The sequence below is a fragment of the Perca flavescens genome, chromosome 9 (assembly GCF_004354835.1).
Source record: "Perca flavescens isolate YP-PL-M2 chromosome 9, PFLA_1.0, whole genome shotgun sequence".
In the NCBI taxonomy this organism is placed as follows: Eukaryota; Metazoa; Chordata; class Actinopteri; order Perciformes; family Percidae; genus Perca; species Perca flavescens.
In genome coordinates this window covers 9,950,963-10,011,910 of record NC_041339.1, presented here as the reverse complement: position 1 = coordinate 10,011,910, position 60,948 = coordinate 9,950,963, and the positions used below count along the sequence as shown (strand labels likewise).

At 40.6% G+C, this 60,948-nt stretch overlaps 6 protein-coding genes across 8 annotated transcripts; 2 read left to right on the top strand and 4 right to left on the bottom strand.

Annotated features, from left to right (window-relative positions):
* Positions 1-1,422: 1,422 nt before the first annotated feature.
* med8 (mediator complex subunit 8) lies at positions 1,423-7,391 on the bottom strand. 2 transcript variants are annotated; one of them, XM_028587473.1, is made up of 7 exons: positions 7,303-7,391; positions 6,800-6,921; positions 6,256-6,400; positions 6,018-6,158; positions 3,765-3,852; positions 3,414-3,674; positions 1,423-1,850 (listed from the first exon to the last, which is right to left on the bottom strand). In XM_028587473.1, the coding sequence occupies exons 1-7, from the start codon at positions 7,306-7,308 to the stop codon at positions 1,780-1,782; spliced, it is 834 nt and encodes a 277-aa protein (XP_028443274.1). In that variant the 5' UTR covers positions 7,309-7,391; the 3' UTR covers positions 1,423-1,779. The 2 variants fall into 2 exon arrangements, with proteins under 2 accessions (XP_028443274.1, XP_028443275.1); XM_028587474.1 differs by having other exon boundaries at positions 3,435-3,674.
* A 4,113-nt stretch (positions 7,392-11,504) lies between these two features.
* Positions 11,505-16,636, bottom strand: tmco1 (transmembrane and coiled-coil domains 1). Its single transcript, XM_028587377.1, has 7 exons — positions 16,403-16,636; positions 14,000-14,077; positions 13,842-13,901; positions 13,637-13,683; positions 13,301-13,368; positions 12,488-12,632; positions 11,505-11,978 (listed from the first exon to the last, which is right to left on the bottom strand). Exons 1-7 carry the CDS (start codon positions 16,470-16,472, stop codon positions 11,880-11,882), a joined length of 567 nt encoding a protein of 188 aa, XP_028443178.1. The 5' UTR covers positions 16,473-16,636; the 3' UTR covers positions 11,505-11,879.
* A 658-nt stretch (positions 16,637-17,294) lies between these two features.
* Positions 17,295-22,089, top strand: uck2a (uridine-cytidine kinase 2a). Of its 2 annotated transcripts, none has more exons than XM_028587609.1 (7): positions 17,295-17,494; positions 18,984-19,143; positions 19,405-19,501; positions 19,929-20,071; positions 20,302-20,399; positions 20,495-20,543; positions 20,923-22,089. In XM_028587609.1, exons 1-7 carry the CDS (start codon positions 17,390-17,392, stop codon positions 21,054-21,056), a joined length of 786 nt encoding a protein of 261 aa, XP_028443410.1. In that variant the 5' UTR covers positions 17,295-17,389; the 3' UTR covers positions 21,057-22,089. The 2 variants fall into 2 exon arrangements, with proteins under 2 accessions (XP_028443410.1, XP_028443411.1); XM_028587610.1 differs by having other exon boundaries at positions 17,311-17,494; positions 18,998-19,143.
* Positions 21,942-24,686, bottom strand: aatf (apoptosis antagonizing transcription factor). Its single transcript, XM_028587608.1, has one exon. It carries the CDS (start codon positions 24,589-24,591, stop codon positions 23,011-23,013), a length of 1,581 nt encoding a protein of 526 aa, XP_028443409.1. The 5' UTR covers positions 24,592-24,686; the 3' UTR covers positions 21,942-23,010.
* Positions 24,687-25,280: 594 nt separating this feature from the next.
* magoh (mago homolog, exon junction complex subunit) lies at positions 25,281-28,101 on the top strand. Its single transcript, XM_028587341.1, has 5 exons — positions 25,281-25,477; positions 25,810-25,868; positions 26,311-26,421; positions 26,557-26,639; positions 27,887-28,101. Exons 1-5 carry the CDS (start codon positions 25,387-25,389, stop codon positions 27,984-27,986), a joined length of 444 nt encoding a protein of 147 aa, XP_028443142.1. The 5' UTR covers positions 25,281-25,386; the 3' UTR covers positions 27,987-28,101.
* A 618-nt stretch (positions 28,102-28,719) lies between these two features.
* On the bottom strand, positions 28,720-32,347 carry cpt2 (carnitine palmitoyltransferase 2). Its single transcript, XM_028587340.1, has 5 exons — positions 31,969-32,347; positions 31,596-31,676; positions 31,379-31,485; positions 29,982-31,286; positions 28,720-29,484 (listed from the first exon to the last, which is right to left on the bottom strand). Exons 1-5 carry the CDS (start codon positions 32,148-32,150, stop codon positions 29,156-29,158), a joined length of 2,004 nt encoding a protein of 667 aa, XP_028443141.1. The 5' UTR covers positions 32,151-32,347; the 3' UTR covers positions 28,720-29,155.
* Between the last annotated feature and the right edge of the window lie 28,601 nt (positions 32,348-60,948).

The following is a 60,948-nucleotide window of genomic DNA, read 5'->3' as shown; positions in this document are numbered from 1 at the left end:
AGAAGTATCTGATCTCATAACATAATATCATGTAACAATATTTGTTTACCGTGGAAGATGATTCTAGTCCTTGCAAATAGTACATTCTTAATCAGCAACTGTAAAATACAGTTGAAAGCGGCAGAAAAAGCTAGTAAGAGGACCTTTTTTTTTTGTCTGTCAAAATTACCTCAGAATGGCGTGAAATGCTACAGCTACCACACCAATGGGAAAAAAACACAATTTTAATGAATAACATAATTTCAGCCTACTGACAACTTGCTCTAAAATACATGATACATAAAAAAGGATATACATGCACTTCTCTCACTGTAATATTTGTACAATTGCATCCTGTCTTGAGATTTCTCACTTAACACTGATAGCCTAAATGTTTCACAGCAGACATTTTGATTCATCATTAGCAAGAAAAGCAGATATTTACACTTTTTTGGAGGTTGTGTGATAAAGGCAACCCATTTTTATACTCAAGTGTGGCCACTAGTTCCCATGCATTTTAATACACTGTGAAAATCAACTTATAGAGACTTGAAACTAACGGAACATCATATATGTTCAATTTCATTATGATTCTATTACCACAGCAATGCTACATAAAAAAATAAAGGCATGATTATATTGATGGATAACCAACTCACTCACATCTCTGTAAGGTTATTTTATATGGAATAATGACATAATCCTTTTACTTTAGTTTGGCAAAAAACTCAGTTCAACCTCTATTTTCTGAGGTTTGCAGGATGTTGTCTGTTAAGTCTTTGTTTTATAATTTAGACCTCATCTGTGGACACAAGTGTGACCTTGTGCAGCTTTGAGCTGTCTCACCAGAGCATCTGACCATGGTGGCTGACACAGCGAGACATCTGCTTGTTTGGGGACAGAGGGTGTATGTAGGTCAGCCATGTGCCCACATGCTGTGTGCAGGACAGGGATTGGAGTGGACAGAGAGAGCCAGCGTGGAGAGAGGCCCCCCTCACACGTCAGCACCAATACTTCCTCATTTGCCACTTTAAACACTTTGACATTATCAGGCCACACAGAGCAGCGTCCACCCTCATTATTCTCACCTTTGGTACTGCAGCAAAATGGGCAAAGAGAAGAAGAAACCGGCAGAAATACTGGACGGACATCAGATCATGATGCGTGTCTGAAATGTTGGGATGGTCATTTGATGGGTGGAAGCCCCATCCATGTCAAGACATGTAACACTAGTGATGTTTAATTACAACACGGTTACAGTTTTGACAATATGGAGCTGTGTAAACAACACCTGACTGTACAAAATAAGCTACTGGCAAAACATGGCAACATAGTTTACTTATTTTGGATTTAAAAATTTGAAAATGTGCAGAATAATTACTCAAGTACACAAACAGAATAAAAAAATAATGATTTAAATGTATTCATTACGCAACCAAGAAGTTCTTTTAAGAGATCTTTTATTAAAAAAGGGTGACTTGTACAGTTCCAAGTACAAGCTATTATTAACCGATAAATGATGACATACTGCCATCAAGTGGCTTAAACACTGAGGCTCAGATGATGTATCAAAAATTAAAAATGTCATATTAACATTTTATGTTTGAGATCATTTTACACTAAGAATGTCAGTGAAACAGATTAAGAGAGAACAGAGTGATAACTTTCAGAAGTTGGTTCATTCTATGAAAATAATGGATTTATATAAGGTTACAAAAGGTGTGTATTAAAAATGCTGTCATTGCTATAGGTGAGTCACCGAAATGTAACAAATGTTGGCTTAACAAATAAGAAAGGAGCTTATCGGTTGTAAGGATGCATTGAACCGGATGCAGATTTGATGTTTGTCTTGATGCTGCTTGGCATTTTTCCTGAAGAAGAAAAAAAGGGAGAGAATTAAAAGGTTAGGTCACCTACAGTAGGTAACTTTAAAAAAAAAAAATTTAAGTTTCTACCAAAGATTAACAACCATTCAGAGCTGAGGAATCTCTAACGAAGTGTCATAAACTGTGGTCAAAGTAGGGCTAGGCGATATGGACCAAAAGTCATATCCCGATATATTTTGGCTGAATATCGATATACGATATATATCCCGATATTTTTTCCGCAAAGTGCGAGCAAATGTTCAGTCAAAGCCAAATATGACATGTCACAAGTAGTTTCATAGAAACCGGCTATTTCAGTGAACAGTTGCAAAATCAAATGAATAAATAATAAAACAGCTGGTTCAAAGCTCAGCTGTTCAAATAACAATAAAATGTAAACATAAATACTGTATAACAACAGGAGTACCTTTTTTGAAATCAAAGCTCCATAAGGTTTTAAATTGTTAAATTTTTCTTCCACACATTTTCAGCGCTTATTTCTACGTCCCATATTTTCTAATATAGGGCTGGGCGATATAGAGAAAATCAAAGCTCCATAAGGTTTTAAATTGTTAAATTTTTCTTCCACACATTTTCAGCGCTTATTTCTACGTCCCATATTTTCTAATATAGGGCTGGGCGATATAGAGAAAATCAGATATCATGATATTCTTGACCAAATATCTCGATATATTCTAGAGTTGACAGTTGGTGCTCTCGCAAAATATCTTCACACTTAGATTTTAGATAAATAATCATTAATAATAGAACAGCTAGAACAGTCTGGTAAGTTCAGAAAAGTACATCACTTCACTGTAAAGCAGCCTTTAAAACCAGGAAAAGACACTTATGTCATATCACGATATTACAATATCCAAAATGTAAGACGCTATCTAGTCTCATATCACGATATCGATATAATATCGATATATCGCCCAGCCCAGTCAAAGCCTTATTTTTTATGAAAGTTACCAACCGTTGCTTTAATGCTTGGTTACATGTGCACTCAGAAATCTACAGATTTCAGCACATATCAAGGGTATTTATTACTTATTAAATAGTTCCCTTGAAATATTAGGCTCAATCGAGATGAATTTCTGTCTCACTTGGAAGTGGACGAGCGTGACAAAAAGCAGAGGTCAAGTCAGATAGTTTTAAACAGCATCACCACTTTATAAAGGAAGTCACATAAACATTTGCCCTGACACTGCTCATCATAAATAAATAAATTTGTTAGATCTATTCATTAAGCTTTTACTGGCCAATAACTGTTTAAATTATGTTATGTGGAAGGGTATTAAAATATCGTGAAATCATTATATAATTTATCATTTAACCTTCACACTGTAATAAATAAATACTGTACATAGACATTTAATGTAAAGACCCTGTCCACCTCAAACTCAATCACATCCTAAGATAGAGAATTTTAAAGCATTAATTATTAATACAAATATTCTCAAATTACACACAAAGACAGGAAGCTGAAGAACAGGAATGGCTTAACATCAGTACAAAAGAATAAAACACAAACAACAAACACTCAAAGTAGTCAGGTGAAATACTAACCCAGCTCTCCAGGTCTCCTACCTGGCTGCCCTTGCTGTTGTGGAGCCACATGTCCACCCATACCTGCTTGCTGGCTTGAACCACCACCAATAGTGACCTGCTGTAAGGTTGGACCTCCACTCATCATGGGCCCTTGCCCTGGATGTCCAGGGGCCACTGGACCTGGAGGCCTACATTTGGAAAGCCCCTTTCCAAATGCAACTGCTCCAACCAATGCGTTAGTATCAGCAGGGTTGAAAGATGGTTTGTTCTGCCGTATTGCTGGGAGAAAGAAAAAAACTTGTGTCAACATATTTAAAATGTATAAATACATTTGAGACGAATTACCTGGAGAGTGAAATTGCAAAATACCTGCACTTTCTGCATCTCTGTCATCACGAGGATTGTTAAGTTTCTCTAGCAGATTGGAACACAATTTATTCAACGTCTGGATCTGTTTCTGTTGATAAAAATATAACCGGGGACGATGGGGTTGAACAATGCAATATATAGCTACAGCTGTAAGCAATGTAAGGCAAATGACTGTTCTACATTTTACCACAACAAAATGAAATCTCGATTGAGGAGAATTAGGATTAGCAAAACAGTTTAACCACAGTGAAGTTTCATGTAGTGAAACCCTAAGGGTTATGCAAAGATATTGATGGCACCATGAAGCTAGGTTTATGGCAGCCGCGGTGTTCCCGGCGCCCCCATAAAATGACGTCATCATGGCGTGTCGTTTCCAGCCATGCGCGTCTTGTCGCGGCGCGTGTTCGTGCACTTTCACATGATCTGCGGTAAAACTGCTCTGCGCTAGCCGTTCCATTGTTTTCCTATGGGGAGGGATCGGAATTGCTGTGTGTTTGTGTGTGTCTGTGTTGACTTTTACCAACCTTTCAGCCAACCTTCAAAAGGAGACAGTCCTGAAACATAATATTCCCTTAGCAGCCTGAACTCCCTCAATCTCTAGAGAGGCACATCAATTCATACTTGAACACAGGACAGGTTAGGTGTTAGGGTAGTAGTAGGGTTGAATAGATCTTCTTGTCCCCTGACCTGTGACCTAAGAGTAACCTGATGTAACCCAAGTTTTTCCCCTTGTCTCATCTTACCACAACATAGTGTTTCTGGAAATTCCACTATAAAAACAACTTAATATTTTTGCGTATGAGTCAGACAGCATTGATCAACTCAGTCCATACGATAACGAATACCTCTTTAACACCACCTACTAGGGTTGGGCTAGGGTTGTCTGATCAGGGTTCAACCCTCCTTTTGGAAATTCAAACCAAGCCAGTCTAGATGGGTATATACCTGGTCATGACAATTCAGAGATCCCCTTGGTCAACCCGGGAGCAATGCATAACAATTTCCTTAAAGCGTGTTTTACAGTAACCGCAGCCGAGCTGGCGCTTTCATATGTGACGTCATGAAATCGCCGTGACTATTTATACCTGCGCTGGTGGTTGAAACACTAGTTGCAGTCTTCTCCTGAACAGCGTTGGCGCTAATGAGCAAAGGCTACCGACGTTGCTCTTTCTATGGACTAGAAGAAGACAAAGGTAAACAACGGCAGAACTGGCAGCAGCATTGCCATCAATGCTTCGATTTGATTCAATGACCTACTTCGTCGGATCAAGCCTTTCATTCACCATAAAAGAACTCATCTTAACCCAGTAAGTTCACCAGAGAGACTTGCAGTCACTGTGAGAGTCCTGACATCCGGTTGTCGGTGAACTCGTTCAGGCCTCCTGTTTCCGCTTTGTCGCGCGCCGCTGAAAAAAAAAAAAAAAAAAAGAGCCGTGCTCTCCCGGGTGAAAGTCCTGTGTTTTACCCATCCCATTTGTGCAGAGTGATTTCTCAGCTCTGCATATTTATTCCAACAGCTGGACAAGGAAGTAGGGTACTCTAGTATTGATTTTTGACATTTCTCTTTGTTTGATTTCATTAAAAGTAAAGTTGGACTTTGCTTTTGGCTTCATGACACATTTAAAAAAAAAAAAGACAGATAAAAAGAGAGAGAGATTCATGCACTAAACTGCAGTCTGCAGACGGTGTCTCGTGCCAAAGAAAGGGAGTAAGAGCGGCTGTGCCGAGACAATTAACTAACTTATTTTCATAAGTTTACATTATAACGCTGGGTTTTTACGGGCAGTTTTGCCTGTAAAACTCAGCTACCGGTCTGCAAAAGGCAGACTAGTGAACATCACTGTCAGCGGACTGTTCAGAAATGAATTCAACCGCTGCGCTCTGCTGTTGTTGAAGCTGACGGAAATAATCCTAGTTTTATACGGTTTAGGGTGAAAACTCAGCGTAAAGCACAGTGAGACAAAATGTATGTTGTTGTTTTTTTTAAAGTGTACGGTGAACATAGGCGGCGACCTGTGACGACTGCCCCACTGTCCTTTCCAACCAATAACATAATTTGTCCCGCCCCGGCTGTTAGTGACCCAGGTCGTGTGCAATGCACATGGAAATTGACCCTAGTCTACCCTGATCAAACCCACCCGGCGACCTGGGTCGCGGTGCCAAGTAGATCGAGGAGCGTTAACCCATTCAAACACACAGTCAACCTGGGTATAACCCTGATTGAGCCATTGGTGTAAAAGGGGTATCCCTGACCTGTGCCACCTCTGGACCAATTCGTGCCGCCTCTGCACTCAGCTGTTTCTCCTGCTCCTCCACCTCTGGATCAGGCTTGGTCCGCAAGTAGTCTGGTACAATCTCATGGCTGAACACTGGGACACGCTGCTCTGTGAGTTTCTGTGGGGGAACAATCAGAGGCCGTAAATGGACAGGTCAGAGAGATTGCTTTAACATCAAAGAAGCAGAAACGTTTGTCGGTGGCTTTGATACTCACTGCTAAATCCTCATCTCGGTCTGGAGACAGAAGCAGTGGTATTATAACCTGGTTGCGAAAAGATGGTGTCTTCTCGTTCTTGAGCAGTTTATTGATAGTGTTTAGCTGACCAGATAGAAGTGCGAAGTTGTCCAAAACAGAGGGCCTGAATGACACAAACACACATCACAAAAAAAATTCCAATAAAGATATTGGGAGGAAGAACCTTGCACAGTAGTATGGGAGCATTACATTGGGTTTTCACAGGCAGCTAGCTATATTTCAACTGTTTGTTACCGCACAGCAAAATAAAAAATAAAATTCTAATACAAGCAGAGGCAGGGTCTCTGTAGATACAGGCACAGTCACACACTTTTCGTGGGTCATAAGTGATGATTGAGAGTGATTATTTTTGTATTAGTCTATACATTGTTTTTTGATGAAAGCACGGCTTATTATAGCTAACTTTAACAGAAAATGGTAGCTACACACTTGTATTTACAGCGGATTTTCAACGGTACAAACTGAATATATTAGCAACTCTTTGGAAAAATGCTTTACTTACCATGTTAATCGCTCGTATTCATTTTCCAACTTATAAATGAAACTGTGAAGAGCGTTTTTGACGTGTGCTACCCGAGAAATAAGAGACTCCACCGCTGCTTCTAACTGCTTCTCTTCTCGTTGCTATGGGAGATAAAAGAGAAAAGTTCTTTGTGACAAAAACGCCAAATGCACACCGAACACATCAAAACAATCCTAACGACAGTCTGGGGGAAATAAGAAGTTTTTAAATTAATTTTAGTTTAACTTTAACGTTACATTAAGATTGACCCATTGTAACAGTTAGCTACGGTAAACTAGCTAACGTTAACCTGAATGCGAACTAACCTAGCTAGCTAGCTTAGCTTTTGACCTACCTTATTTAGCTAGCTAGTAAGCTAACGTTACTGCTGGCTCTACAAATAATTAAATCAGAAGCACCATATGCACAATGTCATGACAACGTCAATGAAAATACCTGTGAATAATGTCACAAAATATACTGTAAATGGCAAAAAAATTTACCTGCATTGTTGAACTACAAACTAACGACGAACTGGTAAAAATCAGTCAAGACAGAAACACTTCCGGTTCACGTTGTTTTTTTTTTTTTTTTTTCCTCTTTGGAAATTTACGGCAGCCGATATCCGTAATGTTGCATTGCTGCCCCCTTCTGGAACTAGTCTTTTACTGTGGCACCTTCTTCCAGTGGGTTTAATTAACAGTGACCAGCCAACTTGATCCCACTATTGACATTGGCCATACCCATATATATGTCAATGACCCAGACCCAATTGTCTGAGTTTGTGCAAATACCTCCCTCAGTGTAGTATCTAAGTCTTCACCCGGTATGTCAACATTGTTCAAAAGTCTCCTATCAGTGTCTGTATCTCAACAGCACAATTTATTACTATGGCAATAAATGCCAAAACCCTCTTTTGTACATGCAGATTCTTTGATTGGCTGCATATATTTCCTGTTCCAGTTCCTCTTGCACCATTTCTTTGTTTCTCTTTGACTCATAACCCCACCGCTAGTCACTACACTTTGCATTAACCTCCATCCTGGACTATACACCTGCCGATTGCACATACTATATATTTTTTGCACATCCTGCACTCAACCTCCCAACCTCCTTTTCCTGAACGGCTATTTTGTATATATTGTTTCTGTATTTATTTTTATATTAATGTTTAATATGTTTGTTTGTTTGTTTGTTTATGTATGCACCAAATCAGCAAGGCTTAAGTGTAACTTAAAGTGGCAATAAACCTTTCCTGATTCTGATTCTTCTCTTTTCTTACCTCATTTACTTTCATTTGGTTTATTTTCTTTAGACACTGTGCTGATCCTGCATGTTGATTTCCCTCACAGTGCAGGCACTTTGCTTGCTCTTCTTTTTCTTTGCACTCCTCAACACAGTAGTTGTCTTTCCCACATCTTCTGACTCTTCTACATACTGCAGCAAGATGTCCATACTCTTGGCAGCAAAAACACCTGAGAGGAACTCTCTTAATATGACCTCACCCTATAAGGGTACATTATCTCGAAAACAATGATTGAGATGTCACAAAGGTTGATACAGAAAATGAAACAGACAGGACAGGAAATTGTCGACAAAAACACATAGGGCACAGAAGAAACTGTAACTGAGACACCGCGTGAATTAGGGCAAATGGAGCACACTGTAACCACTAGGATGCAGAATGAACAAAGCAACAATCAAATGACAATCCAGAGACACATACTGGTACAGAGGAAAAAAACTGATGTCAGTCTAAAACAGGACAAATTGTGAGATACAGAGATAGAGACACAGGTATTTTAAACACAGCTAAAGTCGTTGGCCGGGCAGCCAAAACTACAGGTTAATGCTTCACCTTAAGCCCAGTAATGTTGCAGGCATTACAGAGTCAACTGACATGTCAACCATAAAGAATCTACAGATAGAAACTACTGGTACTCGAGTATAACGCATATGTATGTGAGGATGTATTTGTAACGAAATATATGCATCATTTGATTGAGCAAAACAAGAGGAGATAAAAAACTGGTGTGATAAAAAGTTAGGTATAAGAGACAAAATTGCATTTTTTAACAAATGAGACACTCGCTGGCTTAGTACCAAAAGCAAGGCTTGTGACTAGAAGTTTTGAGGAGTTAAAAGTGTCAGAGGTCCAAAAGGACTCACCCACATGTACTTCAGAGTCTCTTCGGCTACTTGTAGCAGTGATTTGTCAAAGACAGTGCATACTTTATCCTATGAATATAAAACTGGCATTTCTACAGGGAATGGAACTGTCATGTAACATTTACATCAAGCCTCCTCCCAATGGCTGACTGTGAAGGAACTTCACATGGGGTGCGCTCAGTTTCTTCCCATTGCAGATCTATATTCCTAGTGTGACGTAAAGAGCATGACAACTTCTGTTTTGTGGGACTAGGCTTTGTGACTTTTGACAGAAAAGTTCAAGTACAGCAGGGAAACTACTACACCAATAACCTGTGTTACAGACAATCATTCACTGGTTGATGCACTCAAGTCCATAAAGTCAGACACTGAGAAATACTTTGTGTGGAAGTGAGCAGAATTAAAGAACTTACTCAAACCCAAAAGGTCGAGTGAGTCCTGTGGCACAACACAAAAGAACAACTTGCCATTACCCAAAAGGGTCATCAGTTCCCCAGATACTTAAAGGGGTGATAGAATGCAAAACCGATTTTACCTTGTCAAAGTTGAATAATGACAGTTTAGTGGGTAACTAGGACATACACAGAACCTCTAAATCCCATTGACACCTCTTTCCTCTGCAAATCTCACAATTTGAAACTGCCTCTGAAAACAAGCCGCCTAGTTGATGTCAACTCGGCGGCTCCTCCTCATTTGGCTCTAGTCTCTATGTTTGTCACGCCCCAACATAGGCTACACAACTGACCTGAGATCAGTTAGTCTTCTGAATCTAGGTCGGGCAGATCTCAGAAATTGTATACATTGTTCATCTGCTATTTTACCATTAAATTCACTTCTGAGACTTTTTTATGCAAGAAATCAACTATGTAGAGGTCAAATATGGGCCGTTTTACGAAAATTGATGTCTAATTGCAAATTTTGTCCGACTGTGTGTCGGAGTTCAGCAGCCGGTGCTGCCTGTGTTGCTGCCTCACCGCCTGGCCTGCCTTCCTTCACAGGCCCCGGCCTGCTGTGAGCTCGATTGCCGCTGCCTGGACAGAGCTCCAGGGCCTGCAGCTCCCCCTCTTCCTGCTAAATGCCAGGTGTGTGTGAGTGAGAGCGCGGTTAGCGAGCTTATTACACCAGCAATCTCTTACCACAGGTTCCAGTTAATCTTATAATGTGTGTAAGTATGTGTTGAGTTATTTAAACAAACGATCGGTGAAATAAACGCCTCTTGAAAAATGTATAAAATTGAAATCGGACACCATTGTTAGCTTTATAAGACATTGGGTTAGAGGTTACATAAGTGGCGTGATGAAATTCAAACTGTAAATATATTCTAATTACACCAAAAATGAAGCTAACTATCCATGATTTGTAGCTACACATAGCTAGGATTGAAGGGACAGTCGCAGCTAACCAAACCTGTAGTGTTCACAAAAATTCATTAACTTGAAATTGGACACCGTTGTTAGCTTTATAAGACATTGGGGTAGAGGTTATATAAGTGGCGTGACAAAATTCAAACTGTAAATATACTCTAATTATGCCGAAAATGAAGCTAACTATCTGTGATTTGTAGCTACACATAGCTAGGATTGAAGGGACAGTCGCAGCTAAACAAACCTCGTAGTGTTCACAAAAATTCATTAACTTGAAATCGGACACCGTTGTTAGCTTTATAACAAAATTCAGACTGTAAATATATTATAGTTATGCCGGAGCCCCGTAGTGCAGTAATCCACAAAGGGTGACTTTGCCCTGGGTATGGAGCCCAGCAGGCTGCCGCTTTCTCGTCAGATTGTGTGGAGCTCCTAAAGTCTGATACGTCTTACCAAATTTGCAATTAGCCATCAATTTTCGTAAAACGGCCCATATTTGAGTTTATATTGTTGATTTCTTGCATAAAAAAGTCTCACAAGTGAATTTGGTAATGAAACACTGCAGTGTCTGGAATATGAGATTCTGTCGCTTTTCTAATGTGTGTGTATGGGGATTCACTCAACCAATCAGCGTGCATCTCTAATGTGTGTGTATGTGGATTCACTCAACCAATCAGCGCATGAGCATACCATATTTGGAAGAAAAGCTCTTGTTACAAATAGGGCCAAAACACAGGGATGCATAAGGGCCGATAAAATATCAACCAGACCTTTCAGCCCAACCAATGTTACATACCCCATTAGGAGACCATAAGGAACAGTGTGAAATACCCTATATAATCATTCTATCATCCCTTTAAGGCACTTTGTGAAGGACAACTTGATTAAGAACAAAGCTCTGTTTCTGAGTCAAACTTAAAGGTACTCCATACTAGAGGCATATTAAAACATTATGTTGTGTTGTTATCTTGTTATATAAATGTTCAATATATATAATAGGCAATATTGCGAAGATGGTATAATAAGGTTTTGGTAATCTTATTGATATGCGATGAGAGCTGACTGTCAAACATGACACCAAGGTTTCGGACAAAAGAGGATGGGAGTTACTGGAGTGTTGTCAATGGCTTGATTAATGTTTTAGACCGTGCAAATCAGAATAATCGTACTACTGAAGAGTCATCATAAAACTTTATTAATATGTAAGAAATAAGGATACAGACAATGTCATACAATAATACTGACAAATGGATCAGATGTTGCTGTGCCAATTAATCATTAAAATCTCATAATGTATAACGTGCTGAATACAAGGTAGACATTTGTATCCTGGTAATCAATGTAATTAAGAACACATTTTTACCCTCTAATTTCTAAGTGAGACTTAAAGTTAAATAATAAAAACATAAAATGAGAAATCCAACAGAAGGTAGTGATACAGTAGCTGTAACAGTGTTTTCTCCAGCACTGCAGATCTAGTACCAGCTGTCCTCTGATATAGGAGCCCTGACTGTACGGTCAAGGACACTGTTGAACCTGTCAGATGATTAGGAAAACTTGGCTGCTTGGGGAGGAGGTCCCAGGAAACCTCCAGCCTGTTTTGTTGCAGCTCTGGAGGGAGCGAGACCAAGCATCTTCTGAATATTCTGGAGTAAAGAAATAGCACAAAACACAGTCTCAAAAAGTGTTTACAACTGTGTATAATAACAGTAAAAAAATAATGTCCTTCCTTCCTTGTAAAGGTTTATCAATTATTGAATTTGCCAAAATCAATATTGTAGTTTTTGGGCATGTCTACTAAAAATGTGCCTGGTTTGATTGTTTTTGTGTTTATTAGCATTTGTATAACCAACTTTTATTGCATAGGGCTAAAACTATATGTATTATTTATAGCTTAATGTTTTAGGGTGACATCCTACCACAGGGGTGGGAATCACCAAAGGCCCCACGATACGATATAATCACGATACATATGCAATGATACAATATTATTGCGATTTTAAACATAATGCTCAGAAACTGTAGCGTTTCCTTTAGAAACCTATGATTCCCTCCAATATAATACAGGCCATGACATCCATAACTGTATAGTGACATACAGTAAAAGGAATCAACCCCACCCTGGGTCTAAAGATGTTGCAAGTGTAGAAGTTACCTGTCTGATAGACATGGTGCAGAGGATGTAGAGGAAGATAAAGGAGCAGTCAGTGTAATCCTCCCCCAGAAGGTTTCGATGTGACAGTCCCTGGATGTAGGACAGCGGCACAAATGGCAATTTGGCCACTACTCTTCCATCAAAGCTGGACAAAACAAAAAGGCATGTTATCAGTGGAATGAAGAAGTTTGCTACAAGTATATTACATGTACTTTTGTCAAACGCAAATAAAAATTCCTTATCTCTCAGTGACCAATACAGACAAAGTCACCACTTTAAAGCTTAATTTATACTTCTGCGTAAACTCTACGCTGTTGCTACGTACGTAGGCACATGGAGACACGAACCCACGCCAGACCCTACACCGTAGCCTGAAGTGCACCTCTCGAAAAATCTAACCACACGTCGCTCAGCCGTGGCTTGGTAGCGGTGCATTTCCCCCTACTCATTTCCTGGTTCTCCTTCTCCATAAACAACATAACATCAAGGAGAGGGTTAACTTTTCCAGCTACAGATGTCCCGCCTTGGTCAAAAAGCACAGGGGAGACACTTTGTTTCTCTCACTATGACTCTAGAGTCACTACTCGCTCCAAAGCTAATCGCCATCATTTTCTCACTTTCTCCCTCGCTATATGCACAAATATTAACATCAGGCCACTTACGAAGGCAACGGCGAAAGCTCTGCGTGGAGCCTCCGCAGAACCATAAATCAAACTTAAGGTTGGCCGAGTGGCTAAGGCACAAAAACTGTGCTTTTTTTATTTATTATTTTATTAAAAAGATCAATCCAATGTAACTATGTGTAACACTTACATGGAGTTGAACATGCCCATCAAAGCTGTAAAGCAGAAGCCTATAGCGAACATTGACTTCATGCGCACCTACAATCAAACATAAGATAAAATGGAAATTTAAAATTAGATCACATTTGACTAAAGTTTCAAAGACTTTGAATATCAATGTATTTTTTTATATTGATAATGTAAAAGTGCAGTTAAGCCCGTTAATGTTGCTATATAAAATGTATTCTATATTACATCCAAAACAATCAAAATCCCAGACATGATTTTATTTCATATGGCAATATATTGATGGATTTAGCTCTAAGCTTAAGCATTACATATTTATTGTAAACAAATTGTCCCTCACCATAGACAAGTCTCTGTTGTTGTTCTTCAGTTTTTCTTCCTGTCTTTCTGTAATACATTCAGAGACATATCACTTATCAACAGTGTCAATGTGAGGAAAATGGCTGTTTATAAGAGCAGACTGTGTCAAGATTTTTTCTTTTCATTTGTCAATGTTTGCTTAAACGCAAATTATTACTTAGCCATTTTGTTTACTGGTTTCTTACCAATTTTCTTCTTCTGCTGACGTCCAGCAGATTCTGTGATGGTTTCCTTTTTCTTCTCAACTAATATCAAACAAGAAACAGAATGCATTAAACAGTCAATAGGAAACTAATCAATGCAGACAATACATTAGTATGAGGTTCACATAGGAGTGACTTACGTTTTTTGCTTTGTTTTTCTACTTCAGCCTTTAACCTCTTGTACTTTTCAGTGCGATACACTAAAACCCAGGTAATCCCTGAGAAGAAAAAAATCAGAAGAGGTTTGCAAGTAAAATATTATGGTGCAACACCACGGTAAAATGATATAAATCTCAGATTCTTCCAGTATTTTATATATATTTATTGGTTTGGCCAACAGTAGATATTTCTGTTGGATTATTTTATCAATAAGCAGTTTTTCAGATTTTCCAGAAATGGTTTTGTATCATCATATATAGGGTACTGATATCACAATACAATTACATACACTGTCATTTAGAATTTCATACATATTGCATACTTATAGTGCAACAGTGTGGAGGAGTTTATTTGTTAACATTGTTTAATGAAGCAGTTTCATTGTAAAAACAGTCATGTCAAAAAGGAGTGGCCTTCTTGGTTTGTTTTTTTCTGTCAAAGTAGAATTAAAACTATTCTGTAGCTTGCTAAACTGTCATGGGTTTTACTGCCTTGTTATCTGTGTAAACGTTTAAGCTATGTTCAGCTAATTTAATTATTACAGAGAAATGAATGTAATTCTTAGTATTGTTTCTTGTTAACAAGAGTGGCTATAACATTTCATTTTGGTAAATTAAATGATCAAATAATGTTTATAGTAAGTCAGATGCTTATTAATGTGCAATATTATTTGTTTATATTTCAGAACCACATCCTACACATGTAACGTCAAATACAACTTCATAGTTAACTTCATGTTCGAGTTGTAAATAAATCTTCCTGGATCTCAAAAGCAGACATCTCTGGTTCAAGTTCTTACCGGACACCCTACAGCGGGCCAGTTTTCAATAGTTTTTACAAGCCTATTGCCTATATTTTTGTAATACAAAAAACACTTTTACACTTTTTGAAATTATTTCAGCTTGGGTAGGCCTATATGTGCTTTCTGAACATATTGAATACACTTTTAAAAATACCGCGATAATACCGAAAACCCTGATAATTTTGGTTGTGAGGTTACATTTTCATACCATTACATCCCTAGTTCCAGGCAACCCATAACTTGTGTTTTCACAACCTTCTAACCATTAAAGTGCCCTGGAACGTCAGTCAAACTCGTAACTTACTACTCGTAAACTTGTACCAGATCTTTGTACTCCCAGTTAGTTTTTGACGTCACACACACATAAACAACAATGGCGACCCCTATTGATGCTGTACAGACGCCGGTGATTAACAGTGAGAAATAGAGCTAGCGCTAGCTGACGTCAACGTTAGGTAACTGCGGTCAAGCCAGCCGACACTCGTATCTCCGTTGTCAAATCAGCCGATGCTGAAATTGTAGTGCACTCATATACTAGTACTTTTGGTAAATGTATTAAACGGCGCAGAGCGATGGTCTTAGCAAAGTTAGCGATAAGATACACATTCGACAACTTACGCTTTTCAAAATAAGATGTTAAAGTTTATATATAAAGTACATATATATGATCAATCATATTTGTATATACATATACAAATATGATTATTGGATATTCTCAAGAAATATTTTTTTTGGCAATGACTGATATATTTCAGTACAGGTTAAATGACTAACAGCAGAAGTATGGGACTTTGCTTCCAAAAATCTCCATATTTATACAGTAAAAATGTTTGATTTTCAATATGGGTGTAAGTGATGCCCTGTACTGAAATATATCAGTCATTGCCTGGAACTATGGATCAAAGTTTTTTTTTATTGCACCTTCATATTTTTAGTCATTTAACAGCAGAAGTATGGGACTTTGTTTACTCAATCTGTGCCGTTTGAATTACCACGCGTGCCGCTATAAGAGCGCACTATAATTTCAGCGTCGACTGATTTGACCCATAGACAGTATAAACAGAAATTTGACCACGGAGATACGAGTGTCGGCTGGCTTATTGACCGCAGTGTTAAGCTAGGTAGCCGCTAGCTAACGCTAGTGGTGACTTTGCCTGGAACGCTACCAGGTCGTGACTTGAAGTCGTAACTTACGGGCTAAAAATTGTGTCTGGAACGCAGCATTAGACTGTTAAATAAAAAAAATGGTTTACTCCTTGCCCTGTCTGACCCATGGATGTATTAAGAGAACTGACCATAAATTTGCCTGACGTGTAGCTAATGTCAGGTCAAGTATTAGCTAGCTTTGTTGGCTAAATTCGCTGGCTAGCTAGCACACTGCTGGTCCTCAAAAGCACCAAAAGTAGCAATTTAATAATATTAATAACGTTAACAACTTCCCCCGCTAGCTATGTAACTCAGAATTGTGTAAAAAAACAAAACATGTAACGTATCATTATGGTTTGTCTTTCTTGGACGATAAAATAATAAAATACATTCCTGCTTAAACTGCCTGTCGAACTGTTAGGAGGACTTCACTCACCTTCGGCTAACAGCGCTGTACAAACAGAGATGAACACGATTAGAATTGTGTCTGCAAACATGGTGCTCATGGTTGTAGGCTCCCGTTTACTATCCCGTTTATCCGATAGCAGAGAGAAATAGACAATTCGTTATTAGAGGTTACACCATGAGCACATTACCTACATAGGTCTAAAATTCATAATGCTATGTCAGCGTTAGCTTAGTGAGAAAAGTACTTCCGGGTCCGGTTAAATATTTAACAATAATACAAAGCAATTGAACGGTTCTATAACAAAATATATTTATTTAGCCCATAGTCTGTCTCTGTATACATGTCATTTTTAAGAATGGTGTAGGCGGATTATATTTGCCTACCGTAAATTGCAAGGTGATGTGCAAAAACAGTGAAATAAATGTCCTGAAATAAATGCTTTTATCTCAAATGTGGTAATAGAAATAGAAAGTAGGCGAATGGAGAGCTGAGTGTAGCTAATCCCTCGGTTTAATAGACTAAAACAGTCTATTTTTATAAAAAAAAAAAAAAAAAAAAAGTTCACAATTCACAATTGGAAAAATTACAAAGAGCTACTCTTGACCTACTAATTGACTAACATTGTTTACGTAATATAACTCATCATCATCAACAACAACAACATCATCATCATCATCTTCATGCATAATCAGACCACCACTTTTAATTGCCAGAAAAAGTTCAAGGCAGCCAAGAAACAAGGAACAAGGAAGGACAATAACGTTTTCTGAATCTGAATTTAAGATGTCCGTATGTTGAATGTTTTTAAAGCCTTTTTGTTAGGGGATTTAGAAATTAAATTTAGCCTATGTAGGCTAATGTTCAAACTCATGGAGGCAGACCACCACTTCATCATCATCGCTTCCATGCCCATTAAAGTCAGCCTCATCATCGTCACCACCATCAAATGGGAGGAGCGCAGGCACCCTAGTGTGTTGTAGGTTGTAGAGGGCCGCATCGCGCTGCAGATGAAGCATGACAGGCGATTGCGAGACAAAGCCAGGTGACCAAGACGAAAATGAAAGTATTAATCGGCATCCTTTCCTCATTGGCGTGGCTGGAGGGACAGCTAGTGGCAAGGTGGGTATTTATATCATAATAAAGGCATTTTTATTTATTGGTATTTATAAGGTGTTTGTTGTATTTCACTATATATGTGGGCCGACACAAATGGATTTGTTTTTGGAAATTTAAAGATGACGCGCACTTTAGTTTTTTCTTTTGTAAAATAATCGTAACGTTATCATATGTTTTATGTTTCTGTTTGATCAATTGCAGTGATTGTGTTGCTTGGTAATAACGTATACGCCCGACAGCATGTCAAAATAGGAACGTGCTTATTCAAAATATAGGCTGCCTTTTGTTAAATGCTTAATAAAGTTGTGTGATAGGCCTAAATGGAAATCAGACTTAAGGTCTTATATCAGGATCAGAGTAAAATCAGATGATGCCCGTTCATTTGCATCAGCTGCGCAGGGTCTGCCGGCTATGATGAAAATGAGACACCAAAACACATTGAAAACTCAAACTCTACAATCTTGCATATAAACAGATTGGCAGACTGGCTAGTATGTCAAGTTGTGATGCTGCCTTCGGGCCACATATTTATGATTATCAAATACCCAGTGCAAGATGTGGCCTGAAGACTTTTTTGTATTGTTATCTTGATATATATTGTTTCTGATGGATCTGCTGATATCTGGCTTTTCTTCATTTGTGACATTGATGTAACCTCTCTATTCACTTCACCCCATTTAACAGGATGGCTCATTAGCATTACAATTCATGTCTTCATTGTCATGAGAGACTTAATCTTAATATCTGCATTATCATATTTGATTCTGTATTCAATATTTTTGTAGGTAAGTGTTGTTATCTTTTGAAGAACAGAAATTGATGCATTAGATTTATATTTTGTTGCACAGTTGCTTTGCAGAGTAGATCATCAGGATACAAAACCAAAGGCAAAATTAAAGTCTATTTTTTTCTTAATGTGTGACAAATGTGGTCATTTAAATGCCAGAGGTAGAAGCAAAGTAAGCAGTCCTGCCTGCAAGCCACTGTAACAGTTTAAATCTGGCAGGTATAAATGTATTTATTATTGAAGTAGGCTGGTCCTTGACGTTAGTTATGTAGGTGACAGTAGGATGATTCTATAGGTGATTAAATCAACAACTTGAGTCAACAGACAGTTGTTTGTGGGTGTAACTTCCTGGTACTATGCCACCTTTTTCCCTTAAGACTAACTGCTCACAGAACCACCTGCTTTCCCACACATGTTATCTGAGTAAACTGCAATCTTTTGTTTTGTGTATGTGACTTTCTGTGAGTGCATTCTTTCTGCCAGGTCCAGATATGATATGAAAATCCAAATTTGCAGACTTTAAATACAATATGGCTCAACATACTTCCAGACCATGAAGACATGTGCAAACTAAATGAAAGCATGAATTAAAGTGTATGCGTTGGTTTAATTTGTACACACAACCACTCAAGTTCCAAAAGTGTAAGGTTGTGGTGAATAAGGGGCCAGTATTTTGTCATACTATTTTGTTCTTCTGTGTGACAGTCGTCTGTGTGCAGCAAGATCATGGAGCTGCTGGGCCAGAACGAGATTGACCACCACCAGCGGCAAGTTGCCATCCTCAGCCAAGACAGCTTCTACAGGGTCCTCACCCTAGAGCAGAAGGCCAAGGCACTCAAGGGCCAGTTCAACTTCGACCACCCAGGTATGTTGATAATATTGCCATCATCACATGCCTCATTGTATTCATGCATCATCTGGCAGCAGGGTAATCAAGGATATAAGTCTGTTGGTCTGAAACAACCCTTGCTGGGAAACGTTTGCCTTGTGTATTCAATTTTGATATGTGATTCAAGCAATTAAGTTATATGTATTTCAGGATCTTGATGTGTGTGGTTTGCTTGGTGATATTTCATCCTGCTAGAGAAATAATTGTAACTGCTTTGTACTCTTTCCTTCTGTATAGATGCATTTGACAATGACCTCATAATCGCGACTTTGTGGAACATCAAGGAGGGAAAAACAGTACACATCCCTGTTTATGACTTTGTTTCCCATTCCAGGTGAATGAGTCTGCTACATACAGAGACAACATAACAGGTGTATTTGCACAAATAGATGTCTGGAAGGGGGGACAAACATATTTGAAAATCTGAATCACATTGCAGTATGCTATGGAAAATGGTCGTCAGCAAAAAGAAGTATATGTAATTGTAGTAAATTGATTATAACATGCAGAAGTACGGGGTGTGGTCCCTTTTTTAACTTTTGTTTTGCAGTTTTTCTCTTGTGTTGCTCTGAAACAATGAATAATTAAACATTGAAAGATTTTCATTGTAGCTTTAAAGCGAGACTTTTGAAACATTTTTCCCTTTTTTACAAAAGAATAGTTCAATAAAACGCACCATTGCTCAGTTCAGTACAGTCTTTGGGTCAGCAAATGTACGCACACTTTAAGTGTTTTTACATTTAATGTCTTTTGTATGGCAGGAAGGAAGAGACGGTGACAGTGTACCCTGCTGATGTGGTGTTGTTTGAGGGCATCCTGATGTTCTATTCTCAGGAGATCCGAGACTTATTCCAAATGAAGCTGTTTGTAGACACCGATGCAGATACACGTCTATCTCGAAGAGGTGAAATGTACAAGCATGACTTGACAAATCCCTTCAGTTTCTAAACACTTGGAGTCTTTGAACAAACTGGCAGTAGTTTCATATTTACTGTACAGACACAAAATTAATTCACAATAACTCTCGGCAAACAAGTGAAAGCGTTTTTTCTCTCAATGTCAAATTATTGGTATACCAATTTTATACCAAACATTTTTAAAGATATCGTTTCCCTGGTCTCATTTTTCCCCCAGTGCTGCGTGATATAAGTGAACGTGGACGAGACTTGGAAAGCGTTCTAGCACAGTACATTACTTTTGTCAAGCCTGCATTTGAGGAGTTCTGTCTGCCAGTAAGTGCTATTCTACATGTGCTGTACTGCCCAAATCCTTTGTATGTTTGTGTTCTTCAGTCAAACTCTTTGTCCTTTTTATTGACGCTGTTTAGACAAAGAAATATGCTGATGTGATCATACCGAGAGGAGTTGACAATTTTGGTGAGTATTTGGGCTTTTGGAGCTCGGAGATGGTACTAAAGAAATTGAAACCAAATGTTCAAGACACTAGTCTTAACAGTTGTTATCAAGGACACAGCTGTGTTTAGTGGCCTCTAAACTGGGAATTGTTTTAAAACTAAGGAAGCAAAAGCTGCTGGGAGAACAAAACAGCTTTGTCTGTTGATTTGACATAAGATCTTTAAACCATCCAAGACTAACTGCAATAGAAAACTACACTGTACATAGTCTAAATATATTGAAGCAGGACACCTACCCTGACCCAGCACACTATATATATATATATATATATATATATATATATATATATATATATATATATATATATATAACCACACATTCTCTTTGTCTCTCAATACAGTTGCCATAAATCTCATAGTTCAGCACATCCAAGATATTTTAAACAGTGGTTTGACCAAACGGCTGAACGGGTGGATTAATGGTCATGGATCAACAAAGAACCAGCCAAATGATTCCAGCAGTCTGTTCCACTGAGTGCAGCTCTCCCCAAAGAGAGGAAGGAGGGTTTACTGGTACATGCCGAATTTGCTCTACCTTGTGGCTAACAAGGCAGGAGTAATTTGCCAGGGAATCATAAGGCCTCTTTTTGGTATCGTTTGTGGAGCTGGTTTAAAGTGTTTGTATTCAGTTCTAGTTTTCTCTATAGCTTGTGTACTGTATGACATGGAAGGTTTAGAAATACAAAAGGGACTAACTTGTAATTTAATTTAAAACTGCTGTTTGCCTTTACCACAGCACTGAAACTAATTAAAGAAGTTTTTGTCTAAAAAAAGTTTCAACACATGACAGCCTTTAACCATACAATAAATGGAGTGTAGCAACATACTGTTTTACAGCCTTACCCTATCTTACTACCGTTAAAGGCTAATTCCCTTTATCAATGCAACTTGACAATTTTTTTTTTCAAGCGCTGTATGACACATATTTGGACTTTTACAAATAGATTTTGAAATAATGTACTTTGGATTGAAATTTTTGATGTTTGTTTCACGTTGCCCCAAGCTGCACTTGCTTTGTCTTGTCTAAAACTAACAAACTAAATACATTATTAGTCAAATAAAACAACCGATTCCCACCTCAAATCATCTTAATGTATGACATCACCAAAAAATATTTGTACCGTCTTTGTGGACTGATTTTTTATTTTTTATTTCACGTGATACTGACATTACATTAATTCATTTAATAAGATTTTGGTAACAAAGAACAATTACTTATGTTATGAAATTACCACAAAGTATTACTTTTCTTTGATTCCCATAAACTTGAATCTTCAGATACTAATGTATGCAATGTTTATGTGAAATAGTGTTACTAAATGCACTGAACTATAAAATGTCAAGTTAAAGATACCCAATGTTGATCTGTAAATGATGTTTAATGGAGTTTTCTTCCTGCATACTTTTTTCACATGATAAAGTTCTCAGGTACTGTTTGCCCCAAGTGACCCATCTGTCACTTCCAAATTCTTGTATTTGATCTAAAAAAAATATACATTTGTTGTGAAGACATTTGTTGTTTTTTATTTAACTCTAAATCTAGACAAAAAGAGAAATGCCACATGCTTGGTGCTATATTGTAAGGTTGAACATTTAACTTGCTTTTAACTTCCAAATACTGTGGAGTAATGTAGTGGCAATGAGGCTGTAGCAACATTTGGTCATATCCTCTTTGTTTTTTTGTGGAAATTTGGGGGTGCAGGCAATGATTAGATAAACAGCCTAAATTGGCTTGTTCCACACTAAGTTTAAGTAATAAGACTTGAACACAGTGTATGTAAAGTCATAATTTCTGCTATGAAAAAGCCATATCCAGTATTTCTTTTCAATTAAAATATCTATGTTTGACTGCTTCTTTTTTTTTTAATTGTTATAGTGAAAAACTTAAACTACATTTTTTGGAAAATGTTGATGTTTGTCACTGCCAATAAGGTCCATTCTAAAAATGCTGGTTTTTTTTTATAAATCGTGCCCCGTTAAAGCAGTGGAATTTGTTGAATCTTGTATAGTTACTGGAAAAACAGTATGCTATACAATTTCCATGTTGTATGGAATTGGGACACATAAGTAAGTACAGTTCACTTTTTAAAAAAGGCCATACAATTTGAAGTGCACACTTTACTTGAATCATATGAAACTTGGTGATAGAAGAAAAAATATATACTTTGTTTTTCTTTAAATCCACTTAACAGTCATTAGGCTTTTTGTTTTGTTGGAAACACTCATGTATTGCATGTTTTATCAAAAAATTCTCATGGCTCAGGCAACAAGACATACTGAAAATGTTACATGCTTCTCATGCCAAAAAGCAGGACCAGTTTCTGTCCTAACACAAACCGCTACTCTGTGACATTCAAGAGTGAAGAAAAGGCACTGCTTTGTTTACATCCTAAAACTTCGGCATGTGCCCCCACAGTCTCTCCTTCACATCACTCCCTGATTGTGGAGTTCTGACCAAAGAGGCCACGATACAGTTCATTGCGTGCATCGTCACTCACTGAGCTGTGGTCAATAGGAGCCATAAAATTGACCAGCTTACTGTGGATGTGGAATCTGACTTTACGGCCCTTGCTGGCTTTGGTATCTACCTTCTTCTTGATCTTGCTGCGCAATTTCTGGATGGCCAGCCACTGCCTGCCCATAGCCACCTGATCATTGGGGTCAGCTGCACTTGTCTTGCGTTCAATCAGCTCTCTTAGAAGTTGGTGGTAGAAATCATCATCATCAAATATATCCTCGTCCAGATCCTTTAGATGTGGGTTTGCTTTCAGCTGTTCCAACTCCTCTCCCTCTGTGGAGACAGTTTCAGATGTGAAAACGGAGGCCTCTTTTTTTCCCAGGACTCTGTACTCTGAGCGTCGGGTCTGGGTGCGTCGCACCAGCCTTTCCTTGTCCATCATCACCTGCTCCACCTGGGTCAATATGTTTCTGTCGAACGCCCCAAAACCCTTGCTGCTTTTGCCCATAGTCAGTCTGGTTTTATCATGCCACTTTTGCAACGTGATGTTACAATAAGGCTGGAAAGCAGCAAACCGTTTGGCCATGAAGTCCGGGTACTCTGCCATCTCTAGTTTTCGTTTAGGTGCGCCGTCTTCCTGCACAGACCCTTTTTCATCCTCATTATCGTAACCGTTTAGCTCCTCATGTTCACCCTGAGCTTTTGTCTTCCCTTGAGTGAGGCTCCTCGTGTTTGCATTCTGATACAGCGTCTGATCGTGAAGCTCAAGGAGGGATCTTTGAAGAGCTTTCAAAGCTTTGTGGGTGTTTTTCAGCTCCCCCGCAAGCTCGGCTCCACCTCTCCTCTTGAACTCTGGGAAGGTCAGCGGCTGTGGAAGCTGGTTGGCAGTCACCAGAGCTTTCTGTATTTTGATTCGACCCTCAAGCAGTTGGTCCCACAGGGCCAGCTGGTTCTTCACAGCATTCCCTTTCTCAACCTCTTCGTCTACTTTCTCTTGAGAAAATGTGCGGACAGCTCCCTCATCCTCCTCGTCTTCTTCATCATCATCATCATTGTCTTCCGTCTCGTCGTCATCTTCATCACTGCTTTCAGTCTCCTCGCCACTGTCATCATCTTCACTCACTCCCAGGTCATCCATGCCCTCTGTCAGTTTGTGGAAATCCACTCCCTGAGGAAAGGCCAGTTGAGCACCTAGTTGTGCATTACTGCCCACCAACTCCTCCTCATTTTCATCATCATCCGCTTCTTCATCCCCTAAAGAATCCTCTTCTTCATCTTGCTCTTCTATGCTGCCCTCCTCCTCTCCAGATTCATCAATATCCATCAACAGCTGTTTACGAGAGACTGTTTTCCCCACATACCGTCTGTCCGTTTCTGAGAGAAGAGATGTATTGTGCTTCCGCAATGCACTTTGGCCCTCATCTTCATCGTCGTCCTCGTTGAATCTTTCTATCACTTTGGCTTTAGTCACGTCATCGTCATCCTCTGGATCAGCAAATTTAGGCAAAGGATTCAACAAATCCTCTAACTCCTGAGAAAATGAGCCTGCCATGGGTAAACGTTTATAAAAACCACACGTGTAGTCAAGACCGATCCTGGGAGCGGAAAGTGATGACGCTAGTAATATGCGACGACAGTTAAAGTCGTAGGATGACAAACCTGAGTAGCGTCTTTCAGGCAGAACTTTTTTCAGACAGTGTATGAAGTCCTTATCTTATAACATAATATTATATAATCACATCCACGATAAAATCCTGGGCAGAACCAACCCCCAACATTAACCAGTAACTACTTTAATTAAAGAAGCAATAATATTTTCGGACCAACAACTAAAGTAAGGTTGAATTGGAGTCAAATCAGACCAAAAACAGAAAGGTTAAAAAGAAAGAAAACTGAAAAGGTCAAAATAAATATATTCACAAACGTATTAGGTTTTATATTTTGATTGTATGGAATTATGGATTTGAGTATTGTTAGACCACAGTCTAGAGACTTTAAATTCAATGATAAAACCCTACTTTGTGTATATGTACGTTTAACTCTGCTTAATATGGCAATTTGAGTATGATATAATGTTAATGAATTCATTTCAGGGATAGTAAATCCTCGTCCATATCATATTCATGCTATTATACATTCGTATAATAATCTTTAATACAACCATGATAAATACGGTCCTAATAGTAAGAACTTCCTGAAAGACAAATTTCGGGGCACCAAAGTCTTAAAAACCGGGTGACCCTCTACGCATGCGTATATTGATGGCGAGACACTTCACTAGCTTTTCTTGCTAGCTGAGTTTTGTTACGCAGACTTCACTAGAAAGAGTACTTTCTGGAGAGTAAAGATGTCAACAAGTGACTTCTATTTGAGATATTATGTTGGGCACAAGGGAAAGTTTGGACACGAGTTCCTGGAATTTGAATTCAGACCTGACGGTAAGTTCAGTTGGGCGGTAATACAAATGTTTTAGCTCTTCTGCGTCTAAGCTAACTTCGCTAGCCACCCGGTAATGGCTAGGCCGCAGCGGATTTAAAATGAGTTGTGAGCGCCAAAGTATCTCTTTGGTTTCCCCTGTAATGATAACAGTTGATGTGTAGACTAAATTAATTCCGCAAAAATATTAATTATAAATGCAGTAATGTTAAAAGTAATATACCCTGAGCGTTAGGCGCCATGTGGCCTGTAGGGTAACATTAACAAACGCATGGGTTTGGTTAAAGTGATGCATTGTTTTGAATTTCCACTGTAAATGGAATTTTTTTTGCAGGTAAACTGAGGTACGCAAACAACAGCAACTACAAGAATGACGTCATGATCAGGAAAGAGGTAAGTCATAATTATAAACACGTTGCTGTTGAGTAACTGAATAATTTGAAGTCCATGATTTTTGGGTTTCTTTCGTTGTCTTTCATTGACATTATGTCTCCGCACCATTCTCGTATAACCGATTATGCGAAGTATTTTTCTGTTCACACAATGTCTTTGAATAAATTCTGAGATATTGTTTCAAAGTGCTTTCATGTAGTTTTGTATGTAACAAGGGATGGGTGTTATGCTCATTTATTAAGGGGCTTTATAATGATTATCACCCAAGCAGAGATATTGTTTCTCAGTTAAAACACAGTACATACATAACATAAAATTCTTATTTTTTTTTATTTAGATAACATCTAAAAATGGATATATGCTCACGTTATAAATGTATGGCCCAGCTTCACACATGTACAAAGTGTAACTGAGTCCATGTTTGTTCTGTGTACCAACCCAGGCATATGTACACAAAAGTGTGATGGAGGAGCTGAAGAGAATCATTGATGACAGTGAGATCACCAAGGAAGATGATGCTCTGTGGCCGCCTCCTGACAGAGTTGGCAGACAGGTTTGTGCCTAAATTCACCATCAGACCTATGTTCTCTCTAGTTCTGTAGTAAATCAACTTTGCATTGAATAATTTGACCAGACGTTTTTCAAGCCTTAAAAATAAATTGCCTGTTTTTTGTTCTAATTTTCACAGGAATTGGAGATCGTCATCGGAGACGAGCACATTTCATTCACAACCTCCAAAATTGGCTCTTTGATTGACGTCAACCAGTCAAAGTAAGCGCTTTATTCAGGAGTTGGGAAAGTAGGCACTCACAATTCAATTACTAATATCTAGTCAACAATTCGATATCGCGATGCGTCACCTCCTCAATATTTATTGCTACACATGGTTTTCATCAACACATTCGGTGTGTGTGTGTGTGTGTGTGTGTGTGTGTGTGTGTGTGTGTGTGTGTGTGTGTGTGTGTGTGTGTGTGTGTGTGTGTGTGTGTGTGTGTGTGTGTGTGTGTGTGTGTGTGTGTGTGTGTGTGTGTGTGGTGTGTGTGTGGTATCTGCACTTAAAAAAGACACTTCCTGAATGTAGTAGAGTCTAAACACAGCAGGCAAAAACAACAAAACCAGAGACTGGAAAATCAACAAGTAACATCAATAGGCAATAATCTATTATGGGCTGACACTGCAGCAATGCAGAAACGTCCACATCGTGATGCAATAATTAAATTCAACACCCCTAGTAGCAGTGCGTTAGGGTATTTTCATACTTGCTGTTTTTTGCAGATATGGCCGCCAGTAAATCCCATGAACTTCTCTACATTTAGTTTTACATGGTTGTGTTTCTGTCTTTACTGTAGCACATACAGCGTGTCTCAGAGCGGCCGCCCTCGGCTTGTCATTATATTGTGTTGCAGCGAACGATGTCTGCGTGGCATTTTGAAAAGTAACCACAGTTGCAACCGCGTTCTCTGCTTTGCTATCCCTGTTAACTGAACAAGTAGCAGAGCATGTTAAAGAGGCGTCGTCTCCCTGCCATCCGCTGTACAGGTAAAGCCACCTACATGTAATCTGTGGTGAACCACTCTGCGTTGGCTGTGCTAAAAGTATCACTGTGCACCAACAGTTATAGCAGTTACCTTATGTAAGTCACTCTATTAGCTAACTGGAGTGAATTCTCCAAAGGTCTGTCTGGATTTAGTGGAACATTTGTTGTACAATGACAATAAATTGACCTTGAACATTATTATTATTATTACATAATTATTAAATAGTTTGAAGCAAATAATCAGAACTAGTGTAGGCTACTTGTTCTATTCAACATAAATGAAATCCCCGTGCTTGGAAATGGCTTCTCGTATTTCTTTTTATGAAGAAAAAATATTATTTGATAAATTTTGCGCTCCTAAATTTTTCTACTTCGAGCACATGTGCTCCTTGGGGAAAAAAGTTAGCGTTGAGCCCTGCCTAGTAGGCACTGTATATTTGTCAGTAACAAAAGGGTTTCTTTTTAAATTGCATTGTTTCAGGGACCCTGAAGGTCTTCGGGTGTTCTACTACCTGGTGCAAGATCTGAAATGCCTGGTCTTCAGTCTCATTGGCCTACACTTCAAGATCAAGCCTATCTAAATGTGGAATTTGATCGTTTTAATTGCTTTAGCTAATGTTTCTGTTGTATTACCGCATTTGTACATTTGCTTTTGGTGGAACTGTTTATTTTAAATAAAAGGGTCAGAAAAATGTATTGCTCGTCTAAGCTACATATTTCATGTGTCCTTTGCTGGTATTAAGTCTTAACATTTCTAATGATAATTGTATTGTCCATGTTCTATTACATTGTGTATAGAAATAGAAAATTTTAGTAAAATAGCTATTTTAAATGGGAAGATATTCTTGCAACACATATGGAAGAAAATTGAGCAAATGTAATGGAGTTTTAATTTAAAATAATTCAAACACTAAGCAGCAAACAGTGAAGATAATTTAAATAGAAGTTATTACGGTGACCAACTGCAATTGCGCTGTTAAAAATCACAACTACACTAATCTGTATTGCAGAGAAAATCTACATCTGACAAGCCCAGTAAATATGACCAGCACTCACACAAAAAGTACTACAGTACACTGTAGTACATCACTTCTTGTTGACGTTCAAAGTATTATCAAACAAAACAGAGGCTAGCTCGCCCCTCCCTCATCCCATCCGTGCACTAACCCCCCCCACCCCCAAATCCTTGTTAGTGTGTTCAGGGGACAGGCAGCTAGCGTATATTGAGACGTTTGCTATATGTGACAAATTTTTTAGCTTAAAACACGTGACATTGCTTAGAGCACCTTTTTAAGGTGGAGTCAGCAATTCTAATCAAATTATACTTTGTTTAATTAGGTGAATATCTCCTCATGGTCTGCAAGCTGTCTGTGTGTGGGCTGAAAACAAATCCAGTGTTCATACAAAGCCCTGGCTCTGTAAATGGGAAACAAACTCTGCTCGGACTGACAACTCCACATTTAGGAAACCGTCTTGGAAAGCTAGTGGATTTAATCAGTTTAAGTGGAACGCTAACATTTTTTCCAGTATTTTATGTTCAATTTGGCTTTCATGATACAGGTTATGACTTCTGTCCACAGTCGAGGGCGGACACTAGAAACATCAGTCATTTCTATGAATTAACAAAATCACCCGTTTGTACCTACAGTAATATCCAAACCCATTCAAGAAATACATTTAAAGTTCCAAACTTCCCAGAGAAGTTAATCAGCAATTTGGGAACTCAGAATGATGGCAGAACAGTTGTTTCTTAGCCAAGTGTCTTTCCTTCCAGGACAGTAAAAATGTCCTCTAATGACTTGTAGACACACTGCAGGAATTCGTGGACGTTGCGAGCCGGGTAGCTGGAAACATTGCAGCCGATCCAGTCGTCATGGACACCGTAGCCAACACCAAACCCGTCAGGCACCACTGGGGCAAAGCCACCAAGGTTCACAGCTGGACTGGTGAGGGTGCTGGTGGAGAGGATGTTGTGGTTGATGGCAGCATAAGCTGGGTCTGTGTACAGGCTGTGCAGAGCCTGGTTCTTTGAATAGGCCAGGTATCTCAGAGCAAACAGGTGACGGTCAAAACCTTGGCCTGGTGAGAGCAATAAAAGAAGTTATTAGTACAGCAGACCAAAGGTGTGTGTGTGTTTTGAGACCAGCTTTGTCTTAAATTGCCCATTTACCCTTTAATCTAAAATATTGTCTTGAGCACATATTAACTGGTGCAACCCAGTCTTAGTAGATATACATTCTTTCCTGTTAATAAATTATAAGCCCCTTATAAAATTACCAACAGGAAAGGATAAGTGTAGAGCTGAAGGATAAATTGTTTTCAAATTGAAATAGCGATTAGAAAGAATGCGATTAATCAAATGTGAATATTTAGTCACAGATTGTTCACAGAAATGTTCTATTTTCAGTGGATTTTTCATTTATTTTGTATTTATTTATTTATACTGCAATTGAAGTGAGGCATATCATAAATTTTAGTTTACGAATTTTTTTATTATTATAACTAAGTTTTTAATCAATTTTTTTATTTTTATTGTGCGATTTATTGACAATCGCGACAGGCCTACCTGTACTCACCCATAGCTGCTTCTTTGGTGAGCTGTCCATGATATTTAGAGCATTCACTCAGCATAGCCTGTAGTTGCCCCACACTGTGTTGGCCTGGTTGGCAAACAAAGGCACGTGAACATCGTTCAGTGTGTATGGTGGCTGGCCGGATGGTCTCTGTGCGCCCATGCTTGAACGCCGCAGTGCTACAGGACTCATATGTGGCTACGGTCTGTCCATACTGCCTCAGAAAACCCATTTGAAAAGCCAGCTGGGCTATAGCATCTGGACTCAACTTGCTCTTCTTTAACTTTTCCTTGCCACCTTTTTTGAACTCCATTGCATCGATGGTGAGTTTCGATACAGCCGAGTCAAAGTTCTCCTTGGCATTTTTGATGCCATTCTCCAGCTCGCGGTCCAGGTTGAACTGCAGTCTGCGCACAGCAGAGGCTGAATCCACAGCAGCAGCAGCAGAGCCCGGGTGCACCAGTGGCTGCTCCGTTGTGTCTTTGAAGATCTCATTTTGAAAGCGAAGCACTGCTACGCCGTCGCCCCAGGAGTGCTCAAAATTGATGGCTGCCTGTCCATCTTTGGTCAGAATGATGCTGAAGGACTTGTCGTACCACCGATTGCAGCCGTCGCCATGCAGCATGTTATGGGAGATTTGAATATGGTCCCTCATGCTTTCATCGTCCAGACTGAGACAGAAAAGGGCGCTGTCAACAATCCGTAAATCCTCTACATTTCCAGCAGCTGTCAGCTTCTCCCTCATCCCGGCCCACACATCCCTGTTTTCACTGGTCAGGACTCCGAGAGGAAAGGCAGGCGCTGGCGTCAGGTCAGACAAAATGTAATTCAAGTGGGACTGGATCTCTGCAGGCTTCACCAAATTCCCATCCCTGTCTACAATGTCAAACACATACATGTTGCCTTTCCTCATAACTAGGAGATGTTGCGCTTTCTCATCAGTAAAAAGCTCGTCTCTACCACTCTTGGGAATCCGAGTTGAGTTGAAGAGGCGAAAGTACTGAGACATGTCCAGGGGGTAAGCATTCACCATGTAAGCTCCATACCAAGACAGTGAAGATGGGACCCAGCGGATAAACCTTTTAAAGCCATCTGTGTCACTCTTTGCCGGGTTGAGGTGGAAAACTTCTGGCTCCAGTAATCCGGCTCGCAGTGTTTTCATGAAGCGCACTGCCGAACAAACCATATTTGTCGCCCGCACAAGCTGGTCATTGTACTCTGTTTTAGGGTCAGGATTGAAGGACATGAAGGGGTTGAAGTTCAGCACCACAGATTCGCGAGCAGAAAGATACATGTCAAACCATGGGCCTGAAAGAAAATACGTTTTCGACCAGATTAATTATTGACTGTATTTTAAATACTTAAATTGAGAGTGGTTATTGTCAGAATGGCACATTCACCTGAGATGTAGCTTGTGTGCATATTCTTTTTGTCCTGAGCTACCAGTTCCTCATGCAGTTGTTTCCCCACACCATTCTGGAAATCTTTTGCAAGTTTCTCTGTTGTTCTAAAATACACAATTAAGATTGCTGCAGGTAAGATTCAAGTAGTTATTATTGGTCAGTAAGTTTTAAATATTGAAATTAAAAAAGGTGGATTTTCTTTCTAAAAACTTACCTGAACTGGTCAACATCCAGCAGAGGCCTCTGCGCAGCTAAATACCTTTTGACAGTATCCTCCAACTTTGGTATGGGTAGCCTAAACAATTTTTTAAAACGAGTGATCAAAGAGAAAATGTAGCTTCTCAACAGTCCAGTAAATGTTATGTCAGTAGATGGCCCCCAAGTGGTCATCGACCAAAAATCAAGTGTGCACTTTCACCTACATTCATCTAAAAGCTTAATGGGTCACCTTCTTTAACTTAGAAACACCTTGCTACAGCCACCAGACATATCCAAGGTAGTTTAGATTCATATCAGACCAGTAATGTTGAATTAAAGCGATATTCTAGGGTAATATAAAAAAAGGTAATTCACATTTAGCTCCTTACCTGGGTAAACTCTTCTGGTAATGCATCGATGGTACAACACTTTGGTGCAAATACTCGGTTGAAGACCCTTTTTTGCTGCTGTAGTTTCGCTTATTGATGCCCAGAGCAGAAGTTAAATGAATTAACTTTACGCTTCCGGATTTCCTCCGTGTAAAGCTTTGCATTGAAAGCAGACTGGCCATGGTGCTAACTAGCGAACTGAATACCTAATGGGGTGTTATCGACATAAAGCACACCGGCTAAAGCTAATGGACAAAAGCAAAATCTAAAGAGACATCCGTGTCACAGCTGTCACTCTACTATAACTAACGTTAGCCAACATTAGCAACTTGCACCGCCACTCCTCCTCTTCTTCTTCTTCTTCTTCTTCTTCTTCTTCTTCTTCTTCTTCTTCTTCTTCTTCTTCTTCTTCTTCTTCTTCTTCTTCTTCTTCTTCTTCTTCTTCTGCTTCTTCTTCTGCTGTTAAACGAACTACTGCCATCCATCGATCAAAGTTTGAATAGATTCTTTATATAGTCCTGTTAGCCTGGTTAACACCAGACCCTTCTCAGTTGTAACTGAGAGTGAGTCTGGGCAAGGATCTTTTTTTCCCCCCTTCAGTTAATTTATTGAAAGCATTTGCAGTTACAAACAACACATACAAGTACACATACATACAACTACAAAATAAATACATAAACAAATCATATCCCAGGGAGTCTGCAAAGTCCAGCAAGGCTAATCAACAAGCAGTCCAATATCATTCAGTCACGTGATGTCACAAGTGTTGAATATATCTGCACAGTCTTCAGAGCTTTACAGTTCTTTGAATATCTTATGGAGTCCAAATATTCATTGACTTCACTCTGGACAAACACTGGAAAGAAAGGTTTAGAGCCCCTGAACTTACATTTATGGATGTGATATTTAGTGAGTATTAATAAAAGATTAATAATGAAATATTTTCCTTCCTTGTCCATCGACCACACCAAGAAAACATCCTAAAAAACAAAATGAGAAATCCGTAACAAAATAGGTTTGGATAAATTCAAGGACATCTGACCAGAATTTTTCTGTGTAGGAACATTTCCAAAATAAATGGGAAATATCTTCATCTGACCTTTTACAGAAAGAGCATTCAGATTCCATATCTGGTTTATACTGCTTAAGCACACACTTTGCTGGGTAGAATCTGTGTTAATTAATCAATAAGTGAATTAATTTAAAAGTAACTTATCTCAATTTATTAGTAAGCATATATTTAAAAGGCAAAGACCAAACGTTTTTCCAAGGGACAGTCTCTATTAAACTGTTCCAATATGGGATTATATAAGGAATAGTAACAATGTCTTTTTGGTAAAGAGTCCTAATTGTTTTATTTTTAGTCCAGCGCACTGCCGAAAAGCATAAACTCCCCACAGCAGTGTCAGATAAATCCATATTGTGAGTCAGTGGCCAGGGGAAATTAATGCCTCCCAGCTGCATTCTGATTCCAGAAGGAATTGCGTCAATGACAAGTGCATCGCTATATTAACGTCTCCTCCCACAACTAAGGAGGCATAAGGGTATTTGTTCAACCAGTATGATATTTTATCAACTATGGTATCAAGAAGCATGTTATTCTTCACAGAGGAGTTGTATCCATATAGGTTTATAATGATTATTTTATGATTATTTTTAGTAATTACCATTATGAGAAAATGCCCTGAAGAATCTAAGTCGGTATTTTGAATATTCCCATTAAAATTGTACCTAAAGATTCCTACACCAGCTGAGTGTTCTGATCCATGTGCTAACCAGATGTTGTCTCCCCACTGTGACCTCCAAAAATTACAGGCATTGGCTGTTGAGTGACATTCTGAAAAAAAAAATCTGTCTTATTTTTCTTTGCAAACAAAAACAGAGCCTTGCGTTTCACACAATTTTTAAGACCCCTGGCATTAATAGACATTAAAGACAAAGACATAGAACAATATCAGGTATGACCTGAAAACTGGAAAAATACACAAGATTCTTTCTAAACACCTAGTTAGAAAATTGTTATAAACTGTAATAGAAAAAACAAACCCCTAGCAAAAGGAAGCATGTATATAAATTCTATATAAATATTTTGAGAAATCTACAACACAAATAAAGCTATGTCCTTTGAGTAAAACATTTAAAGACATTTTTTTTCTCCAAGTAGGCTATACAAGAGCCGTTGACCTTACAGTGAACTGATTTTTAAAGTATAGCTACAAGAGCCATAAGTAACTTCAATTAGTTATCTAGCACATTCTGTCTTTTTAATGTGTGCTTTTTATGTGTACCCTTCATTTTTCTGTTCTACCCACCTTTTCTGAAGTCCTAACCAGAAAATTATATTCAGCATTGAGAGCATTACATCTAAACTTGAAAACAAAAAGGCCTATATATCCATCTACAGATGACCCATATTCATGTCATCCAATCAGTGGAGAGTTGCTACCATTCATACAACTCATAGTAGGTTTACAACAGAGGTATTGCGTGACTTATTTACACTAGCAAAAATAGAAAATAAATACATAGATAACCTTGGGTGACTTTGTAAGTAGGTAAACCCTTTGAAAATAAAAAAATTTGTGAATTAGATTTTTGATTATTATTTTTTAAATAATATTTTTGTTGTTTAATGTTTACAGTAGAACTTGGCTGGTAGTTTTTTTTATAGTACTCCTGAGATGAATAATCCACCCAGAGGTAGAGCAGACAACCTTAAAAGTCATGACCACTGTAAATAGACCACTTAGTTAAGACTCACATGTGCAAGCCTAAGCATAGAGAGCAGCTCAGAGGCCTCGCTTACATGTTGTTCACTGTGACCCGTTTACCATCAATATGTGCGAAATGTCCCCTGAAACCCACTTTCTTCCTCTACTCCTTCGCCTGTTCGACCAGGGCCACAATTTGTTCCTGACATCTTTGGCATCTTGAGTCAGGTCTTCGAAAATTTTGAATTTCCTTTCCTTGAGTACAGTCGATGTTCTGGCATCCTTCCAAATCTTGTCCCAGTGGGTTTGTGATAGAAACTGCACAATAATACGGCGGTTGGAATGTGCATCTCCCGAGCGGGGTCCCAGTCTGTGAGCAATGTCCACTTGGTCAGGCCAGTTGGTCTGCGATGTCTAGTGAGACCTGGCTGAGTAGGTCCACCATAATTTTTTAAACATTTTCTCCTGTTTGTTCCTTGACCCCAGCGACACATAGATTCCACCTCCTCTTGTAATTATCAAGTTCATTGCACCTGTCACAGAGCCCACCGTTTTCTTTCTCCAGGAATCCAACTTTTTTCTCCAGGTTTCAACTTTGCTGTTGCTTCTTTTATTTGTTTCCCCATGTATTCCATAGCGTCAGTGACACTTTTTATGGAGCAAGTATTATCTTTAACTGTCGCCTCAAATGACTGCAACCTCCTCAGTGACTCTTCTTGCATCTTTTCAACTCTCTGCATTACTGTTAGCAGAAAAGAGTTGGGTACAGATTCAAGTTCATTGTCATCAAGTGTTTTACTTCTCTTGGTGGCTTGCGGCTTCAGCACATTTGGCAACAGCTGCGCCGAGTCCGAGCCCTCCTGCTCCGGCAAAGTTACCTCCATCTTGCCTTCTTCAACCTGCGGAGCTTTCTTGGCGTATGAGTGCATTATGCTGCTAATATCTTCCTCTTTGTCCATTTTTCAAGAATATGTGGGTCAACCGAGGACTACTGGCCGAATAGAAGAAATAACAGTCTGTTCCATTTGTAAAGTTAGCCGTTGGGTTATCAGAAAGTGGTTTGCGTTAGCCACTAACTTTAGCCGGTTTTAAAAAAAGTCGAAAAAGTAAGTGTTAACTGTTCAAAAAACCGAGGTTTGCTACTTTATATTGCAGAGCGACAACAGAATGATGTTACTGCAACGCCATCTTGCCACCACCCCACCTTATTCGTTCTGGGCAAGGTTCACTCACAACTCATTTCCAAAGGGGCGTCACCAACGGATGCCGCTCAAATGCCTCTGGGCGCAATTAGATAGTCCTTCAACCAATCAGACCAACAATCCGGATGACGTAGCAGCGACAGCAGCATCAACGGGTTGCTGCGCTTCAGTGGCTAATACATCCATGTTCGGTGGCCGTCGTGTTGAATGTAAACAAAAAGCTGCACTAACATCCTCGTGTAAAGCCCACCTCAACGGTTGTGATTGGTACCTCGATTTGGAAAAATTGGAAATGGGCTTGAATGGGCTCTTCGCCAGACTGACTTGCAGAGCAAATCTCAAATTTGCCGGAAGTTCGTCAGGGTTTTCCTAGGCTACAGTCCTGTATCATGCGGCAGGAACTGGGCTACGTTCAGCCCTCTTAATACATCCATGGTTCAGCCCCGACAAAACGTAGAAACCATGGATTTGTAGCAACACGTTTTTTTCAACTGAAACAGGGATGCGCAAGCTCTGCCTTTTTATTACCACAAGTTTATAGACACGTCTCTGCTGATTGGGTATCACCTGTGACACAGCCAATAAAAAAGACACACACCCACCAAAACATAACTCAAAGCCCGTTGCGCACCATTTCACACAGACTAAGTTAATATTATATTATTAATTATAAGTATTAATATTATTATACAATTTTATATAATTAATATTTACAGTCTATGGTTTCACACCGAAACACAGGATACATGATTGCCCCCCAACAAATCTAATTTTGTTGTTTCCTATAGTTCACTATTACACGAGAGGGTTTGATTTAATGTCATTATTGACAATAATGCTGCTAGGACCGAGGCGCTTGTGCAGAGGTTCGTAAGCATCACTGAAGTGCCAATAATATGTCGTTAAAGCTACAGTGTGTAAGAATTTCTCCCATGTAGCGCCCTCTATCTCCCCGCCCCCATTCCGAGCGTGTTTTAACTCCTACGGTGGCCGTATTATTCCAAGAAGTACGTCTTCATCCATGAGTGTTCCTTTCAATGTAATAATAGTTTTACGTTATTTAGTTGCCATTTCATTGCTAACATCTACTATAACTATCAGGTTCCCAAACATATGCAAGCTAATGTTGGTAAAGTATCAGTTATCGTTATTCTGTATATTGTACAAGATTAATAGTGTAAGGCAATAATAGTGTAGGAGAGAAGCAACGGAGGTTTGAGTTTTTAATATATTTCTCTGAGCAGTATGAACAATCATGTCAATCAAACTGAAATTAGCTCTTAGTATCTCCATCGTTTACACGCAGCTGTTCTAGCTGTAGCTAGTCTGTGTTACAAATCCATTACGTGAGTTGTCTGCCAGGAAAATCACAACACATATGATTACGTTTATGTTACAAGGTAGACAATCCTTTTTCATAATTGATAACTGAAAAGTACGCTAGACATCATTCTAACCATGCTATAGTTAGTAAAGCAACTTTAAAACTTCAAATTTACACAAATAGGCAGAATTACCTTTTGAGAAGAAAGTAGGCAACTTTGGCGTCCCTTTTTAAAATGCTTGCTCCTTATAAGCTCTTTCCATCTTGGAAAAGCCACTCTCTTTTTAGCTTCCTTGGTGACTCTGTTATCTTCTCCCTCTCCCTGGCATTCGTCACAGTGCCGCTTTTAAAGCGCGAAAGGCGGAGGTATGTCCCTCTTTGGATAGTGTATTTTAAAGATGGAGGCGCAACATGACGGTCGTGACCTTTGAGTGTAATATTGTGACTATACAACAACGGTTACCAACAAAATAAAAGTTATAATCAAACTGTATTCATATTGTGGGGCAACTTGCTCTCAAAATAAAAAAAAAGCAACAGAGACGATTCTAGTCTGTTTTGTCTAGCCTAGAAATACAGACGCACCCTAGCGGCAGCAAATGTAATTTGCAGCCAGGATCATCTAGCAACACTCCGTTGACTTGCAAGCTGGAAAAACCAAACTCTAGTCAGGCCAATCACATCGTGTATAGAGTCGGTGGGCGGGCTTAAGATAATGACAGCAGAGTTGCAACGGTTCCGCGTGAATTCCCTGCTACTTGAAAACAAAGAAGATGGATGCTGCTGCTGCTGGCGAACATCGGTCTTTCGAATCGTCTTTGGCCGCAACTCTGGAGTTAAGCTTTTCTTTGAGAAAAGAACAAAGAACAGCACTGAAGTCATTCCTAAAAAAGGAAGATGTGTTCGGAATTTTGCCAACCGGCCGATAACGGCAAAAGTTTAATCTATCAACTAGCGTTGCTCTGGTGGGTTGTAGCTCTATCCTATTGCGTGCAAAGGGAATTTGAAAGACAACCGTTTATCCCGCCCCTCGGATTGAGCCCTGCCAATGGTATGTTCCCAGACCCAACATCTTGATGTGGGTCTGGCTTGTCAGGCTATGTTTTGCCAGCCAGTCAACTTAGATTAACTTTAGCTTTGTAGAGATTGTGGGATTTCCCAAACTGAATTCTTACCGCAAATACAGGCCCGGCGCCAAGATAAAATGACTAAGGGGCAGGTAAAAATTGCGAGGGGGCGATTTCTTTTCACAAAGTAGGATACAATTAACTAATTTATTCAGGCTTTTCCTGCGCTGCCCCAACACTCGCAAATGGGGCATTTGTCCATTTTTAAGAACGACTTGAAAAAGTAACTATTTAAAAGTCAGCTTTATGAGCTTTAGGCTTTTCATTACAGATCGAACACACACACACACATGGCTGTGACTGCGCTCTCCCAGTGCGTGCTCCCGGTTGTAGACATTTCCGTCCAGTAATGGTTGATCCAACACTTAAGAATAAAATATTTATAAAAAGTTTAGCTAGTGCAGCTAGTGCATGTTAACCTAATGTTAGAAACTGCTAATGTCAGGGTCTGAGGGAAGCTGCGCTGCAATGATACGAGTAGGTGGATGGTGGACGCTCCTCGTCATCAGATGAAGATTCCTGTTATCAGATGAAGATCTGATGAAAATGACAGGTCATAGATCTTTTCCCGATCCGATTCTCCATCAATCATGTCCAAATCTAGCTTGCTCATACTTCTGATAATGCAGACGCCTTGTCAAAAGACATGTAAACACTACGCGTTGCTAGGCTACCGGCACAGTGGGTTTTTTCAAGGGGTAGCTAGCTAAAGTCATAGCTTTAAAGGAAGAGAGAGGACGGCTGGAGTGCTTGCTCTCTGTGTCAAATATCGCCGCAGATGGGATTACATTGTTGTTTGTAGTTGAAAGCCCCCATGCAATGTAGACGCCAAGTAGAACTTGTAGCCTAATAGTAATTGTGTTGTTATGTTTGTACGTTTTATGGATGTATGTTGAAACCAGGGGGCAGAAAGTACAACTGAGGGGACAAAGCCCCTTTTTGCCCCCTTGTGGCGCTGAGTGCGCAAGTATAAACACCAAACTGCTTTGCTAGATTTATCCTGTTATGTAACAGTTTTTCCATGGAGAGATTTAGATACTAAATGTCCGCGAACCTCAAACAACACAAAAAATTTCCTGTCCCTGTAAAACGTTAGTCAGCAGCTAACTTAAGATAGCGTTAGCACCAAACTGCTTTGCTAGCACAATCTTGTTGTAACTAAGATATTTGCTGATCAACAGATATAGCTCCTGTATGTCCGCAAAAATCACATTTAGCAGCTACTACAACTGATCCAAAACATTTCCAGTTAAAGTTAACTTGAGAACGTTGTAACAAATAAGTTGTTTAATCCAATTTATTCACTTGATATACTAGTTGGCAAGCTTTTGTGTGTTCCACTGTGGTTCCTGAATTACTTACAAGAGTACAAATGTTTTGAAACTGTTTTTTTAATTCAACAGAAATGGCAGACCTCTCCGTGAACCGTCACCTTATCGTGGTGGAGAGGTTTGTGTGTCTCTGTGAAACTGAGGGCTGTGTTGTCTGGAGCTGTGTGCTCCTGGTAGGGTCTCCCAAGGCAAAGTGGTCTCAGGTGAGGGGCCAGACAAAGAATGGTTCAAAAACCCCAATGAATAAACGAGGTAGAGATGGAGTGACCCTGCCCGGAGGAAGCCCGGGGCCCCTGTCTGGAGCCAGGCCCAGATGGCGGGCTCGTCCGCGAGCACCTGGTGGCCGGGTTTGCCACGGAGCCCGGCCGGGCACAGCCCAAAAAAGCTACGTGGCTCCCATCTCTCCAGCCCATGGGCCCACCACTTGTGGGAGGAACCGCTGGGGTCGGGTGCGTTGTCACACGGGTGGCAGTGAAGGTCAGGGGCCTCGACGGACCAGACCCGGGCAGCAGACGCTGGCTCTAGGGAGGTGGAACGTCACTTCTCTGTGGGGGAAGGAGCCGGAACTGGTGCGGGAGGTGGAGCGCTACCGGTTAGATCTGGTGGGGCTTACCTCTACGCATAATCTCGGTTCTGGAACCATACTCCTGGATAGGGGTTGGACTCTTTTCTTCTCCAGAGTTGCCCAGGGTGTGAGGCGCCGGGCGGGTGTGTGGATACTCACAAGTCCCCGGCTGAGTGCCGCTACGTTGGAGTTTACCCCGGTGGACGAGAGGGTCGCCTCCCTACGCCTGCGGGTTGTGGGCGGGAAAACTCTGACTGTTGTTTGTGCATATGCACCAAACAGGAGTTCGGAGTATTCGGCCTTCTTGGAGACCTTGACTGGAGTCCTGCATGGGGCTCCAGTGGGGGACTCGATTGTTCTGCTGGGGGACTTCAACGCGCACGTGGGCAATGATGGAGACACATGGAGAGGCGTGACTGGAAGGAACGGCCTCCCTGATCTAAACCAGAGTGGTTGTTTGTTGTTGGACTTCTGTGCTAGTCATGGATTGTCTATAACAAACACCATGTTCGAACATAGGGATGCTCATTAGTGTACTTGGTACCAGAGCACCCTAGGCCAAAGGTCAATGATCGATTTTATAATCGTTTCATCTGATCCGAGGCCGTGTGTTTTGGACACTCGGGTGAAGAGAGGGGCGGAGCTGTCAACTGATCACCATCTGGTGGTGAGTTGGGTCAGGGGGTGGGGGAAGACTCTGGACAGACCTGGTAAGCCCAAACGTGTAGTGCGGGTAAATTGGGAACGTCTGGAGGAGGCCCCTGTCTGACAGACTTTCAACTCACACCTCCGGCGGAGCTTTTTCGTGCATCCCTGTGGAGGCTGGGGGCATTGAACCCGAGCTGTGGTCTTAGGGTCTTGGGTGCCTCAAGGGGCGGTAACCCACAAACACCATTGTGGTGGACAACGGTGGTCAGGGAAGCCGTCCGACTGAAGAAGGAGTCTTTCCGGGATATGTTATCCCAGAGGACTCCGGAGGCGGTTGCAGGGTATCGAAGGGCCCGAAGGGCTGCAGCCTCTGCCGTGAAAGAGGCAAAGCAGCGGGTGTGGGAGAAGTTTGGAGAAGACATGGAGAAGGACTTTCGGTCGGCACCAAGGTGCTTCTGGAAAACTGTTTGCCACCTCAGGAGGGGGAAGCGGGGAACCATCCAAGCTGTGTACAGTAAGGATGGGACACTGTTGACCTTAACTGAGGAGGTAATAGGGCGGTGGAAGGAGCACTTTCAGGAACTCCTGAATCCGACTAATACGCCCTCTATGTTAGAGGCAGAGCTGGAGGATGATGGGGGATCATTGTCAATTTCCCAGGCGGAGGTCACTGATGTAGTCAAACAACTCCACAGTGGCAAAGCCCCAGGGATTGATGAGATCCGTCCAGAAATGCTCAAGGCTTTGGGTGTGGAGGGGCTGTCCTGGTTGACACGCCTCTTCAACATTGCGTGGAAGTCTGGGACGGTGCCAAAGGAGTGGCAGACCGGGGTGGTGGTTCCCCTTTTTAAAAAGGGGGACCAGAGGGTGTGTGCCAATTACAGGGGTATCACACTTCTCAGCCTCCCTGGTAAAGTCTACTCCAAGGTGCTGGAAAGGAGGGTTCGGCCGATAGTCGAACCTCGGGTTGAGGAGGAACAATGCGGATTCTGTCCTGGTCGTGGAACAACGGACCAGATCTTTACTCTCGCAAGGATCCTGGAGGGAGCCTGGGAGTATGCCCAACCGGTCTACATGTGTTTTGTGGATCTGGAAAAGGCGTATGACCGGGTCCCCCGGGAGATACTGTGGGAGGTGCTGCAGGAGTATGGGGTGAGGGGGTCTCTTCTCAGGGCCATCCAATCTCTTTACAACCAAAGCGAGAGCTGTGTCCGGGTTATCGGCAGTAAGTCTGACTCGTTTCAGGTGAGGGTTGGCCTCCACCAGGGCTGCGCTTTTTCATCAATCCTGTTTGTAACATTTATGGACAGGATATCAAGGCGTAGTCGGGGTGGAGAGGGGTTGCAGTTCGGTGGGCTGGGGATCTCATCGCTGCTCTTTGCAGATGATGTGGTCCTGATGGCATCATCGGCCTGTGACCTTCAGCACTCACTAGATCGGTTTGCAGCCGAGTGTGAAGCAGTTGGGATGAGGATCAGCACCTCTAAATCTGAGGCCATGGTTCTCAGCAGGAAACCGATGGAGTGCCTACTCCAGGTAGGGAATGAGTCCTTATCCCAAGTGAAGGAGTTCAAGTACCTTGGGGTTTTGTTCGCAAGTGAGGGGACAATGGAGCGGGAGATTGGTCGGAGAATCGGCGCAGCGGGTGCGGTATTACATTCAATTTATCGCACCGTTGTGACCAAAAGAGAACTGAGCCAGAAGGCAAAGCTCTCAATCTACCGGTCAGTTTTTGTTCCTACCCTCACCTATGGTCATGAAGGCTGGGTCATGACAGAAAGAACGAGATCCAGGGTACAAGCGGCCGAAATGGGTTTCCTCAGGAGGGTGGCTGGCGTCTCCCTTAGAGATAGGGTGAGAAGCTCAGTCATCCGTGAGGAGCTCGGAGTAGAGTCGCTGCTCCTTCGCGTCGAAAGGAGCCAGTTGAGGTGGTTCGGGCATCTGGTAAGGATGCCCCCTGGGCGCCTCCCTAGGGAGGTGTTCCAGGCACGTCCAGCTGGGAGGAGGCCTCGGGGAAGACCCAGGACTAGGTGGAGGGATTATATCTCCAACCTGGCCTGGGAACGCCTCGGGATCCCCCAGTCGGAGCTGGTTAATGTTGCTCGGGAAAGGGAAGTTTGGGGTCCCCTGCTGGAGCCTCTCCCCCTGCGACCCGATACCGGATAAGCGGACGAAGATGGATGGATGGATGAGAAATGGCAGAGATGATATTTTAAGTGATGCTCTAGGTGTGCTCAAATGGCTCTGGGTGTGCTGTTATGCTGACTTGAGCACGTTCTCAATGTCTACTTGACCAATAACATTGTCTGGTTGGATCTACTTGTTGTATAATATTTAATAAAGTAACACTATATAGGGAATAGTGAGCGAGTGAATGAAATTAAACAGTTTCAAACACAGCTCTTGTCTTATGATCAATCAATGTTTCCATGACGTGTTTTCATGGTGACAATCCAAAATTATACAACAAGTAGATACGACCAGACAATCTGATTGGTCAACTAGGCATTTAGAAAATGCTCAAATCAGCATGATGTTAAAAAACAAAAAAGCGATCACTTTTTTCAACTAAATTTGTGCTAGCGTGTGTTTAAAACATTTTAAATCCTGCATTAACTTTTCATATGGTATTTTCAAACAAGGTTATATATTAATTTTGTAAAATATTTAACCTGCAATATGCTCTTTAAGTCCTTGCTATAAAACTCCCATTTGAACTTATTTCATTGCTTAGTCTAATTTGTGCATCCTACATCACTTTTCCACTTTTTCAACTTATTATACAGTTTCAGTTGCTTTTTCAAGCATGCATGTTCAACTGTATCTACTGGTTCATACTCCATTCAAACCTTAAAATGTTCCACATCTTTCATACATTTGGAATTCTTCTTACATAGTTAAGCCAGTAGTAGTAGTAGTAGTTTTAGAAATTGGTGGCTTCTAGGCCGAGAAAAGCCATAAAATGTGTTTTTGGCTCAGGTGGATGAAAGACACCAAATCCCAGAATGCACTTGCTTTGCTGCTTTAGAGTATACTCCCAAGCCATGCCTACCGTTTACAGACAGACAGACAGTGAGACAGTAAACTCAACTCAAGTGTGTTTTATTGTCATTTTAACCATATACACGAAACAACGTTTCACCGTGGCTCAAGTGGTTACACAATTAAAATATATAAAAACAACATTATATAAAAATGACATACGAAACAGGCTATATTTAGTACACACACATTATATGCTCTGTAAAGTTCAGCTAACACACACTAGCATTAGCGCTTGGTGGGCTGGAAAAAACCGAGTATAAACACAGCCGTAAATTTACGTGGAATGTAGAATGGTCGGCATTTAACAGTCACAAACTTCACCAGCAGTTGGCAGTTAGTTGGATACAAGCACCAGTCCGTGTTAACACAGGCCACCTCCACTAGTCTTACCTGGCGACAGAGCAGCCGGCCTGGTAGCTGGATAGTTTGGTACACTGTTGTTCAGCAATGTTTCCACAACAACAAAAACACAGCAGTCTCTAAACTCGGGAGTTTCGTTGAAGTTGGATGTAGTCCAGTTTGTTGTCTAATGAGCGAACACTTGCAAGTAGTATTGATGGAACAGGTGGCCGGCTAGCGTTATATTTCCACCGGCACTCGTTCAACGTTCCCCGCTGATGATGTCCCTTTACCGGCCATAGGCATCGAGCAACACTGCTGGTCTCCATAGCAGGTGGGCGAAGCTCGCGTAGTGTGCGAGTATTCCGTCTGTAATAAAGTGTCCTGCATATTCTCTGATATGTACCAATGTATCCCGGTGGTACACATGTGCGGTAGTTTGAACGCACATAATTGTTGTAAAAGCTGCTGAGAGACTTACTGTTTAGCGAGAATTCAAAATGGCTGACGCTCGTTTTGCTTTGGCAATCTTCGGAGAAAGATGACAGTCCAATGCCGAAGTAGCTCCTACTACTGGCTGTAGTCCATTGTCTCTGGTCAAAAAATCTTTCATCAGTCATCAGATTTTTTAATTTTTTTCCAGACCCACAATACAGAGATCTCTCGTCTCAAGGGGACATGAGGGAGGGAAGCACGGTCATTTGAAAATACTACCGGGTTTCTACTGATACAAAGCTTAATGCTAAATCGGTGAAGTATCCCTTACATTACAGTTAGTAAGACAGAGTTTATTGATATGAACTAAATAGTGCGCACACGCACACACACACACACACACACACACACACACACACACACACACACACACACACACACAAACACACACACAGAGTTAATTTCTGATTTTCAAGATAAAAGTCCAAGCTGGTAATTTAATCATAACAGATTCAAAAATTCAAAATTAAAGTTCAATATTCCTACAGGAAGCTCAGCATGAGGCTTTCAAAATAAAAGCCCCCATACAGCCATTAGCCGCTTTCTGACCAAGTAGTTACAGGAACTTAGTTATAGGAAAAGTCCACTTCTAAGCAGATCTTCTAACTACTCTCCCCGAAAACCGCTTTTTCCATTTGCATTCGCACTGGCCAATTGGCCATAGGGACTATAGGAGGGGTAAGGGAGTGATGCAAGCATGGCAACGGTCTTTATAGCGTTAAAATCAGAAAACAAATACACCAAAAGAAGTATGAACTAAATACTAAATCTAATGTATATAGCATATTTGTCATAATTTAAACGAGTCTCCCGAAGAGAAACGGGTATCTCTCTCTCCCCCACCTCTGCCTGCTGCGCTGTGGACGTGTGTGTGTGTGTGTGTGTGTGTGTGTGTGTGTGTGTGTGTGTGTGTGTGTGTGTGTGTGTGTGTGTGTGTGTGTGTGCGCGCGATGACAAGCCGGAATGAAAACAAGCCAAACTGAAATAGGAGTAACGAAGCTATTTTTAAAATGTAAGGAGTAAAAAATACAGATAATTGTGTGAAAATGTAAGGAGTAGAAGTAAAAAGTATGCTGTAAAATAATTACTCCAGTAAAGTATAGATACCCAAAATGTCTACTTAAGTAAGATAATGAAGTATTTGTACTTCGTTACTTGACACCTCTGATCATACAATTGGGGTTCTTCTTGCACATTTCAAGCCTTAATTATTCCACATCTTTTTTACATTAGTGGTGGTGTTCAACTTTTAAATGAAATTCATACTAATAAACCATACTCACTTTTTCAACTATTCTCACTACTTCACCTTCTTTCCTACAAATATAACTTAGCAATCCAGTTTAGCTTTAGTAATTTAGCTTTTCAGCATTCGCACACATTTTCTGCAGGAAATGAGTTTTCTAGTGTATAACCGTGTTCGGCTTTATTGTGTGCAGCTATGGATGAAGATGAGTTGCATCAGTTGAAGCCTTTTAAGTTTGTCTTTCACAGAATGGAAGACGTGGAAGTTTCTGGAGGAAAACGCAGATAGGCGACAGTACTTGACCTACTGTGAATGGCAAGAAGACAATTAGGTCACGTGACCTAATGGCGAACTAGTTAAGTGAAGGACGAGCTCCGTGTAGTGCACTGCTGTATTTATCCTTTTGAAAATACTGATCTGAGATATTTGTGCTCAGTTGGGACGAGCAACATCCTGGATCCCGAAAATGTCAAAATCTAAAAAGATATATTGGCGATATTAAGCAGCACAGGGATGTCGTTAGGCCAATTTTAGGGGTGCTGAAGCTACCCTTAAATGTTCCTAAGCCCCCCTAAATAATAAGAACAATAATTATTGAGAGAGGGAGATTGAATAGATTTTTTATTTTTTTTTATTACAGTGCACTCTGTATCACTAACTACGGTGAATCAGTCTTCCTTCACCATTCATCTGTGTGTGTCGATGTGTAGTGTGTCTGTTTTAATTCTATTTTACAACTGTCAGCTGGTCAAAATGGAAGTGTTGGAGACTCAACAAGCGCCCACGTGCACGGTAATTGTATATGGACGAGCGAGGTAGAGAGTTAACTACTGAAGAGAGCCAAGCGGTATTAAAACAAAGCAGAGAATCCAAGACTCTGCAACTGCAAGCCTCTCATTGACTACGTTTTACAAGCTGTCAATTTTCGGGTTAAGGTCACTATTCAGGTTTCTGAAACATTCGGAATAACCCGTTTACATGCGTGAGCAGAGAGAGTTACTCCTGTATACATGGAATTTGTAATCAATTGACAATATCCCGATGTAAACGGCGACGCACGATTAGCGTCTGGACGTAGCCTACGGACAACCTTAAGACGCAATAACTTTTTGGTCACCTTCTTATAAATCTCACTATCTCGGTACTTTCTGCCGTCAACAAAAGACATTCTATTCATGGTTTTCACCACACTAATAAAGAAATTGGTTTCCTCCTCGCTCCAAAATTGTGGTGCTGTGCTGCGTCTCGCCATGTTTACCTCTACTTCTTGTTTACTTCCGGTATACTGCGCGCAGGTTTTCTGCATTGACATATATATAACTATATTATTATAGTATATAATTATTATTATAACTGTTTTCTGGCGCATACAAGAAGTTCCTCTACTCAAAAGACCAAGATTCCTTGCGAATAGAACATGCGCAGAACACAAATCAATGTTCCTTTTGATGGGGATATGCCGATATGCGTTTACATGACCAAAATTTCGGGTTAGAAAAGGGGTAACCAAGTAGCATATTCGGGTTTTTAAAAACCAGAATATGAGCATATTCGGGTTTTTGCCGGTGTTTACATGGCCCGTGCGCGACCGGGTTATTCCTAATATTCCGGTTTTGAACGGGTTATTAGCTGCATGTTTTTTAGTCAATTCCAATGCAACAGCACCAGTGTAGGCTACCACTGCCAGTGTTGCTTTCAGCCCAGGCTAAAATTGCTTTGGAAACCTATACTCTTGATAATGCTTAGAGGGACTTTTATTTCATAATGTCACATTTATTTATTACCCTCTCTCCCTGCCTTCCTCTGACTCTCTGTCTCTACCGACAACTTTGCCCGAAGAGAGTCAAACCAGCTGAGGACTTGACTTTCAGTTCACGGCTCCAACGTTACGGTTACATTAACGTTACCGTTACAGCGCCAAAGTCTGGTCCCAGCAAACTTTCTGTTGCTGCCGTTAAGCTTGCTGATCTGGCAGAAAGTCACCGGCGGATCGGGATTAGATAATGCTGGGTCTATTGTTATATTGTTCGCTGTTGCCGCTTCAGCTAGCTAGATCTGGGTCCGCAGGTCGCTCTATGTTCATCAAAGTCCCCTGAAATAAGTAAAACATATATTGAACTATAATGACTAATGCATCTATGTTATTGCCTCATTTATGTATTTCATGATGCCATATTTATGTATATTTATGTAAAGAGGTGCATAAAACGGATGATCAGTCGCTCAGGAAGTTAGGCTACAGTTTCCCTCAATTGCACCCTGGGTTCAAGCAAAACTGGTGCTACTCATGGATGTATTTAGAGAACGTGCTACTGCCTTGGAAATGCAACATCCGGTCTCAGAATATGAAAAAACTTGCATGTTTTAATTTCTGTTTTCTAGTGATTTAATTTTTTGTTACATGAAATAGGAAATGTGAAGTGTTTTAAATTTTCACACTCCCTTTTGACAATGAAAAGGAAAAAACTCCTTGTATTTAAATTTTGTATTTTAAAACGAAAATCAAATAACCATTTGTTTTTTTGTTTTTTAATACCTGAAATGAAAATCGAATGACCAAAACATACACTGACCGGCGACGAATGCTTTGGCAAAAGGTCGGTTTCTGTGGAAGTCTATGAGAAAGTGACCCACTTCTCATTTGATTTATTACCTCAGTAAACATTTTCATTATGAGTTTATGGTCTCAATCGCTAGTTTTAAGTCTTCTACAACACAGAATGATGTTAATTTTTTGAATTATGGTCTCGTTGATTTTAAAATCTGTGATAAAGCCGGGGGTGTTTTAGGCTATGTGATTGCCAGTGAAAGTGTGTAACATAACATGGCTCCTCCCTCTCCTCCCTCTCGTCTAAAATCCTCACATCCGCAACCAGGATGGCTGCGCCCGTAACGGCAAATTCGACGACTCATAGCAGATCTCCACAAACCAATGGGTGACGTCACACGTGCTCTGTCCATTAATATTATACAGTCACTAGCTAAGTTTCCATCCACTTGTCAATCGAATTATCTGAAGTTCGGTAAAAAAACTCATGCAAATAAAGCTGGTGAAAGTGTGTTTCCATCCAACAGCTTTAAAGCGAATAAAAACCTGTGCGTAATGACGTCACATGCTGTTTTGCGATTAAATTGGTATTTCAAATTGATTTCAGACATTTTAAGGTGTTTCCATTTATTTTTGCACTGAATCGCACAACATTCAAGCGAACTTTTGCGAACAAAGTTTTGCTAGACAGAAGTAATTGTTAATATTAGAAGCCGAGGAAGCTCCGATGGGCCTTTGGCCGAGGATCTGATCCAGCTCATCAAAAAGGTGGAACTTGCCTTATATTTTCCCTCCGGCACCGCTGCGAGACAACTCTCTTTTTTGAGCCTTCCATTTACTCCGCAGGACGTCCCACGGCTTGTCGTAAGGGACATTCCAAAACACTAAACGTGAAAAAGCTTAACGTGGTTTAATATCTAAACAACGATCAATCATCACCAGATGTATCATGGTCATATCTTGTCATGAACACTATACTCTTAGACTGTACGGTATTAGGCTCGTTTGAGATGAGCCAGGTCTGCGCAGAATTGATCACCGGCGATCGCCGCCCAATGCATGCCTATTAAGGCGCTGACACACTAACCCGATAATCGGCTGTTGGACAGTCTGGCGAGGTCGGTGACTCAAATCTGTTCCGTGTGTTCTGTGCCGTCGTCCGTCTGAGGGGCTGTCGGCCTTCATTTTGGCCGACCTGATGTGTTCAATTGGAGACAGGGCAGTCGGGACACACCCGGAAATGGCAAGCGGAATGAGCGTGACTAGAGTCTCTCAAAATCTGACGAAAATCTTTTAAACTGACCTTTGTTGATCTGAAATGAAGACAGATTCAGCAACTGGCCTATTTCTCGCTTAAAATGTTTTCAGAAACATGTTTCAGTTAACTATTTTAGTACAATATGAGATTGTATTCTGAACAAGCTGCCATGACAGTCTGTCTTTGAATTTCCGGAGAAACCAGACCCATGTGATGGGCGTTCGTCCAATCAGCTGCCGGTTATAATTTTTTGGAAAACAATACAGGTTAGCGCCACCTGCTGTTATGGAGACGTATTACGTCTCGTCACTTCGGTGTATTCTGAGGCACTTTTTGGACCAACTCGGGGAGACCGATCAGTCCGACTGGCTTTTCTGCCGATGGTTGGCCGTCTGGTTGGTGTGTAACCGCCTTTAGATCTGTGTCCGACTTGATCCCAACTTGCTCTGACGTCATGCACACATGGGCAACAATAACCTCACGAGATCAAGGCGGCCGCAGTTCTAAGACGCAGGCAGCGCAGTTGCTTTTCACCAAGGGGGTAACCTTCACTTCAGAACTCAAACCTCCTATGGCGCCATTTTGATGCTACAAAACTATCACCTCCCATTAGCATTACATTGACTGCCATTCATTTTGATGTCACTTTGACACCGAATAACTTTAAATCTGAAGCATTTAAAGACTCTATTTGTCCATTGTTTATTTCTAAAGAAACATGACCATGTATAAAACGCTCCATTACCTTGTACCTCACGTTATTGCTCCGTAGCAGACATTTTTGTAAAAATAGGCTAACGATTGTGTCATAACCAAGCGACTTACTGTCGCATAGTAGAGGAATTACCGTATAGTACGGGAGAAGCTCGCAGGCAGTTTTGACTTACATGAGCTGTTTAGGTTTAATTACTAATGTTAACTAGCATCTAACAGCTTTCTAACAGCTGATTAGTTCAGAATCGACTCAACATGATGAAACTTTTTTATTGATTTTGAATTGGAGGGATTTTAACTGCTATTTGTCAGATTTAAAGGCTTATTCTCTACAGAACACATGTTGTCTGGCTGAAAGTTATGTTTAGAAGTCAGAGAGACTAAATCTGTTCAGATTACGGATCATCTACAGTGTGTTGTTAATTAAAATCAGCAACAGATCGCATGTAGAGCATTTTGAAAGCTACTCTGTCATAATAAAAACAACTGGAGACTGTGTACAAGCTGATATATAGGTCTGATTACATTTTATTAAATCGAAATCAGACCACGGTGTCTCTGTGACTTCCTGTTCAGCCTGAAGGCTGCTGAAATCGGCTGTAAACTGTACGATTTGATAGCAGACTTTTTTCACCGCCCCCGGCTACTGCTCTCGTCCACTTTACAGGCGAGGCGCAGTTCATCTCAAACGAGCCATTCCTCTACTATGCGACAGTAAATCAGTGGTTATGACACAATCGTTAGCCTATTTTGACAAAAACGTCTGCTATGGAGCCATAACGTGAGATATAAGGTAATGGAGCCTTTTATCTATTGTCGTGTTTCTTTAGAAATAAACAATGGACAAATAGAGTCTTTAAACATTCAGATATAAAGTTATTCACTGTCAAAGTGGCGCCAAAATTAATGGTAGTCAATGGGATGCTAACGGTGGGTGATGGCTTGTTAGCAACAAAATGGCTCCATAGGAGCAATGGTTTGTGGCTGCTCGCTTACCCCCTTGGTTTGGAAACCAGTAGGGACATAACAACAGTGTTTCGGTTTAACGAGAGACCATGTTAACTGGCGATCGTTAGCCAAATGCGTCTGTTGTTGTCGTAGTGACGACAGCCGTTGAAAACGGGAAGAGAATACGTAGCTGTCCGCGTGAATGCCTTTTTATTAAGTTGTCATTAAAATGTTAAAACAACGTTTACGTTACCTCTCTGATTTGTTTTTGGAGTGTTGTCTGAGGAAACTTGTCAGTCGCGGATTGAATGTGGCTTGCTGTTAAGGAAAACAGGAAGACAGCGTTGCTCTTCCTGTTAATGTCTAATATGTTTTATTGAATAGACCTATTAGTCTTCAGATCTTGTTTAAATAAACACATGTCACGTAGAAAACTATGTAGCCCTTTCAAAGGTAGAAAATAAATTAATAAACAACTTGGATTCGAACTTCGATTCGTACCATTGTGGGAAAATAGAAACAACTCAGCAGTCTAACGCACTGCGCCATCACATTGCATCATTAACTAGTGGGCAGATATGAACTCAAACGTGACACAGTCTCTTAAAATTAGGAGGTAGCCAGATCAAGTTGTGACCCTACCACACTGCATGCAAATAACTGACAAGTTGCTCTTGCTCAGAAATTGTCTTTGTTTTGTTTGATTCCCACAAAATTCACATGTATTGTATGTTTGTACATGGTAAACACATTGAAATAAACTTTAAACTCATGTGTCCATCTCTGATAAACCAAATAATAAATTGATCAATAAATAAACAAACATGATTTCACAGGATTTGAACTCATGCCATTGTGGGGGGAAAAAAAAGCAAGAGACAGGAGACCAAATCAGTGTGCCACAGATTCTGCAACGAGTTATGGTAAGTATAGCATCACAATATCTCATATATCGTATCTTTAACCCCTTAACCCTGACTGTCGCTAATTTGCATCAAACCCCTTCCATTCCGACTGCAGGCGAGATAGCGTGTGTATTCCCCCCAATGCCGGTTTGTTTAGATGCGATACATACCTAGGAACCTTTTGCATGCGCTGGTTTCTCGTAGGACCGGTTGGAGTGGGAGATACATCCGGTTCACGGAAGCGAAATTAACCCTAACCCCTAACCCTAACCCTACCCCTACACCTAATCCTACCCCTAAACCTAACCCTACCCCTAACCCTAAAGAAACTACTGTCAATGTTAGGGAGTAGGAGAGTGTTTTCTTTCTTGCCGTTGTCAAGATCCATGTATTTGTCATTTACAGTTTAGAAGTTCTAACAACTTTGTGACATGAATGAAATCTACTATGTGTTTTATTAATTTTACCATTTTGTAAAGAATTTTACCATAATGCCTGTTGTCGCTAATTTGCATCATACCTAAATTTATATCTATTCCATATGCTATAGACAAATTAACAATCTCAACTTAATTTAGCATCAGCTTGGAGCCAGAAACACACATAATATTTTGTTTGTATAATTATGAATAAATTCAGGCGTCAAGGGGTTAAAACAGGAGGCAGTCAGATTAAGTTGTGACCATACCACACTGCATGCAAATAACTGACAAGTTGCTCTTGCTCAGAAATCGTCTTTATTTTGTTTGATTCCCACAAAATGTAAGCACATAGGTGTCGATTTCTGTGGGGGACGGTGGGTACGCGTACCTACCAGATTTTGTCATGAGTCATTTTGTACCCACCACTTTTTTTTTTGTAAACTCCAGTTCAATTTGGTTAAAAATTTTTTTTTTTAAAAGTCCATAACATAATTCTTGAGCAACAGATGCAAAAAATCCATGAGAACCGTGGGGGAGTCAACCAACAGCTGCTCCGCTGCCCTGCTGAAAATGTGAAGCAGAAACGCTAAATGTCAGATAACGTCCATAATAATTGGACTTTGGGTTACATTTTTTTTGACAGTTTTCAGTGGTTATGAGGAGCAATATTAGAGAGAAATTTGGTAATCATTGATCATTGTTTACGTACATTAAACCACGTTTTTATTCAGCTACAGTTACACTTTCAAAACATGACCTGCGTGAAAGAGAAAAAAAAATGTATGCGTCATTGTACCCAGCACTTCTGGAAATGTACTTCCGAATGCATCTCTGTCCCCAGCACATTTCAAACCAAACTGACGCCCGTGGTTAAGCACATTGAAATAAACTTGAAACTCAAATGTCCATCTCTGATAAATCAATCAATCAACATGATTTCACGGGATTCGAACTCGTCTCATTGTGGGAAAACAAATGGGGAAAGCAGTAGACCAACTCAGTGCACAACAGGCTCCACAGTAAATGATGGTAAGTAGAGCTTTCAAATATCTCATACATGGTATCTTTAAAACAGGAGGCTGTCAAATCAAGTTGTGACCACACCATGTAGCCTTAAGCTACTAACATTAATATAAAATGTAAAGGCTATTTATGTTAGTAGCCTTAAGCTACTAACATTAAGATACATTATATAGACTATTTATGTTCGTAGCTTCAAGCTTCAAGTTATAGGCTACGTAAAATGTGAAAATACCGCGAACCATTTATATAGGCTGGATATGAAATAGTTACACAAGATTATGGATAATCAGTTATAGAAAACTGACAATATAAAGCCAGAAGTATATGCTAACCCAAACAGCACACCTCTTTGTGATTATTGGCCATCTCATGTTTGTCCACAGAATTGACAATAATGTAAATTAGGTGAGCCCATCATGCCAAGTTTGCAGTCAATTTACTAATTAGTACCATGAGTATATAAGGCTTTGCAGAAGTTAGAACAGTGTTGGTAGTAGGGAGAAAAGTTGGTTAAAAAAAGACAGAAAAGGAACAACAACAAAAAGAATGGATCCAAAACTTGTGAAAGAAATTATGGACTTTAAAGTCCACAATCTATTCCCTTTGGGAATAACAAAACATGAGAGATACACAATTAAGAGAAGAGCTTTGAATTTTGTACTTAAGGGTAAGTTCAAATGTCATATTTCCTCAATCACAATGATTTTTTTTTCTGTTATATTTAGAATAAATTGAGCTTTCTTTGACCAGATAGAGTTCTTTACTATATATGCCGGAGAGGGCAAGACAAGCAGGAGCATTCTGCAAAAGTTGTCACGTCAGCATCAGAAGCAGACAGCATTTTTCAGGAAATACACAGCAGCAGCCTTGGGTCACATTGCGGGGTTGAAAAGACACAACACGCAATCATCAGCAGGTATTACTGGCCTGGAATGGAGGCTGATATGGGTAAGTTAAAAAGGTCACCCAAAATGACCTTAGTTTATTTATGTGAAGGCCAACTGAACAAATCAATCTGTCAAATTGAAGCAATAATTAAATGGATTCTACACACGTTGTAAAAACTACTGAAAACTGGTTACTGAAACACTGGCCCACTGTGTCAGGGAAGAACATGAACCAGAGATGTCTGACTTTGAGATTAATTTACAACTCGAACATGAAGTTAACTATGACATTGTAGTTGACGTTACATGTGAAGTTGGATGTGGTTCTGAAATATAAGCAAATAATAATGCACATTAATAAACATCTGACTTACTATGAACATTATTTACCAAAACTAAATGTTATAGCCACCAGCATATAACAAGAAACAATACTAAAAATGACATTCATTTATCTGTAATAATTAACATAAATGTAACATAACATAAGTAACACAAACTAAGAATAAGCCACAAACAGTAATGGCGTTTTTCCATTACATGGTAACTGCTCGACTCGCTTCGACTCTACTCTCCTCAACTCGCCGCACTGTGCGTCCGCTTTCCATTGCAGATTTTAGTACCGCCTCAGCGTGGCTGGTCGTCATAGCGACTGCCGTGGGCGTGACTTGGTAGCGTTGCATTTCCCCCGGCTCATTTCCTGGTCTGTCTCCTCTGAGCGCGAGTAATTGACAGGAGATCAAGTGTCACTATGGCCTTTTTTACACACGGGATCTTTTTCTCTTACTTACTGTTTCTGCTTGACCAAATGCCTATGATATACATTCATTTGAATATAATTTGGTTTCAGATTGGGCAGTGTCCTGATTGCCAGGCAAAGCGTGCCAGTCTAAAAAAACAAAAAAAACGTACAACCCAATAAAGGTAAAGTTATTTGTGCAATGAATATCCCATGCAGCTAAATGTGCTTACAAGCTTCCTGTACAGATGTTTAATTACCCATCTCTTAACTTTTAGGTAACCGAGTCATTTGAACTGGTGGGGATGGACCTTATGAAGCTGACTGTAACTGAGGGTGGTAATCAATGCATTTGTGTAATAGTTGATTATTTCACAAAGCGGGCAGAGGCCTATCCTCTGAAGAATAAATCAGCAGAGGAGGTGACCAATTGTATTTTGGAATTTGTATACAAATTTGGTGTACCTCAGAGACTGCTTACAGACCAATTCAATTTTATTTATAGTATCAAATCATAAGAGTTATCTCGAGACACTTTACAGATAGAGTAGGTCTAAACCACACTCTATAAATTCCAAAACCCCAACAATTACAGTAATTCCCTCAAGAGCAAGCATTAGTTGTGGCTATTGCGACAGTGGCAAGGAAAAAGGGGTGATAGAATGCAAAACTGATTTTACCCTGTCATAGTTGAATAACGACAGTTCGTGGGTAAATAGGACATACATATAAGCTCAAAATCTCACTGACACCCCTTTACTATGAAAATCTCATATTTTGAAACTGCCGCTGAAAACAGGCGAATCTCAACAAAGCTAGTTGCTTACGTAAGCATCTCAAAATCTGGAACCTTTGTCACAGCTGTGGGTGTATTAAGGCTGGTTACACACTGGACATGCGCGTCACACGAGCGTGTCAGCCGCGCGGCGTGTCCGTTTATATTTCGGCTCCCATGTTAACAGGTTAGAGCTTACACACTGCCGACCTGAGACGCGTGCCTGCTAGAAATAGAACCGACACCTATTTTTTCACGTGAGACGCGAGCGTGTTGGAAGCGTTTCCAGGCAAAATAGAATAGGAAAATATGTTTATATGTCATTTAGATACAAATACATATTAGCAAATGACATGTTGATGTTTGAAAGCCTCTAGGTTTTGATATAAATGCAGATAGGCCTATATGAATGTAATTTTTTTTTTTTAAATCGATTTTCTAATATTGCACCTGTCAATACAAAACGAAATATTCTGTAGCCTATTTTGCCGTCAATACTGCCGACGTTGTCTTTGCTGTAATCAAATCAGTATATATTTATGTTTAACATGGTATTTCATTTTATCAATGGGAAACATCCATGTGTCCAGACAAGGCTAGCAGCAGCGCTGCGTCAGACACGTTTCTGGTGTGTAAAGAGACAAAATCCACGCAGCTGACACGCAAAAGAAACGCCACGCTCACGCCACGCCTGCAGTGTGTAACCGGCCTAAGAGAACAGTCATGCCCCAACATTTACATAGGCTACACAACTGACCTGAGATCAGGTAGTCTTCTGAATCTAGGTCACGCAAATCTCTGCTATTCCATTACAAAATTCACTTCTGAAACTTTTTTATGCGAGAAATCAACTATGTAAAGCTCAAATATGGGCCGTTTTAAAAAATGTATGTCTAATTGCAAATTTTGTCCGACTGTGTGAGCGGCGGTGCTGCCTGTGTTGCTGCCTCGCCGCCTGGCCTGCCTTCCTTCACAGACCCCGGCCTGCTGTGAGCTCGATTGAGCTCCGTTACGGCTGGCAACCCACGGCACTTCATACCCGCGCAAAGTCACCGCTTTGTGGGCTAATGGACTACTACCAAACGCTGCTGCTCTGACAGGGCCTGCAGTTCCCCTCTGTTATGGTTAGGACAGAACGGACCTAAACGCAGAGCTCAGCACAAGATACTTTACTGGGGAAAAAATGGGAAAGAGGATGGGGAAGTGGGAAGGTGGATGCCAGGGAGGAGAGCATGGGCACGGGGGCTTGAGCTGGGAACAGAGACACGGAGAGACCGGAGCTGAGAGATCGACAGGGGAAGCACTGAAGCACAGAGTGGCGAGAGCTGAGGCAGGCTGGTGCAGGAACCGTGAGGGAGGGACTGGATGGAGGAGCCAGCTGACTGGAGGTTGGGTGACGGGAAAGGTAGCAACTGAAACAAGAAGACAAAAAACAGGTTACAAAAGCACAGGCAGGAACACACACAGGATAATATCTAGGAGTTTGAGGCATATGTCACCAGTGAGACAGGAGCAACGATCAAGCGAAGATGGTGAGTCAAACTGGGGTTGATATACTGGGCTTGATTGAAATTGATGACCGGCAGGTGTGAACGGCGGGAGGAGTGGTAGTGAGGAGGCGAGCAGGTGTGCGCAATCAGCTGGCTGGCACAGGCAGGAGGGGAGGGGGGAAACCGAGAGAGACAGAGAGGCAGAGCCAACACAAACTGACAGCAAAATATATAAGAGGGAAAAAATAAAAAAAAAGACACTCACAGCCAGCTGGACTCCAACCATAACACCCTCTTCCTACTGCCAGGTGTGTGTGAGTGAGAGCGCGGTCAGCGAGCTTGTTACGCCAGCAATCTCTTAACACAGGTTCCAGTTAATCTTATAATGTGTGTAATTATAATGTGTTGAGTTATTTAAACAAACGATCGGTGAAATACATGCCTGCGGCTGGATGTGATAGAGCCTGCGGCTGGATGGAGCTAGCTAGCCTCCTCTTAGAATTCCTCTGGAATTCACAAAAATTCATTAACTTGAAATCGGACATTGTTAGTAGCTTTATAAGACATTTAGTTAGATGTTGTATAACTGGCGTGACGAAATTCAAACTGTAAATATACCCGAATTACGCCAAAAATGAAGCTAACTCTCCGTGATTTGTAGCTAGCTACACACAGCTAGGATTGAAGGGACAGTCGCAGTTAACGAAACACCTAGCTAGTCTTCACAAATATTCATTAACTTGAAATCGGACACCGTTGTTAGCTTTATAAGACATTTAGTTAGATGTTGTATAAGTGGCGTGACGTGTGTAACATGTGGTAAGAGATTGCTGGTGTAACAAGCTCGCTGACCGCGCTCTCACTCACACACTCGGGCCATTTAGCTAGCAGGAAGAGGGGAGTTGCAGGCCCTGGAGATCTGTCAGGGCTGCCAGCAGTAATGGAGCTCAATCGAGCTCACAGCAGGCCGAGGTCTGTGAAGGAAGGCAGGCCGGGCGGCGAGGCAGCAGCACCGCCGCTTAACTCCGACACGCAGTCTTACCAAATTTGCAATTAGCCATACATTTTCGTAAAACGGCCCATGTTTGAGCTTTATATAGTTGATTTCTCACATAAAAAAGTCTCAGAAGTGAATTTGGTAAGGAAACATTGCAGTGTCTGGAATACGAGATTCTGTCGCTTCTCTAATGTGTGTGTATTGGGGATTCGCTCAACCAATCAGCGCGCGTCTCTAATGTGTGTGTATTGGGGATTTGCTCAACCAATCAGCGCGCATCTCTAATGTGTGCGTATGGCAATTCGCTCAACCAATCAGCGTGCAGCTCATCTAAATATTCATGAGCATACCATATTTGGAAGAAAAGCTCTTGTTACAAATAGGGCCAAAACACAGGGATGCATAAGGGCCAAGAAAATATCAACCAGGCCATTTTCAGCCCAACCAATGTTACATACCCCATTAGGAGACCATAAGGAACAGTGTGAAATACCCTATATAATCATTCTATCACCCCTTTAATGGCACCATCCAGAGGTGTCTGCATTGTTAAATTGGCCAATTTACACCTACACAGCATGAGTGCTATGGACTAAATTAGGGACATAAAATGCCTGCTGTTATGTTATTCAATGCAAACATTTTCAAGTCTCAACAAACTGGCCAGGAACACGCCAACACAATGGGACCAGTTCCTCCAGCCAGTCATGTTTGGACTCAGGACTAAAAAACAGTTGACCACACAGTATAGTCCATATTTTCTACTGTTTGGAAGGGAGGCCAGATACCCATCTGAGGTGCCAGAAGAGTATGAGGTACGTTGCTGTAATTGTTTTGGAGTAAGTGGTCATAATTACTTGGATAAAAAGTTCAGAATATAACACAATATGGTATGTTGGTACCTTAGGTGACAACAGAAAAAGTGGAGGGACTTATTCTGAGGGAGGAGGTGTTTGATGAGGGAAACGAGCATCAGCAAAGGTGTACCAGAGGGTGGAGAAAATGTCCTGAAACGCAAGTTGGAGCAAGATTGTGAGGATAATTTTAAGGTGGGAGATCTTGTCCTCAAACAGAACATCAGACAGCAACAGAGGAAAAGAGGAAAAATGGAGAGTGACATGCTTGGTCAATTTAGAATAATTAGTATTAGGGGGAAATTTGTAGGCCTACAATTGGTTGGTCAAACAGCAGAAACCGTGGCCAACATTGACCAACTGACCCATTTTATAGAGCCAGAAGAGAGGATTCCTGCTAAGCTAAAAAAGGTTAGCAACTCTCCTTTGGCCTGCCCCTCCCCTTCACACTCTCAACAACCAAACACCCACTCCAGCTCTGCCACAAATCTCCCCTCAAACTCTCAACCCCAAACACCTGCCATCAACTCCTCTGACTTCTCAATGCTTATATGTTGTGGTTGACACAACGTATAACCCAAAAGCATGTCAAGGTGATTGATACCTTTGAAATGACAGCCATCTGGAATGGGACATCAAAGGGGATGAGAACGTTAAGGATAAATCAACAATAATTGCTTTTAAAAGGTGTTTGTTAGAATTATGACATCTAAAACTAATGATCACTTGCAGCTTGATGTTACTGAGTGGGACATGTTGATTGGGGCTGTCTGCAAAGACAGGCATTGGACCCTTATAGTAAGTGCACTCTAATCAATGCAATTTAATTATATTTACAACTCTGAAAATCTTGTACATTAAAGTGTCCTATCTGTAAAAGGTCATGTATCCAAAGGAGGGCATCTATTTTTGTAGATCCATTTGGAGCCACTCCCCAACAAGTCACACACTGTAGGAATGCAACAAGGTAAGCAAATTCAGGTTTTATTGTCATGTCTTTTGTTAACATGTTTCTGATGTGCTTATTAATTCTTTACTTTAGGGCATTCATGCTGGAAAAAAAACATGTCAAGATGGAGGTGTGACACGGTGTCACATCCCCGTCAGCAGGATTTCACATCCTGTGGAGTGTTGGTGTGCAAAGTAAGATTATGTACCCAGTATGCTTTTGAAAAACCTTTTTTATAAGGACACTAATAAAATTAACCTGTATTTTTCAGGTGGCAGAGCTGCTCCTAAATGGAGCCAGCATGGAATTTGATGCTGATGCAGCAGGCATCAACATAATGAGGGAAGAGATTGCCAGGAGACTGATGGCTGATTCTGGTAAGCTTCATGTAATTGTATACCCACCTCAATGAAACATTTGCTTATACGTAACTCATTG

What these genes read in the sequence shown, in the direction of transcription:
- uck2a (XM_028587609.1), top strand. Translation starts at nt 17,390, where the DNA reads ATGACAGGCGATTGCGAGACAAAGCCAGGTGACCAAGACGAAAATGAA. An exon ending in GACTTTGTTTCCCATTCCAG is followed by an intron (nt 19,502 to 19,928) that starts GTGAATGAGTCT and finishes TTTGTATGGCAG; the next exon opens with GAAGGAAGAGACGGTGACAG. An exon ending in TACACGTCTATCTCGAAGAG is followed by an intron (nt 20,072 to 20,301) that starts GTGAAATGTACA and finishes TTTTTCCCCCAG; the next exon opens with TGCTGCGTGATATAAGTGAA.
- magoh (XM_028587341.1), top strand. Translation starts at nt 25,387, where the DNA reads ATGTCAACAAGTGACTTCTATTTGAGATATTATGTTGGGCACAAGGGA. An exon ending in ATTTGAATTCAGACCTGACG is followed by an intron (nt 25,478 to 25,809) that starts GTAAGTTCAGTT and finishes TTTTTTTTGCAG; the next exon opens with GTAAACTGAGGTACGCAAAC. An exon ending in ATTGACGTCAACCAGTCAAA is followed by an intron (nt 26,640 to 27,886) that starts GTAAGCGCTTTA and finishes GCATTGTTTCAG; the next exon opens with GGACCCTGAAGGTCTTCGGG.
- tmco1 (XM_028587377.1), bottom strand. Translation starts at nt 16,472, where the DNA reads ATGAGCACCATGTTTGCAGACACAATTCTAATCGTGTTCATCTCTGTT. An exon ending in TACAGCGCTGTTAGCCGAAG is followed by an intron (nt 14,078 to 16,402) that starts GTGAGTGAAGTC and finishes TTTTCTTCTCAG; the next exon opens with GGATTACCTGGGTTTTAGTG. An exon ending in AGAAAAACAAAGCAAAAAAC is followed by an intron (nt 13,902 to 13,999) that starts GTAAGTCACTCC and finishes GTTTGATATTAG; the next exon opens with TTGAGAAGAAAAAGGAAACC.
- med8 (XM_028587473.1), bottom strand. An exon ending in TTGGTCCAGAGGTGGCACAG is followed by an intron (nt 3,853 to 6,017) that starts GTCAGGGATACC and finishes TTTTATCAACAG; the next exon opens with AAACAGATCCAGACGTTGAA. An exon ending in CAGAGATGCAGAAAGTGCAG is followed by an intron (nt 3,675 to 3,764) that starts GTATTTTGCAAT and finishes TCTTTCTCCCAG; the next exon opens with CAATACGGCAGAACAAACCA.
- aatf (XM_028587608.1), bottom strand. Translation starts at nt 24,591, where the DNA reads ATGGCAGGCTCATTTTCTCAGGAGTTAGAGGATTTGTTGAATCCTTTG.
- cpt2 (XM_028587340.1), bottom strand. Translation starts at nt 32,150, where the DNA reads ATGGCCAGTCTGCTTTCAATGCAAAGCTTTACACGGAGGAAATCCGGA. An exon ending in CTGGATGTTGACCAGTTCAG is followed by an intron (nt 31,486 to 31,595) that starts GTAAGTTTTTAG and finishes TGTGTATTTTAG; the next exon opens with AACAACAGAGAAACTTGCAA. An exon ending in CACCAAAGAAGCAGCTATGG is followed by an intron (nt 29,485 to 29,981) that starts GTGAGTACAGGT and finishes TGCTCTCACCAG; the next exon opens with GCCAAGGTTTTGACCGTCAC.